Source organism: Saccostrea echinata, unplaced genomic scaffold (genome assembly GCF_033153115.1).
Source record: "Saccostrea echinata isolate AGI-Se365-2 ecotype Australia unplaced genomic scaffold, CSIRO_AGI_Sech_v1 ptg000025l, whole genome shotgun sequence".
NCBI classification, from domain to species: Eukaryota; Metazoa; Mollusca; class Bivalvia; order Ostreida; family Ostreidae; genus Saccostrea; species Saccostrea echinata.
In genome coordinates this window covers 7,118,264-7,190,352 of record NW_026889774.1, presented here as the reverse complement: position 1 = coordinate 7,190,352, position 72,089 = coordinate 7,118,264, and the positions used below count along the sequence as shown (strand labels likewise).

At 35.5% G+C, this 72,089-nt stretch overlaps 2 protein-coding genes and 1 pseudogene across 2 annotated transcripts; 1 reads left to right on the top strand and 2 right to left on the bottom strand.

The window, feature by feature from the left end:
• The first annotated feature begins 657 nt into the window (after positions 1–657).
• LOC133192852 (prostaglandin E2 receptor EP2 subtype-like) lies at positions 658–29,673 on the top strand. Its single transcript, XM_061328856.1, has 5 exons — positions 658–847; positions 5,126–5,361; positions 7,682–7,805; positions 14,581–14,768; positions 29,437–29,673. Exons 1-5 carry the CDS (start codon positions 658–660, stop codon positions 29,671–29,673), a joined length of 975 nt encoding a protein of 324 aa, XP_061184840.1.
• An 18,935-nt stretch (positions 29,674–48,608) lies between these two features.
• On the bottom strand, positions 48,609–51,495 carry LOC133192851 (uncharacterized). Its single transcript, XM_061328855.1, has 5 exons — positions 51,407–51,495; positions 51,068–51,150; positions 50,091–50,887; positions 49,625–49,946; positions 48,609–49,441 (listed from the first exon to the last, which is right to left on the bottom strand). The coding sequence occupies exons 1-5, from the start codon at positions 51,493–51,495 to the stop codon at positions 48,630–48,632; spliced, it is 2,103 nt and encodes a 700-aa protein (XP_061184839.1). The 3' UTR covers positions 48,609–48,629.
• A 16,674-nt stretch (positions 51,496–68,169) lies between these two features.
• Positions 68,170–69,502, bottom strand: LOC133192850 (uncharacterized; annotated as a pseudogene).
• Between the last annotated feature and the right edge of the window lie 2,587 nt (positions 69,503–72,089).

Sequence of the window (72,089 nt, the reverse complement as noted above, 5' to 3'; positions counted from 1 at the left end):
GCATGCCTTTGAAGAACAAATCCTTATGCAATTCGCTGTATCTGTCCTTGAAGTGTTCAAGGATATTCGTGTGACAAGTAAAGTCAAGGCAGAATGTCTTTTAAAAATGTTACGCAATACTGCTAATTGTGATAATTATTTCAATTTATATTTTTCATAATTCTGGTCCATGACCTATTAACATGTTAACAATTCCCATTCTGATATATTGCCAAGTGTTTCATAATTTAAGAGTATTTCGTAAGAATAGATAATTCCAGGCGGAAACTTCCTGGACAAGAATGAATATCCAGGGTACTTTAAACGTCGTCTCTTTAATAGCTCAATAAAAAAATACATTAGATATAATGATTTTTCTTACAATCAATGCAGAGTTTGTGCTTAAGATGAAATACTCCTTAGGGACTCTATAAAATTAATCACTTTATGATCTTGCAAACGATCCCTCGTTAGCATAGCTTAACAGAAACTGAAATTACAGAAGTATTCCGTTTAAGACTCTTCTCATGTCTAATTTCATTCTTTGAAACCCATTTCCTTTTCAGATGAGCGAGTCTCAATTATTTTATCGATCATCAAAGTATGAATCTCTATCATATAAGTAGGGAAAAAACAACATTTTCAGACTAGCAAATCTACTAACACAGAGCATTCGAGATGAGTGTGAACAGTACCTGCATCAACAAGACTAGGGAGAGTGTCAGTGCGATTTTTATCAATGTTTGGACAGGGGTGTCTAGTATAGTGGCTGTGATCTGGTTGTCTAGGTCCATGTACAAACAAAGGCATTTTTCGCAACCTAAATTTCTTTCCCTGGCGGTGTGTTTTTGTGATTTGTTGTACGCTGGTAAGTACTTCATATTTTTTAATGTGTAATTACACATGTAGGTTCATTTTGCAGAATTGAGCACAAAACTATAGAAGGTACACACCAAAACTTTATTTAGTAGATGTATAAGTTTCATGTTTTTTTGGCATTTGATTTCAGCATTAAAAAAAATATTACCTTTCAATTTTTTTTTTTAAGAATTTCTTATCTTTTCAGAGGAAATATGAAAATTGTTTGGTTGCAAATAAATCATTTAGAACTTTAAATTTGCTTTCAATATATGCATCATATGTAGGTGTATATCTTATAAAACATGGCAGAAGAGTCGTGTAAACTAATAAAAAAAAACTAAAATGAAACACAAGATTTGTTGATATTTTTAAATCTATTACTAACATCTTCAAAAACATTTTATTTATCGGAAAGAAATATTTGACAATAATTTTAAAAAAAAAATGTAGTCAAATTTCGAAATTTAATAACATTGCTATATTTCACCAATATCGATTGAAATAACACCGATTCCGATAAAGATCGATACAAAATAAAAATATTCAACAAATTATATCTAAAACTCTCGCCACGGAGAAATCAAGTTGTTGATTAAATCAATTAATTTGTAAACCAAATACATCAGTCAAGCAATCTGATTATTTTCTTAAAATTGGAAAATAATTCTTCTCTGTATAATTCCAGTCGGGATCAGTAATATTTTAAGGATATATGTGGTTTCAAATTTTAAAATGAGGAATTTTTCTGAAATTCCACAATCTTATTTAAAAAAAAATATGATCGCCTCTCATGACTTTATTTAAGTGAAACGTCTCTTGAACATTTAAAAGTATCAACAATATTATGATTGTTTATCATATTCATTTTTTATAAAAAACAAAAAAAAATGAAATGTCTTCCAAAGTCTTCTCGACATGTTTTATGAAGTATCTTTATTACACATTAATTAACAGCAAATTTTTAAGCTTCAAAATGACTTATTTGTAGCCAATAAAAACTGTTCCATTTCCTCCGAATATATATATATATATATATATATATATATATATATATATATATATATATATATATATATATATATATATATATATATATAAGAAAAAGAAAATGCACAGTTTCCAAATGTCATTCAACACAAGCGCTTTCTGGATTTCATAATCCGTCTTCAGGTGTACATAACGTTTGAACTGTTTTGTGTTGCTTGTTTTGTTGGAGCAAAACAAAACAGTTCAAATGTTATGTGCACCCGAAGACGGATTATGAAATCCAGTAAGCGCTCGTGTTGAATGAAATTTTGGAAACAGTGCATTTTCTTTTATGATTATTTTTACTGTGTGACATCATCTTTTAATAAGTACTTTTGAATTATATATATATAATAGATAGATAGATAGATAGATATACATACATACATATATTACATATATATATATATAGAGAGAGAGAGATTGAATGACCAATACGTGTTCCTGATTCAATCACTTTGTCCTGACGTTTCAGGTGATTTGTTGTTTGCTATAGCATAAAAATTACTTGTCTGGCAAAATAATAAAAAAAAAAATCCAAAGAGAATTGACAAAAAGTTTTACAAAATATCTTAGATCAGTGTAAGGAATTTAAAGATAATAGATAGTAAAATACTTTAAAAGTAGTTAATATGTACGCGCTTCTGTATACATGTAATTAAAACACTGATAACGCTATTGGAGAGGGAGCGCGTACACAATATTAAACTTATCGAGTTACGCGCCAAGAACCATTTTAATGATCCTTGTAGTGGCATTTATATTTTTGTGCCATATTTAGCCAACTCATTACCTGTGTCATCACAAAATTTTTATTTTAGACATGTACATTACAAGCCATTTTTTAGCTTTACTGGTCAGAGACCAGAAGATTGACTGATTAATTATTGCTTAACACCGAGTTGGCAATATATCGACGGGAGACCAGAGGAGCTTAAATGCGATAGTAAGGTGTCGGTCCGTCTGTCTGTCTCACAACAATTTTTCAAAATTCTAATCCTCCAACAGTTTTGATCAGATTTCAGTTAAACTTAGTTCACGTCTTCACTTTTGCTTATCTTTAACTTTTATGATAACGCTTTCGTCTAAGGCTTGATATTAAACCAAGTATTCAGCATACCTGTAATAGTAGAGTTACAGAAATTGTTGCAAAATTAAATACAATCGGATGGACTTGTTAAGAGAACACCCAGAGTCAATCAAACCAGTAAAAAAGGAAGTTAACATTGTATTCGATATTGATTTCTAAACACGAAGAATGACAAGAATTGCCCATTTAACTTCGTGTAGTAATATTTTCAAATATAAGACTTAGTGTAAAGTTATGTATGCTGCTTCCTTGTCTTGACCAAAGCGGTAACACTTCATATTGGCAGTAGTGAATGAAATAGAGATAATTAATAATCGAGATATAAATTCATTTGTTTTTTTTCCACCCATATTAACTAAGAAACAAAAGCAATTTAAACAATTCATTTTACAGATGAAAATTGTGAACTCCATTTTTGTGTCGCCTGTAGAGCAAAGAGACACTAAGGGATCATTTAACCTGGCGTATTTCCGTCCGTCTGTCACACCTCTTCTGAAAGAGGTATTGATTTGATACTTTGGCACAATGGCTTTCGTATAATAGTTACCAACCTGATGACACTCAACTTTACCTTTAATTTACTTTCCAAAATAGTTCCTTATGCCGATATACAGCATACTTTGGACATTTGAGAGGCAAATCTCTGCTATTCGAATTCAGTACCGTATAACGAGTATTTCCTGAGGTTTGTATTATTTTGCGATTTCACCTATAAAAGGAAAAAAATTAACGGTTGCAATTTACCGCCAAAAAAAAAAATCATTTACCGGAATTGACTTTCGGATATTAAATTTAGCAGAATACTGCAACGTTTTACGTATTTTAAATATTGACATGATCGTATTAAGGGTGAATCAGACCGCTTAAGGTCTGCTGCTTTACAATCTTTTCGTTAATGTTGTGAATTGTTTAAAAAATAACATATTGCATACCCTGGATAACATAAAAAAATATTATGCAGTTAACAGTAATAAATATACGGGGTAAATAAGGTCACCATGAAAGACTACCTTGACGTAGGCACCATATACAGAGTTTGGGAATAAATATTAGGTATCTTATTAATTAATATTTAAAAAAATATTTTGCAATTGTAATTTTTGCGGATTTTTCCCATCCGCAGAAAATACAGTCGCAGAAAATACCCGTTACAGTACGAAAACGGATATAGCGAATTTACGGATATAACGAAGTTTTTTGAAATCCCCGACAATATTCTTAACAAAGAATTAACGAAAATTTCATGACATATCTTTCAAAAATCTTCTCAAGGCCCAGACAGGTCGCAGTAGCCTAGTGGTAGGACGACCGGTTTATGATCGGGAGGTACCGGGTTCTCGTTGCCGACACTGCATCAAACCTTAAACGTAAAGTAACCTACATTTAGGTAGTCAATGTTCCTCCGCCAAGCGCCCGGCACTTGAAGTGAAAGTCAAGGGTCTTTTGGATAAACCTGAAAAACAACATGAATGGTAATTTGCTTTTATGAAAAAAAAAACAATAATAGGTACTGACACGTAAGCATTCATAACTTAACTTAAAGAAAAGCAAAAATTGTGCATTTCATGATCTAGGTCATTTTTGAGTGGGTCTTTACCATCAAAATTTGGTTGCCCGCGTGGCGCAGTGGTTAGAGCGTCTGCTGTAGAGTCGCGAAGTAAAGAGTTGATCCTTACGTCGCGGGTTCGAATCCCACTGCGGGACGTGGAGACCGGTCCTTTGGATGAGATCGTATAAACCGAGGTCCCGTGTCGCAGTAGGTGCTGGCACGAAAAAGATACCTCTTTGCTCAGTGGCCCTAAGTGCCGAGCATAGGCCAAAATTTGTAGCCCTCCACCGGCAAGTGGTGGCGTCTCCCTATAAGTGAAAAATTCTCGAGAGGGACGTCAAAACAACAAATAAAAAAAACATCAAAATTTGTACAATTTTCAATCATTACCTTAATCAGGAACTTCCTGCACAAAAATTATAGCATGATTATGACTCATTCAGCATCTACCAAAAATACTAACCTTACGCCCCACCACATCCTTGTCCGTGACTCAGACATCACCGGGTTCCAGTGTATCAGTTCAAATTTGGGCTATCAAGAGGAACTCGAAATATTCAGGTCAAATATCAAATCTAATTGAATAATCTTCATGTAGTCAATTTTTCTTTATTTTTCAGCAATAAGTAACTCGCAAGTTGTTGCTGCATCGTGGTTAGGGTATTGTGTGCTGGGAGGGGATCAAGGTTGTATCATACGTGGATTCTCGAGGAACTCCACAATGGTGGCCTCTCATCTGATGGTGGTGCTCATGGCTATGGAAAGATTTATCGCTCTACGGTTTCCGTTTCGTTATCAACACTTGTTGACACCACGGAAAGTGGTAACTGTAGCCGTTAGTTTGTACATTTATTCAGTAAGTATAGGACACACTTTCCGTATAGAACAATATGCGAAATTAAGCATGGTTACACTATTAAAAGAGACACTATGACATGATTTTTTTTTGCATATATGTAGACTGTTCGGGCATATCAACTATTGTTTAAACGGAAGAGAAATCTTATAAGATTTGACTATATTTTTTTTTATACTGTGAAGTCACTAATTTTCGTATGTGATTAATTTTTGTTTGTTTTTGTGGTATGAAAATTCCCATGAATTCATGTCCTCCTCCAAACATGAAATTTCATTTGTATGACAACACGGCAAGTCGTCAACCACGAAATTTAATCCCTTCAGACCAATTTTATTTCAAACCACGAATATTTGACTTTGACCCAAAGAAAATATGTGTAATTTTACAGTATTGCGTTGAGGATACACCAAAAACATGTGAATGCTTATTACACCTGTTATACATGTATGAACATTAGCGATTGCCCGGAATAACCCTGAACTGCATGTGTTTATATACGGGAATAAACACTGGCCCACACGTAAATTACTGCAAGGTTAATTGGTATCTATGCTGTTAGAAATGATAGGGATTGTAAACCCCCCTTAATTTTAAGAGAGAGAGAATTATGTAACATGATTTAGTGCATGGAGATGGGTGAACAAGGCGTGCAGAATGCCTATAGATAAAGATATATAAAAATTATACTCAATTTGTGAATTTAGAATTTAATTTAAAGTTCTCATTATTGAAATTATGATGAGCAAAACTTCTTTTGGGAAAATTTTCTAAACAAAAATTATTCTGTTGTCAAAAAATAATGTGATATTCGTTGGGTTCGAACCCTAGCAATAAAAATCAGACCCGTAGGAAGCAATTTCACTTTTGAGGGGGCAAAACCATACATTTCCAGTTGGGGGGGGGCACTATCAACTACCAAAATTCCTTGACAAACAAACACACAAACAAAAAAAAGTCATATCACTTTATTATTGAGGGGGCACAAGCATTTAGTAGCTATATTTTCTATAGTATTCTACATATCGGCAAAATTATTGGCCCCCCCCCCCCAGGTTCCTACGGCCATGAAAATCCTGAGTATCATTTCCCTTTGAGACAAACACGTTTACCACTTCGTTATACAAGTTCTGATGAATCTTGGAATTTAAATCATGTTTGTGATATGACCCTTAAATAAATGGACTTAAATATTTGTCGGAAAGGTGCAAATGTTTTGTCAAAAAAGTTTTTATTTTAAAGATATATTGGGTCTTTTCTCCATGTTTTTATGAACAAAGAAATGTATACATGTATTTTTACGCAAACTTTGAGGATAATCTTTCAAGAAATGGAACGAAAACCCACTTATTTCGAAAAATTGTGTTAAAATACGAGTAAAAAATTCTTTTTGCCCCCTTTAGTGTGTGTATGCTATATCAAAGACAAATAATGTTCAATTTTTGCAAATTGTGGCGATCTTACATAAAGTATTCTTAAATGTTAAAAGAAATATCTTCCCTTACTTATGCAGCAGTATACCTTCATCACCTGAATAAGGGGCTTATATCTCTCAGTTAATTCAATACGCAATAGCATCCTCTACGTATGAGCAATTTCTAAAACGAGGTATGTTATTGACAAACAAGTTGATTAAACAAGAATATCAACAGTCCTTGTTTAAAGTTGTCATTTGGTAGGTTCTATGGTCGATAGAATGTCCTTGTCAGCAAGTACAATTTATCATTAAGTCAAATGCTGACTAACGTTTTTCATACTATATGTTAGGTTATTATTTACACACTGAATTGTCGACGGATTTTTTCGTTATTTCCCGATCATGACAAGGAGCACACGGCGGGTGTGACCGGTCGGCAGGGGATGCTCACTCCTCCATGGCACCTGATCCCACCTCTGATGTTTTAGAGGTTTGTGTTTGCTCTGCTTCAAAATTTGTATTGTTCAATAGACTTTTGAGCTTGAATACTGTTCGTTATCTCCATAAATTTCATAAAAAAATTGTTATATTTGCGATTTAATTTTTCACCCTTTTGTTTGTCGCACTAAAGGTAGTTCACTCGCCTTGTTCGCTCATCTTCTTTTAGGTTGTCAATGTAAACTCTTAATATTTTAGAAATCATATTAAGAACACTGTCGACTAGCTAGCATTTCTTGACTTTCCACTAACTAATACCTGTAGAAAGGGTCATAAAAGTATACAAAAATGACCTCAAAGATTTTTAGCTAAATTAGGTTTTAGATACCATGCAATATAAATTGCCTTACTTTGTATGTCTCCCATAGTGTTATTTTAGCTTCAGTATGGCATGCTCTCATTCAGATTTTCCTTGCAACCTTGCCATTAATGGGAGTGAACAAATATGGTTATGGACTATGGTGCGATTTTCACTGGAACGATACCTCCCCGGCGGGCAGGTTTTTTGTCATTTTCTTCCTCATTCAAGGTAAATACATTTTACACATCAGTGTAGGCCGAGTCGGTAGGAAGGTCATTTCACTATCAAATACATTTTAAAGTGCAGTAAATGACATTCACAAGAAAGGTTTCCTCAGCATGAAAGTACTTAATATACTATACTGTTCTTCAATCGTTTAAAATCATTACACAATTGTGCTCAAACAAGCTCCAAAGATTTTTGAAGATGTTTATTAGCCTCCTCATTCATAGATTTACTTCAGAGGGTAAGAGACTACAATAATAAAAAGTCATCTTACAAAGTGGTTATTAGAGGCAAACAACTTAAAATTATAAACATCAAATTGACAAAGTTGCTACAAACTAACATTCCATGTTTTACACAATGCCAAAATTCAAAATTTCGAGAAAATAAGGATTTACGGCAGTAAACATGACGCTCACAGATACATGTTCGTTGTAGAATATATAAATTGACTTCTAAGTACAAGTAACGTCATGTAAATGTTTTGGAAATGTAACAAAATAATACAGATGATAACATCTAATCCAGTTTTCACATATTGCCAAGACCATGTGCGCTTTCCAATTCATGTTTCATTAAAATATGCAAAAACAATTCGACGACAATAAGCGTAGCTTTACATATTTGATAACTAAATAATATTTAAAATTTTGCACATAAAACTTACTCTTAGGACTGTCTAATAACAACGAAACAAGTGGCAAATTTGTCGTTGAAAAAATGGGGGATCTTCCCGGATGTACAGAAACATAATCTGAAACACTATAAAATCTGAACCGGAACGGATAATATCCTAACACCGCACTCCCCTTCTGAATTCTATGGGAAATCACCTTTTGTGTTTACATTACTGAAAATAATAGATCTAAAGCAAAAATGTACAACATGATACCTTATATCATTACGAAAACACAAGGGGCACAAGTTTTTGGATGGGTCTTACATATACTGACACTGTGTCCCCTTTAACGACACGAACTTCGACTTCTCGTACATGTTCATCAGTTGAAGGGAAAGTTTTGGTCACAAGAACCAAGGGCCACGGATTCCTTGGATTTTCAGCCTCCTTCAACATGACATCATCTCTTTCTTTCAAACTACGCTCATCAGAAGTCCACTTGCGTCGAGTCTGAAGAACAAACAGATATTCTCGTTCCCATTTACGCCAAAATTCAGCTGCAAGAGTTTGTACGAAGCGCCACTGAGACTTATATAACTCTTTGGGATCTATTGTGGGTAATGATTCTGTTAAGTGTCCTGTCTTTTGAGTGAGTATCATTGCAGGTGTAAGGACAGGTGGGTCGCTGGCATCCTCTGATATTTCTGTGAGTGGTCGTGAGTTCACTATGGCGCAAACTTCTGAGAGAAATGTAGACAAGGTTTCATGGGTTAAACCTTTCATTCCATTTCGGAGAAGGATGCCATCTAAAATTCTGCGAGTTACGCCGATCATACGCTCCCACACTCCACCAGAGTGGGAAGCATGTGGAGGGTTAAGGAACAATCCTTGTCTTGAAGGGATTTCTTCACTGTAGGCTTCTCAATGAATTGGTGCACCATCTGTAATTCATTTACAGCGCCAACAAAGTTGGTCCCTCTGTCTGAGCGGAATTGACGGACAGGTCCTCGTACGGAAAGGAAACGCCTTAATGCGTTAATAAAGGAGGAAGTACTCAATCCCTCTACAAGCTTGATGTGGATTCCCCTGGAGACCAAACAAGTGAACAGAACTGCCCACCTCTTACTTGTGGCTACTCCTCCTCGCGTACGTCGAGCTGTGACATCCCAAGGTCCAAATGTGTCGACGCCGACGAATGTGAATCGGGGTCCTGGAGTCAATCGATCTACTGGAAGCCATCTTTTGATTGCAGAATAATCCTCGTAACCTGCGACATGTAATACACCGATGGATCTCTGCTGCTATGAGACGCTTGGTTCCTATTATCCAGAATCCTGATGACCGTATCTTGCCTTCTGTTATCCGACGTCCTTGATGGAACACTGTCATGGAAGTGTCTTATCAACAGAGTTGCTACATGGGATTTCTTTGGTATGATTATAGGATGCACATCAATGCTGACAAACTTCTGAGCTATGCCAATCCTACCACCAACACGCAATAAACCGTTCGAATCTAAGAATGGTGCCAAAGCAATAATGCTGCTATTCTTAGGAATGGGCTTTCCCTTGTTGAGACTTTCTATCTCTACTCTGAACTCAGACTTTTGTATCTCTTTCAGGATAAACATCTCGGCTGCTTTTAGAGAGTTTAAATCCAAAGAGTTGGGACAGTAATGCCATCGTCTGGTCGAATGCTCACATGGATTCTTTGTCACCAAGATATGTCTCAATATGGCAATGCTTCGAACCAGTTTTGTCCACTGTGAGGACCTTTCAAGGCGAGATACCACCAAGTCACAAGAGTCACCCTCGACACTCGTCTTGTTGACTTCAATCATTGGTCTCACTTCCTTGTCATCGTCCAAGATGAACGCAAAGTTCTAGTGCTCTCCCACTAAAGTAGTGGAGAGATTGTCTTCCCTTAGGAATACTGGTCCTCGCAGCCACGTACTTTGTTGGAGACTTTGGGCATCGAACGCTCGAGTGCCCAAGTCGGCTGGGTTTTGGTCTGTAGCTATGTGTCGCCATTGTTCAGGATCACTAAAAGATCGAAACCTACTGACCCTATTTGCGACATACACATAAAAACGTTTTGCTTCATTAGTGATGTAGCCAAGAGCGATCTGACTGTCACTGTAGAACCAGAAATCATTCTTCTCTAGATCCATGTGTTCTTTAATGATCTCTGCGATTTCTGTCCAAAGTATGGCCGCACACAATTCCAGACGAGGAATGGTGTGCCCATGTGCTGGGGCTACTTTTGCCTTTCCCATAAGGAAACCAACATCACTGTTAACACCATCCTTCCACACCTTCAAAAATGCTACAGCTGCTATCGCATCCTTAGAAGCGTCGGTAAAGATGTGCACTTCCTTGCGCAATGCTTCGATAACAGAAAACTTGCAGCACATCCTTGGGATACTGATGTCCTGGAGATGGCGTATAGAGCTGACCCAAGCTGACCATTTCGAGTGAAATGAATCATCGAGAGGATTATCCCAATCAACATTGCCAGAAGTTGTCAACATCTGCCGGAATAACATCTTCCCCTGTACAGTCACTGGTGATGCAAAACCAAGGGGGTCGAACAGACTATTGATGGTTGATAAAACTCCCCTGCGAGTGAAGGGCTTCCCGTCAGTAGATATCTTGAAGGTGAAGACGTCAGCACTGATGTCCCATGACATACCGAGACTTCTCTGGACAGGTAAATCATCTCCACCAATATCTAAATCCTTCAGGTCTTTGGCTAGATCATCCGCTGGAAACTTCAACAACACTGACTTTGAGTTTGAGGAGATTTTATGAAGTTTAAGCTGTCCCCCTTCTTTCAGTGCAAGCTCAGTTCTCTTCATCATTTCAATGGCCATATCTTCACTCGGACAACTTAAGAGTCCATCATCTACGTAAAAGTCTTTCGATATGAAGTCAATCACATCAGGGTCAGAGTGAGCAACACAACGACGTAGTCCATATGTTGCGACTGCCGGGGATGGGCGATTCCCAAAGACATGGACGGTCATTCGGTACTCCTTTAATGGCAGGTCTAAATTGTTTTCTGGATGCCATAAAAAGCGCAAGTAATCTCTGTGATCTAATTTCACTTTAAAATTGTGAAACATCTGTTCCACATCCCCTATTACTGCTACCCTCTCACGACGAAAGCGTAATAGAATGCCTTGAAGATTGTTCGTCATGTCTGGACCTTTAAGGAGGACACCATTGAGTGTTATGTTGTTGAACTTCGCAGACGAGTCAAACACAATTCGTATGGAATCTCTTTTTTGCGGGTGATAAACACCGAACATGGGAAAGTACCATCGTTCTTTCGTATCTGGAATAGGTGGTGCTTCCTCTGCATGTCCTTTCTCAAATATTTTGTCCATGAACTTTGACACATGTTCTCTCTTGATAGGGTTCCGTTTCAAACTGCGATCAAGTGATAGTACTCGAATGATGGCTTGGGGTTTATTGTTTAGTAACAGCTGCCTTTGGGTCCGGAACGGAAGAGGTGCCTCCCAATAACCATCTGGGTTCCTTTGGAATTCTTTGTCCATAATGTCAAGAACGGTAGTGTCCTCTATGGATAGGGCAATTTTCTCATCATGATCTGTTTTCAAGAAGACATCATCCTTAACCAAGACCTTGTTATCACAAGACTGAAACACCGAAGGACGGCCATTGCTCAAAACATATGTTTTATGTACTGTCACTTTATCAGGCATGTGAAAGGCGTCTAGACAAACAGGCCCAATAATTACCCAGCCTAGGGGAAGTTTCTGAGCGTAGGGAACAGGCTTTCCTGTCATACGTCTTTGGTCCTCAACGATCTCTTCCAATCAGTAGTTAAATCTCGGCACTCTCAATCAACTCTGGAATGCTGTTTTTGATATCTGCAAGGTGAGAAAATTGTTCGGCTATATGAGGCGATGGTATTTCCTCCCTGTTATTCGGTAAATCTGAGCATTCGATTAATGTGGGGAGATCAAAGGAACAACTGCCATCAAGGGATTCCACAACGAGTCCTTGAGCGCTTCTTCCTGCTGACATAACTGAACCTGAACAAGACGTCAAAGTGCATTCATACTCAGGTCCATCCACATTGAATGCATCGATGAGTGAGGGTGCTGCTAGGGAATGATTGCTTTGGTCATCCAACATAGCATAAACAATTCTGAACTGCTTTACAGAGTCTTTAAGGTATATTTTCACTGGCAGGATTTTTGCACACGACTTGCTTGTCCCCTTCACTGTCCGACATATTTTAGTGCAAGAAATTGTGACAGCTTCACGACTTTGCTCCCCTTCATTGTTTTTTTCCCCTCCGTGGTTTTCCTTTTCCCTGTGATCTCGACGACTAGGACTGTCAGTATGAAGTGCTGTAGGATGAGAGGACTGGCTACACAAGCCACACTTTACCAAGGTCGTACAATTCTTAGCATAATGTTTGTCAGGCCCACAACACTTGAGGCAGATTCCATTAGCTATAATAAACTTTCTTTCTTCCATAGTCTTAGACCTGAACTTGGTACACTCATTCAGTGAGTGTCTCGTGTGATGATAAGGACATCGTAGTATATCACCATTTTCACTGTTTAGGCACAGGGGTTGTTTCTGTTTTCCTACTCCGAACCTCCGGAATGACCGAATTGTGACGGATGGTTCGCTGATGCTGCTGGACAGGCATCCTCTCTGTCTTCTCGTAATTGAAGCTAGGATTGTTCTTCATTTTAGCCAGGTCTTTTATAAACTTCAGAAAAAAAGAGAATGTGGGAAACACAACAGTTTCACGATTCTTGAACTTTGTAGCTTCAACTGTCCATTTTTCTTGGAAGCTGGGGGGTAACTTTGAGACGAGTAAGTTGACCCCTGTTTGAGAGTCGAAGTACGCAAACAGATTTGCATAAAGGGTCTAACGTTTTACCGAGTCTATTTCATCAGCTTAGTCCGCGAGACTGTACAGTCTCTTCGGATCAGTAATTGAAATCCTGGGAAATGATGAAATCTGGTTCTTAGGATAGTTCTCAATCAGTTCTGGGGCACCATAACGTTCCTCCAGCCTCTCCCACACTAAAGTGAGTGCTCTTGTCGGATTTTCTGCATTGCATTTCCGAATTCTGGCTACTTGCTTAGAGGAGTCCGATCCAAGATAGCGTACCAGCAGGTCCAATTCTTCTGAAGGCGTAGTGCTGAGTTCCTCCATAACAGCCTTAAATGAATGCTTCCACGCAAGATAGAAGCTCGGATTGTCATCAAACTTTGTGAGCCGCGACAAACTAAGGTCCTTTTTCAGAAGAAACTTTGCTAAATCTGCAATTGGTTCTTTACTACAGTACATGTGATTTGCAGTCATAGGAATGTTGTTAATGGCTTCATCAGGGGGTAAGCACCGATTGTCTCTGTTCACAGCAGAGCTAATCCCGCACAGAGATTTTGATTGGCTAAAAATCTGTTTCTAAAATTACATCGGATAAAAATCGTAATGTTTTCAGGGAAAAATCAGACGTAAACAAGTTCTATTTACTCATGCAATATTTAAACAGTGGAATTGAATTTTTAAACCCACTCACTTTTTAATTTTGTTCTCTGTGCGGGATTAGAACATACCGTTTCATGGTTGAATTCGACTTTTCCACACGGCGAGCAGAGTGTTGACGCTGTTTACGGAGACTAAAGAAAATAAAGACAAGCATGCCATATATTGTTGTGTAGATAAATTATCGTAGAAGACATAGGTATAAACAGTTTGCCACCTTGTACATGTGTTATTATTATACTATGGGTTAAAAAAATTATTACAGAAACAAGTGCCTGTGATTCCACGGTATTAAATATCGGTATACATTACATATACATTTTACAAAACTTATCACTTCTATAATAAAATAAATGATAAAGAGCACTAAAAAGTTCTTAAGATCGAAGTTTACATCGTTTATTACTCTAAAAGATGATAATATCAGGGGATTATCTATGAGTAATATTATTTCAGCCCTTTTTTTCAAAGTTTTAAACTTGAATGAAATCTTAAGTATATTTCACTTAAGATTTCACTCAAGTTTACAACTAACTAATTCAAAATATTAGACGACTCATACAGGCTATAGTATGAGGAAGTAAAATCTAACAAATTTGCTACACTTTGACTCTTTTATAGGATTTGGTTGTATGCTGTTAACTGTTTACTGCAATATTTCTGTGATATACGAGTTACTTGCTATTAAGCGGCGAGTTGGGCCTGGACTCAGCAAAGCGTCTTTCAAAGAAAAGGTGGATCACTTCAAGTTTATGGCAATCATGGCGATGGTGTCAATCTTCTACATCATATGCTCAACACCATATCTAGTACGTTCAGAAACTGTAAAGTATGCATTCTGCAAATATAACAAGAATGCAACAGATATCACGACCATCCGTCCAAAGTCAACCAACCATTTATTATTTTACTGACCAATTTCACACATTTGTTTTCACACCCGTTACAAAAATGCCTAATGGCCAAAAATAAAGATTCTGACCCCTCCATGGTGGACTCCTGGGGGAATCAATCATATTTGGAATGAATCGTAAGAGGGAGCTGTATTCTATTTATTGTTCAAATTACAAAGTTATGCTTTATTTTGTCCAGTTTTATTGATCATCAAACATGAGGCAGGCTTTGAAGTTGAATAGAAGCAATTTTCCAGATTTCCCTACCCTTCAGACTTAAGCTGTTATAGGTTCCGCTTAAAAGGGACGCACACAACCTAAGCGTCGCAAGAAAGATAAAATCAATGAGAAGGTGACATGGTTAAAAGGAAAGAAAAGAGAAAAAATGCAATCTAATTAAAAAAGGGTAAAAAAAAAAAAAAGATTTACAGAACTCACCATGTAAAATTAAGGCAAAGGCAGACACAAAATAAATGATCTGGTAGCTAGGCTATACAGTGTACATCCCTAGATGAAAGTTTGGTCTAGGTAACATTTTTAGGGCCCCGCTCTGCGGGCGCCCTTCAGTGATCAGTCTGGCCGTCCGAGATCTCTTGTCCGGAGCATATCTTCTCTATCCTTGGCCCAATCTGGCTCATACTTCAACCACAGAGTGTCTTTCGATTAAGGGTGTGCAGTGACCTTGAACCATGTTTTTAGTTCTAAGGTTAAGGTCATAGCAGAATTATATGAAAAATCCTTGTCCGGAGCATATCTTCTCTCCCCTTCGTCCAATGTGGCTCATACTTCAGTCACAGAGTGCCACTGGTCAATGGATGTGCAGTGACCTTGAACGAAGTTTCTAGGTCAAGGGTCAAGGTAAAAAATAACCTCTGTTTAAAATCTTTGTTCGGTGTATAATTTCTTTCCATTAAGTCCAGTCAGCCTCAAACCTTACCAATTGACTTGGGTACGGAACAATTGTGATTTTCCTTCCATATTTTGATAGAGGATATGCGACAATTTCGGTAGACGATATGCAACATTCGTGATTTTTGTGCCGTTTTTTGTTAGAGGGTATGGAGCACTCGTGATTTTGTGCCATTTTTTAATATAACAAGGATGACATAGAAGCCCTTTAGATTCAAACAACACATCCATTAATAGTACACAAATGCTCTTCTTCAAAATAAACCCTTTTCAGCTACCTTGCATCCATTAATAGTACACAAATGTTCTTCTTCAAAATAAACCTTTTTCAGCTACCTTGCATTTTCATGTTCGTTGCTGAAAGCGGGGTCCTTTGAGATGGCCACGATCTCAATGATATCTAGTTGATACGTGGGAATGGACTTGCCCCGAAAACTATCCGTTCATGAAAGTTATATAAAACATGCGAAGCAAGTCTAGAAATGGAAATTGTATCCATTGATACATTATTAAGCATGTTTTGCGATGATGACTAACATATAACTAAACTGTTTGATAAATTGGATGACCAGATTTTGTCTGACATGATTCATACCACTGGTTAGGTCATTTGTTTTTATTTGACTACGGATTACTAGGAATACTAAATCTCTCTGATCCGTGAAGATATGGCTCACGATGGGCGTTACCTGTCGACTGATCACTGTTCTTTATTTTCACCTTTTACATACATCAGACATGCAGGTGTGGTCAAGGTAAGGCTTAAAGTTACTTTAAAATGGACCTGCTTCAAAAATTATAACATGCACACTCATCCGGATAATGCAGATCAGATCCAGAATTTGTAAGCAAGTCAGGTAACTTTCAACCTTACATGCATCATCATTGTAAGTTGTCGCCCGCGTGGCGCAGTGGTAAGAGCGTTCGCTCTAGAGTCGCGGAGTAAGGAGTCAATTCTTACGTCGCGGGTTCGATTCCCACTGTGGGACGTGGAGACCGGTCCTTCGGATAGAACCGTACAAACCGAGGTCCCGTGTCGCAGTAGGTGCTGGCACGAAAAAGATCCCTCACTGCTCAATGGCCCTAAGTGCCGAGTATAGATCAAAATTTGCAGCTCTCCACCGGCAAGTGGTGGCGTCTCTGTATGAGTGAAAAATTCTCGAGAGGGGCGTTAAACAATAAACAAACAAAATCATTGCAAGTTTAGTCTATGCAAAACTAACATGTAGTTACTTGGGAACGGACCTTCTCCAAAACCTCTAACCCGTTCACTTGCTTGAAAAATATAGGTTAGAACCAGAATTCGAAGCAAGAGTAGTAGTGTGCATACCAAGGTGCATTATACATGCAAGTTTAGTCATCACAGGGCTCAAACTTACTCAGGTTGAACCCGGTTGTACAAAAAAGAAAAAAAAAAAAGAAGTCTGTGAGCCAATGCTCACTAATAATACCCCCGCTCTGATGTCAATACACAAGTTCAGTTATGGACAGACACAGTGATAATCAGGAAATTGACATCGTATTTGTAAAACATGAATCCCAACATATGGTATGCCTAAACAAACATTGTGTTAAAATTTCAAGCACCTGTGATGAGTAGTTGCTGAGAAAACTGCGACCAAAATTTGATATGTATGATACGGACAGACGCACGGATAAACAGGAAGTTGACATCGGATTTGTACCAAAATGAATCTTATTATATGGCATGCCTAAACAAAGATTGTGCTCAAAATTCAAGCATATGCGATGAGTTGTTGCTGAGAAAACTACGACCAAAATTTGTTATGTATGGTACGGACAGACGCACGGATAAACAGGAAGTTGACATCGGATTCGTGCGAAAATGAATCCCGCCATATGACTTGCCTAAACAAAGAGTGTGTTAAAATTTCAAGCATCTGCAATGAATAGTTGCTGGGAAAACTGCGACCAAAATTTGTTATGTATGGTACGGACAGACACACGGATAAACAGGAAGTTGACATCGGATTTGTACAAAAATGAATCCCACCATATGGCATGCCTAATCAAAGATTGTGCTCAAAATTTCAAGCATCTGCAATGAGAAGTTGCTGAGAAAACTTCGACCAAAATTTGTTAAGGACAGACTGACAGACAGACACACAAGGATAAAACAGTATACCCCCCTCTCCTTCGGAGCGGGGGTATAAATATGCTCACATCAAAAAGATCTACTTTGACTTAAAACGTTAACCAAAGGGAATCATAAGCCGAATCGGATGAAAGGGAAAGTAAATATGCTCACATGGATTTTAAGCAGAGGTCTATGACTTTTACCTCGAGATTTTGTTCAAGGTCATTGAACAACCTTTACACAGCATCGTGCTAGTAAAGTATGACCTATATTGGGCGGAGGGAAAATGTCTTAAGCCAAAGATTTTGAATATTTTTTTTTTCATTTGACATTTGGCCAGGAAAATGGTTCAAGGACCTTGCACACCCTGTAACAAAGACATTTTGTGGTTAAAGTTTAAGCCATATTGGTCCAAAGGGAGATAAAAACATTCGGGTCAAGTGATATTGGACCGATAGACGGACTGGTCAGTATAGGTTATTCGATAAGCCAGGCCTTATTAACTTTGAATAATTAAACTGAATGCAAAATTTCCTTGATACAACACAATGTCTTTAACTAGTAATATATAATACCTGTATTTTCTAAACAGAAACAAACAACATCCTGATCCGTCTATCTGTCACATTGTCTTCTTCATAAATTTTAAGCAGTAGCCAACTCATCTTTAAGAATTATATGATTGGTGGTGCCTTGAACATGAGTAAACAGGTTTTGAGATTTAATTTTTTTTCCATTCGCGACGGGTAAAATTGAGGTAAAACAATATTTATATAAAACAACTGGCCGCAGTAGTTCGATTATATTTTGGAATATGAATAATAGTGTCCAGTAGATGTGCAATAAGATTTCGAAGTTGTTATTTTCACTCTAGGGGTCGAGTGAGGATCAAAAAACTTGTTTCTGTGCAAAAACCTGGTTCCCTGGCTTCTTATTTTTTCTGCAGTAGCCAGCCCATCTTTTGTATTATGATTTGTGGTGTCCTGAAAGTGTGCAATAAGGTTTCAGAATTTCACCCTGGGGGCGATTGGGGTCAAAAACAGACTTTTTGGTAAATTATAGAATAAGTGAGATTTTCTTCCTTCAAGATCACATTGATCTTCCAAATAAAGTTTGGTCAAGTCTCTTCTTGGCCTTCTCTGTCAAGGTTACAGGCCTATCCGTCTTTTATTTACTAGCCATGCTGCTTTGTTAATAAGTACGCTTGCTTGAATAGCATGGGAGGTAAAACTCCTAACACGTTGCGTTGTATATTTTTATGGGCCTCAAATAATTTTATTTTTATTAATTTGAATGGAATTATCAAAATTATTAATCTTTTAAATTTCTGAAAGTTTTTACATTTATGAAAATTTATAAATATTTGGAATTCGATCGGAAAATTTTATCGAGTGGTTATTTTATTTATTTATTTATTTATTTTTAATTATTTTTATTTATCCATTTTTTTGCTGAGATGTGCCGTACTGTCCCTTTAACAGGTCGGGTACACTACCTTTTATGGAAGGCACTTTTCAACACGTGACCGCTGACGATGTTTTTTCGTCTAACCCATTCCCCAACCAATTGAATGAGTCGCAAAGCATGACTGTCTACTACGTGTTTACGATTCAATAGCGACATGTGGTTTTCCTCGGTTTACAGTATAATATTTACTTGGTCACCGGAAAAACCGTACAGCTTCTTTTTTACTTTATAAGGCTAAAATTGAAAGATTATATTCCAAAGACACTGTTCCATGCTCACATATGATGTTTGAGTTGTTATAGATGATTAATAGTTGCTTCAAACACCGTACAAGCACTTTGACGTTTGAGTGTACATTAACACGTTTTGATGATATAATAAATAATGATTGTGCGACTTGTACTGCTGTCTAAAACTATGTTCATGTATATCACGTGAAAAAAACACACTCAATGCTTAATCGACACAATAGTACCTACGTCTCTTTGAACAATGGTATACGCCGACGTATTACAAGTTGATACAAGGCTTCACAAAGCAAATTTTGTAAATGTGAGCATAGAAATGAAAGATTATACATCATTTTCAATATTTCTTCCATGAATATCAATAAAGAATTGAAAATGAGTTTCCAAGGAACAATTCAAGTTGCCCTTCATTTTCAACACAACTGAGTTCGTATTGATACGTGTAGTAGCCCATAATGCACTGCGACTAATTCAACAGTCGGTAAAGTAAACCGATAGCTAATTTACATGCAACTTTATGCTGACGTCAGAAAATCTAGTGGTCTCGACCTGTTTAAACATAACAAGTTTTTCTTTCTTTATCTAGTTGAAACAAGTTCTTTTTTGTTTGGTTTGGTTCTCACCAGTAAGGAAAGAACGAGAGAGACGGGGTGTCTATTTTTTTTAGTCCCCTACCGGTGAAACCAGAGGGGACTATAGGTTTCCTCTGAGTCTGTCCGTCCGTCTGTCTGTCTGTGCGTCTGTCCCTCTGTCTGTCTGTCCCACTTGGTTTTCCGCACTTTTTTCCTAAACGCTTTCAGATATTGAGCTGATTTTTGGTATGTGAGTGTATCTTGATGGGTTACAGATCAAGTTTGCATTTCGTTCCGTTTCATTGATTTTTGACGGAATTACGGCCTTTTCAATTTTTTCAGGGTTTTCCGCAATTTTCTTCTAAACACTTTCAGATATTGAGCTGATTTTTTCTGTCCTTGGGTTGAAGGCACATTGTAGGGTATTATTAAGAAATGGAGTCTCTGGAAAATCCACTGTGCATTCTTTCCGGAAAAGCAAGAATTCATTCAGTCGAAAATCGTCATACATATTACACATATTAATATATAGCCTAAAGTGTCTTGTGTTGAGAGTTTTACTCATAAATTACTGCTTTCATTAGTTATTATTTTTGTTTACTAGTAAAAAATAATCAGCTTATTAACTAGTAATTTTACATGTTAGGAACTCTACAAAACTCATCAGATTCCTTACATCTCTCAATCTAAAGGCATAGCGCATATGACCTCCGTACTCGACTGTCGTGCGTGGATCCAAGCTGTCCGGAACAAAGCGATCTTACACCGAAATTGGGATCACAGATCATCTACATAGATATATTCTACTTGAAAAATATTTATTATGATATAGTGAAAACGCATTATATTTTTTAAAACAATTCTTCTCGACTGAAGAATATCAAGTAGATATGCTAAGCCCATGGCTATGACGAGGAAGAATACCTTTTCCAAAATTGTGAATTTCTTGGCCCTTGGTTGGGGGATCTGGGGTTAGGGTGTGGTCTATTAACTGTAATGTGAAAATGTAACTATTATTGATTTAACACCTTCTTTCTCTGCTACGGGGAAATAAACAGATAAACAAAGTGAATGGTTATGTTAAGCAAAAGTTATTCTTATGTCTAATACAAAACCAGAAGTCTCTGATGAGACTGTAGCTCTACTGGTCTGTACATATACATGTAACAATGAAAAAGTAGCACTTGGATTTGAAACTTTGCAAAATGCAGCAATAAATAGAATTATGTATCTTAATGTAGTCTACTTGTGTGCCAAGTTATATTGAAATCAAACCAAAACTGTAGGAGGAGTAGCGTTTTAAAGGATTTTCACAGAAATTTCTACTTTTAGTAACCATGGCAACACCGTTCATCAAAAACCGATGCACTAAGATATGTATGTTAGTGTAGTCTACTTGTGTGCCAAGTTATATTGAAATCAGACCATAACTGTAGAAGGAGTAGCGTTTTGAAAAATTGTTTACAGAGAGACAGACGGACGGACGACGGACACCTTACTATCGCATAAGCTCTTCTGGTCTCTGACCATTAGAGCTAAAAAACTTTCTCAGTTTTTACTGGTCTGCTAGATAATACATACATAAAAACGAGAAATACCTTACCTGGAATGTTCCTTAAAGACCAAGAGAGGTCAGCGAGAAAGAGAATGAGATGTGTTAAGCACTATTGTTTTGTTTAATCCTGCATGTGATTGTGACAAATGGGAATGTATTAGCACAGAAGTACATAGATCTGCTATATAATTTGTTACCAAGTACAAGACTAATGACTTTATGATCCCTGATCATCCTATTTCTTTTGGGCAACATATCTTCAGGTGACCGTTGGACTTCTTGTTAGAAATGAGGTATGAAGATAACGAACAGTTTTCAATCTCGAAAGTCCATGAAACGATACACATTTGGAGCAGAGCAAACACGGACCTCAAAATTTAGAGGTTGGATCAGGTGCCATGGAGGAGTGAGCATCCCTCTAAAGTTTAAAGTTCATGAGCTATCCGACATAGAAATCGTGCCGTGGGTACTTTCAAGTTGTGACGATTGATTGTTTATTGTTTAACGCTGAGTCGGCAATATTTCAGCCATATTTCGGCGGAAAATTAAGTTTACTTGACCGGTATTTGAAAGGTTATTGGTTTCTCTGGCGGCCCCCAGGTGAGCGTACTCTTTTTTGAAATCCAGAGAAACGATCTTTTACGTGCCAAGGGGGTTGTAGTCCTTGACACGGGGCACCATTTAACGCCCCTTCCGACGGACTTAAAATTTGAAAAAATGTAAACTGTTAAAAAATAAATTGCTCTGTGTATTTCTCATCAAAACTGCTAAAATTATTCACTTCTAAATTTTACTGTAAAAATCAGTTTCAAGTACTAATTATTCTAAAATTGTTTTAACATTTAAATTCGTAATAAGTTCATATATCGTTCTCACATTATTAAAACGCACATCTACAAATAATGAAAGGACGTGTAGGGAACAAATAAATACCTGCAATTCATTGGAACCCTAAATAACTTTGTAAGCAATCTTTAAAAGTTACCGACTGGAAAAGGCAACTGTTGATTAAGGAAGTTACCTTCTCAATTTCCCTCCTGGAAAAATCAGAGTATCTTCTATTAGAACATGCCTTGCGCCGGTGGGCAGAAACCTCAAACACATTAGAATAAAGAGAATCGGGGACAAGGCAATTTTTTATGCGTTTCGAATATCCGTACCAACTTTTTATTTGTCTTGATATGCTGAAACAAAATCGATGCCCCCCGGAAACAGTAATGCTCACTCTTTCTCATCCAAGTTAAAGGTGTGGATTCTTTCTGTTACACAACACCAGAGGTAGAGGCAGTGCCATTCGATAGTGTTCATTACATCTTGTGCGTCTGTGCAGGGCCGCCATTTCTGAGTCTTGGAATTTTCTTAGATTTGCTTTGAACCAAACTTAAGAGTTTTACTTATTATACCCCACGCAACAAGTTGCAGGGGGTATAATGTTTTTAACCCGTCCGTCAGTCCTGTTTTTTTTTTTTTTTGGTCAGCGCAACTCCTCTTAAACCGCTGCACAGAATTTGGTCAAACTTTGCAGATATTTAGGACACAGTGTGTAAATGTGCATTTTACCAGGAAATTCTGATTCCATTATTTTTCTGGGAATTTCGGCACTTTGGCCATATCTTGAATATAGAGATGAACAGTTTGTCAGCGCAACTCCTCTTAAACCGCTGCACAGAATTTTGTCAAACTTTGCAGATATTTAGTACACAGTGTGTAGATGTGCATATAACAAGGAAATTCTGATTCCATTATTTTTCTGGGAATTTCGGCACTTTTCAACTTGGATTTTTGGCCATATCTTGAATAAAGAGATGAACAGTTTGTCAGCGCAACTCCTCTTAAACCGCTGCACAGAATTTTGTCAAACTTTGCAGATATTTAGTACACAGTGTGTAGATGTGCATATAACAAGGAAATTCTGATTCCATTATTTTTCTGGGAATTTCGGCACTTTTCAACTTGGATTTTTGGCCATATCTTGAATAAAGAGATGAACAGTTTGTCAGCGCAACTCCTCTTAAACCGCTGCACAGAATTTTGTCAAACTTTGCAGATATTTAGTACACAGTGTGTAGATGTGCATATAACAAGGAAATTCTGATTCCATTATTTTTCTGGGAATTTCGGCACTTTTCAACTTGGATTTTTGGCCATATCTTGAATAAAGAGATGAACAGTTTGTCAGCGCAATCCTCATAAGCCGCTGCACAGAATTTGGTCAAAGTTTGCAGATATTTAGGACACAGTGTGTAAATGTGCATTTTACCAGGAAATTCTGATTCCATTATTTTTCTGGGAATTTCGGCATTTTTCAACTTGGATTTTTGGCCATATCTTGAATATAGAGATGAACAGTTTGTCAGCGCAATCCTCATAAACCGCTGCACAGAATTTGGTCAAAGTTTACAGATATTTAGGACACAGTGTGTAAATTTGATCTTACCAGGAAATTCTGATTCCATTATTTTTACCCTAAGAGTTTTGCCTATTAATGAAGAAACTTTCCAGCTAGGTAATAAGGAAATCTACTGGAATTAGCTTTTGTAATGAAATTTTATGTGAAATATTTTATGACCTTAAAAGACCCCTATTGATTTTGAGATCAAAATATTAATGATTTAACACACAAACACACACACAAAATCTTGGATAGTCCCCCCCCCCCCCCATATTGGTGCTTTGCCTTAAATAATTTCATAAGTACAGTATATAAACAAATTCATATGACTACATCACAATTTGTTTCCATCAATTATTTAAATGTGTAAGTTGTCATGTGTTGGACATGGACTTACACTCATTAACAAATCGAAATCACTGAGGAATTTAAATAACAATTTGTCAGCATAACTCCTGCACTGAATTTCCTGAAACTTAGGTATTTCAGACATAATGAATAGATTTGTATATTACCAAGAAATTTTGATTCCATTATTTATCTAGAAACTTCATCCCTATTAAATTTGTAATGTACAAAGATTTGAATTTGCTTATAGGCAAGAAGTTTAGATGTGACGATTTTTTGCAAGTAATGCCCCTTTTTGAATTATACTATGTTTTTAAAATGCACTGTGCCATTCATAACGTGTTGCATTGTCAAGTTTTGGAGGGAGCGTGGGGTATTTGAGCTTGCTCACTTTTTCTTTATTCCATCTAAGAATTTTTAGCTCTACTGGTCAGAGACCAGAAGAGCTTATGCGATAGTAACGTGTCCGTCCGTCCGTCTGTCTGTAAACAATTTGTCAAAACGCTACTCCTCCTACAGTTTTGGTCTGATTTCAATATAACTTGGCACAAAAGTAGACTACACTAAGATACAAAATTTAGTGCATCGGTTTTCGATTTCGATGAACGGTGTTGCCATGGTTACTAAACATAGCAATATCTGTGAAATGCCTTTAAAACGCTACTCCTCCTACAGTTTTGGTCTGAATTCAATATACCTTGGCACACAATTAGACAACACTATGATGCATGATTAAGTGCATCTGTTTTTGATTTCAATGAAAGGTTTTGCCATGGTTACTAAAAATAGAAATTTCTGTGAAAATCCTTTAAAACGCTACTCCTCCTACAGTTTTGGTCTGATTTCAATATAACTTGGTACAAAAGTAGACTACACTAAGATGCATAATTTAAAACATTGCTTTTTGATTTCGATGAACGGTGTTGCCATGGTTACTTAAAATAGCAATTTCCGCAAAATTACTTCAAAACGTTACTGCTGCTATAGTTTTGGTCTGATTTCAACATAATTTTGCATACAAGTAGATACTTGTATCTAAGATAAGATACACTAAGATATATAATAAAGTGCATCGGTTTTTGATTTTGATTAACTGTGCTGCTATAGTTACTAAGCATAGAAATTTCTGAAAATATTTTAAAAAGCTACTCCTGCTACAGTTTTGATCTGATTTCAATACAACTTAGCATACAAGTAGATTATACTATAATTACATGATTAAGTGCATCGGTATTGGATTATGATGAACGTTTTTTTTTTTATTTTAATATAACTTGGCACACAAGTAGACTACACTAAGATGCATGCTTTGATGAACTGGTTTTTGATTTTGTTGAATGGTTTTGCCCTGGTTTCTAAAAATAGAAATTTCTGTAAAATTTCTTTAAAACATATCACCTGCTACAGTTTTGGTCTGAATTCAATATACCTTGGCACACAAATGGAGTACACTATAGTGTATATCGGTTTCTGATTTCAGTGAATGGTGTTGCCATGGTTACTAAAAATAGAAATTTCTGTGAAATACTTTCAAAACCCTACTCCTCTTTCAGTTTTCGTTTGATTTCAATATAACTTGGCACACAAATAGACTACATTATGATACATAATTCTGTTTATTGTTGCATGTTGCAAAGTTTCATATCCAAGTGCTACTTTTCCTTGTAGAGCTACAGTACTAGTCTCATCATAGACTTCTGGTTCTGGTTATATTATGTGTGTGGATTGTTCACGATTTGAGAAAAATAAGAATTCTGAAGAAAAAAATTGAGTTAAGAACTTTTTCCTCTGAGAGTTCTTTTATGGTCACAAAGCCAGGGCTCCTGTGATTGATTGTTGTAGTTTTACGTGCATTGCAATATCATTTTCTAAATTTTGAATATACTTGTTGGAGGCAAATACAAAATTTACTGTCATCTAGTTGTAAAGTTTGTATTTACCTCCAAATAGAAAATTAAAAAACAACATGATAGCAAAATTCTTTCATTCATGAGTCGTCACCGGATGATGGTAAAGGGCTTCAAATTTAGACCTTTACTCGGCACTCAAGGCCATTGATCTGAGGAGTAAGAGATCTATTTATAGTGCAAAAGCCTTTCTTAGTTTTTATTTTAAAGACCTGGGGCCCGTTTCACAAAGCTAACTTAGGACTAAGTTGTATCTTAGGAAAGAACTTTTTCCAAAGTTCATTACTTATCCGTTTCACTAGCCTCGTCTTATCTTAGGATATTCCTAAGTTATGTCGTAACTTTAAGACAAGTAAATCAATGACTTAGGAATAAACTAAATATGTTGTCTGTAGATACATGTACAAGGATTCTTACAGAGAGATACTGTGTGTGCTCAGGGAGAGAAAAAATCCAAAGGACTACTAGTATATGAATAATTGTGACCCCTTTAGGTTATAACTGCTTTAGTTTGTATGTAATAGCTAAGAAAGGGATTTTAAGAATTGTCAGAGATGTGCCTTTATCACTGTTCAAAATTAATCCAAGATAAATAAAAATGTCCATTGGTGAAGTTGGAACTACAAATACATTGTACTTAAAGAATGTTTGATTTCTCACGAATTCGTGGATTTCCCAATGTTACTACAAAATAGACGGTGCACATGTTGGATTAATTCCCCTTTATTTAAAGAGCTCGATTTTGTATACAAAAAAATTCCACGCTATATACACTATTGTCTGTGTTACAAAACTTTGCATATAATTTGAACCATTATTATATATTTTTAAATCTAATAATATTACTAGTATTTGAATCGATATTTAGTATTTGAAAGATTATAGTTTGATAAGGGAACTAATTTGTTCTCTTCAGCTCCTGATATAGCTGTCTCTCCAAAACTAACGTGGAGCACCCATTCGCGAAGAAATAAAAAGAAAATAAGGCCTCTGTTAGATTGCTTGCCCTTCGAAGCAATTATTGTTTTAAATTTATAATAATTCCATTTCCTAATTGAAACGATACTAGTAGAAAAATATATGGGGGGGGGGGGGATAAACCATTCCAAACCTCCGATACCTTATACAGAGCAAAATAAAAGGCAAACATATTAAAGAACAAATTTAGTTTAATTTAATAATTTAAAAATTAGTTTAAAGAAATACACGTCTTGTGACGGGGGGGGTATGTGTGTGTGTGAGTGCTTAGTTTAAGTAGGAAACTTGTCAAGGTTAAACCATACTTCTGTCCAAGTCCTTTCAAAGTGAAGGGTAACCCCTAACCTCCCGACCCTCCCCTTTTCAAGTTTTTTTTTACTTGAAAAAACCCGATTCAAACTAAAAAAAATTTACTCATACTGACATCCTCCTAACAGTAAGAATTGTAGATAGAGTGGAGAAGTTATTTCATTAGTCCGTTACACGACTTAAGATATGTCTAAGGATAAATTTAAGATAAGATTGTTTCATGAAACAGCTGTGATAAATCTTAGGAACTTCCTAAGTTATAACTTAGGCATATCTTAAGTTATATCTTACGACATATCTTAGGAAACCTTTGTGAAACAGGCCCCTGCACTCTATACCAATATCTACAATAATTCTCAAATACAGATAGATTTTTATGGTTGCATTACTTCATTTAAACGTTGGTAACTTTTTTTGCTTGTCAAGGAATTTTTGTTTGCTTATACCCCCGACCCCATTTTTTGTTGAATTTTAAGGTGTCCCGAGTCACTCAGGTGACCTATTGCTACTCTGTCGTCGTCCGTCGGTTGTTAACTTTTGAACATTTCCAGCTTCTTCTGCTGAACCACTGAACCAAATCAACCAATTATGGTGTAAAGCATCAATGAGTGAAGGGGTACAAAATTTGTGAATTTCATGGTCCCTGCCCCCTAGAGCCTGAGGGGTGGGGCTAAAACCATCAAAATTAGAGCTATCTTTAGAATTTTTCTTTACTCTGGACATCAAGCAGTCAAACTGTTGGCATTATTTTAATGAGCATTGAGCCTTCAACCAAAAGAGTGAAATTCATGGCACCAGGGTCAGGGTTTTTTGAGTTAGGGTGGGCTCTAATGATCATATAGTAAAAATGCATTAATTCTTTAAGAATTTTCTTCTCTCCCCGTGTATGTAAAGCAGATAAACTAAGTGTATGATTATGATGACCAAGGATGCCTCTCTCATAATTGTGAAATTTGTGGCCCCAGCATGAGAGGGTTCTGCTGGAAAGGGGGGGGGGGGTATTGATTATATAGTGAAAATGCATATTTCTTTGAAAATCTTCTCTGCTCCTTGGTATTTAGCAGATAAAACATGTTTATAGTTATGATAAGGAAGAGTGCCTCTTTCAAAATTGAGTATATCTTGGCCCCTAGGTCAGGGTTCTGGTGTTACATGTAAACGGAGCTCTATTGTTTATACAGTGAAAATACATAAATTCTTAAAAAAGCTTCTTCTCTACCCCTAGATATTTAGCAATTAAACTAGGTGCATGGTTATAATGAATTTAATAGGTTATGTTGAGCAAGGGCACCCTTTCCAAAATTGTGAATATCTTGGTCCTACGGTCAGAAGTTCTGGTGTTAAGGCGGGGCTCTATTGATTATACAGTGAAAATGCATAAATTCTTTAAAAATCTTCTTCTTTCCCCCTGTATATAAAGCAGATAAATTTGATGAATGGTTATGATAGTCAAGTTTGTTGTTTAACGTCCTTCTCGTGAATATTTTACTCAATATGGAGACGCCACCACTTGCAGGTGGAGAGCTGCAAATTTTGACCTTTGCTTGGCATCAGGGCCATTGAGCAGTGAGGGATCTTTCTCCTGCCAGCACTTACTGCGACAGGGGACCTCGGTTTATACGGTCTCATCCGAAGGACCGGTCTTCACGTCCCGCAGTGTATTCATACCCGCGACGTAAGGATCAGCTCCTTACTTAGCGACTCTAGAGCAGAGGCTCTAAGTAGTGCGCCATGCGGGCGACTAGTAATTTCTCTGTTTATTGTCAAATATATTACCTATAACTCTTCATCTGGATTGCAGATCAGGCTTATGTGCAATCAGTTTGGAATTGACAGATCACTGGAAAAAGACTTCCAAGCGGTTAGAATGTACATCATCAACAACATGACAAATTCCTACCTTATTCTCTTCATTCAAGTTTTGTTCCATCCCAAAGTGATAGACAGATTCCGAGCATGCTGTTGTGCGCATGCGTCTAAAGAGAATGACACTACAGTTGCAGAAATGCAGACATCTGAAGTCGTCGTGCCACCATAACCAATAATTAGAAATTTAAAATTTTTTAGACTATAGTCTGTATCATGATACCAATGCCATCACCTTTTAAATGATATCTCAAAATACATTAACACATGGGCTTTCCAACTAGGTTAGCAAGGCAGCGAATACAAATTTTAAGTAAACGTTCGGACTCAAATATGTCACACTCGATTATCGGATAATCTCTGTCGACAAAAAAACGTTACCCATTAAAGCAATTGTCGAATCTCACAATTCTGTAGACATTGAAACATCGTGTCATTCTGATTCTATAAAAATAAACTAGTATGTATCAAACCTTGGTAAGGAATGGTCTGGAAATTATGAAACTGTCATTTTTAAAGATATTTTCTTTGAAAAGATGGCTATGATACTGCCGACTCTGTGTTAAGCAATACAGATATTATTTAGAATGTGATGGAAATGTGGGACAGACATGTACGATCTCATAGCAAATATGTATTTTACATATGACACGTTTGAATTAATTCCAAAGTGAAAGTATTTTCATAACCTTAATTGTTTTCCATTCCACACAGTTGCGGTTTTTTTCGGTTATGCAATGATGTACATTTGAATCTTTAACTGTTCTACATTGTGTCTAGAATCATATAAAGGAAGTTTAGCTCCCTGTTTTTGTCCAAGCAGAAGATTTTCTATATATTATTAACAATTTAAATATTTGTATTGTGAATTAGAAGTTTATTAGTAGATTGTCTGAACAAGTCTATTGCGTCATGTTCACATGGGTTGTAGCTGTATATATATATGCTTTGAGATTAAATGGTATTTAAAAGTTTTAATTTATCAATTTCTGGGTTATGTTAAATGAGGGTAACGAACATCGGCTTCTTGTAATTGGATGTATGTTACATCTGTTTTCATCCTGATTAATTTTTTTTTGTTTTTAGTTTCTAGCCCTTCTGCACGAATAACTGTCATAATACCACCTGGTATGCTATGAATTCTGTTTTTACAAAACGATTTTAGAATTTAGTATCATTCCCGATGACTGTCTTTCACGACTTTTAGCCATAAGATTGTCATGTTTTACCAACGTCTTATTCCATAAATTTTAAAATTAATGCAGCATTTAAAATTGAGTTTCGATTGGTATAATTAACTGGCACTTAAGTGTAGAAAATGCATTGCGTTTCTGAATCTCTTCCGCTAATTAGAAGATACTGAAAGATGTTAGAACCTTGCGTGCTTGTTCAGAGTTTCCCAGAAAACGATTTGTGAGTGTATTATTAAGCAGGATGCTACAATTCAAGCACAAGAGAAGTAGACGAAATATAGTGTTCACACTTCTGTTGCCCTGAACAGTCCAAATTACACCCCCACCCCCAAAAAATATTTGGGGTCAAAATCACAAGACTGGATCTCGCTCAAAACATGCCAACAACTTTGAACTTAATAATACTCGGAAGGAACTCTGAAAAGAACGATAAAAACGAAATTAAACAGTTCTGTGAAAACTTGCTGGAACTCCAATATTTTGTTGGGTCAGATTTTTGTGGTTTGAGAAAAAAATTATAGTTTGATGTAAATCTTGGATTGTCCTTTCTCAAACCGCTCAGTGCAGTAACTTGACTCAGCCATATCCTAACTAAAAGGAAACCAAGAGAAAGTTTAAAATGGTTTTAAAAAATCTGGGAGTTGAGACGCTCTGAAACTCACATTTAAATTTTATTGATCGCAAATAAATTTGCAACCATACTTGACCATTTCAGCAAAATGTGTCATGTGAACGAATGTTTTAAATTGTGTTTTAATTTAATATTGACTAGACGTTTTATCTCTTCTTATACACGGTAGAGAATGTTTTTATCTCAGGGTAAACTTAAAGCTGCCTCATCTACAAGATCTAAAATATTTGATGAACAAAATCAGACATTAAGTGTGTGTGTGTGTGTTTGAGAGAGAGAGAGAGAGTATTTCCCAGTTTTGAAAAGGCAGTAAATATAGCTGTTTTCCTGATTGGCATCACTGGCAGGGATTTTGTCAACTCTAGGAAAATACATGTACCATATTAGTTTAGCAACTCTTCCACTTACATCAAATTCATGAAGATGCCATCTTCTGATGCATTTCTATGAGGGTCCCTAGCTAAGCTTACTGTTTCACACAAATCCATTGTAGCCAGCAAGACTTGGCTATAAATATCAAATATTTCTTGAAGTCCGGTACATGGTGAAATGCATGTTTCTTCAACATTTTTTACAGACTAGACCTACATGTATGCCTAAGTCCATCTTAAGATGGTTATAACAAGTTCCTTTCTCAGAATCACTGAATCCATGAAAATACGTGTCAATAACATTCTGTTAATGCAATGTCTTCACTGGCGTCAACCTTACTTTGGATTCCACCTTCTTGCTGCATAAGGTACACGCGTGTTGGTTATGAGAATGTCAGGTGCGTCATTGTAACAAGCGGTCAGAAGTTTTAATGACGAAAAATATATATTGAATATAATATCATATACAAATCATAACCGTGCAGAAAATATTTTATCACTATAAGCACTTTTTATTTTCTATAATATGCTATATTTATCATTTCAATAGTATATTGCCTCTGAAAAAAGTCCGACCTGGCTCTTTACCACTTAATTTGTTGGTCCAAACACTATTGGAATTAGATGTATCAGGGTGACACGGATGTCACCTGTGACATTCAAGTTTTATATACAGGAATGTCTAAGAGTATGAAAATGAATGGACATAGCACAAAAATGAAATATCTTATTACTGCGGAATTTAAACTGCCTGAACCTGCTGATCACTTACAAGCAGAGTAATACAAAAGTTATGTAAAACAAGCAAAAACAAATAAATACAAAATTTACAAAACAGTGAATAATTTGAAGGTACTCCGTCCCTTATCAGGTGTAAAAAAAAAAAAAAAAAAAGATGTATTTTTTTTTAAATCATTTCTTTTTTGCAGCTTTTCTTTAGTACTCCTTATTATGATAAAGAATCCATACTTATTTACCATTTTATACAGGTGATCTTGTGAGATAATTGATCATTACATATTCAATAAATAATAGAAAACGGAATTATCTCAGTTTCATCAAATTGCATTTGATGTAGTGTATGTTGACTTGTTTGCTGCATAAAAACACACTCATTGGGGTAAAAGGATTATAAAAATAAATAGCATTGTACCCAGTAGAATATAAAAGCTAATAATAAATACCAATTTGATATCGATTTTCAGAATCTAGAGTTATCTCTCTTCCATGGATTTTGACACAGCTGTAATAATTAATGCACGTTTTGTTATTTTTGGCTTCCCTGAAAAGTCTTTGTAAATAAGCTGTTAATCCAATCATAGTCTCTTCTCTGATGTGCCATCTGTAGATATTTGAAAGGTAGGCCGGGAAGAGGGATATTTTTACACATGCTTTCAGAAATACCCTAACAAAAAATACTATAGTTAACTATAGTTTACTATAGTTAACTATAGTTAATCAAAGTTTTCGCTATAGTAAATCAAAGTTCCAAAGTTTTTACTATAATTAATCAAAGTTTCAAAGTTTTTACAAAAGTTAACCAAAGTTTCAAAGTTTTTACTATAGTAAATCAAAGTTCCAAAATTTTTACTATAGTGAATCAAAGTTCGAAAGTTTTCACTATAGTAAATCAAAGTTACGAAGTTTTTACTATTGTTAATTAACGTTTCAAAGTATCACTATACTATATCAATGTTTTCACAATAGTTTATCAAATTATTATAGTATTTAGATATTTTTTTGCTAAGTTTGCCGTTTTTCAAGGGGGTGGAGGTGGGGTTGGGTGGGGCTGGTGGTTGCTGTACATGTTAATTTAAATATACAAATTAGTTAATTCAAATGCAATATTTACATTTATAAATTTTAAAAAATACATTTTTACTGAAGTTGATGGAGAAGGTATTTCGGTTCTAAATGACGCGAATTTTATTAAATACAATACCTGGCCATAATACAGTACGCAAAATGGACGCCGTTAAAATTAAAATTAACATACAATGTTTTTCCTCTTCATGTTATCGATTGTAATATGATAAAAAATAATGACAACTACACACATCCATACATGAACGTCATATCTGACGTCACACACATAGGAAGTTCCGTAGATTTATTTTTAGTACCATAACATACGTAAATCAAAATGGCTCCGAGGGGGAAAGACCTTTCACTCGAGCAAAAGCAGACGATAATTAAATTGAATGAGAGTGGTTTAAGTAGCCGGAAAATTTCGGAAATTATCGGAATAAGTCCAAATTCCATACAGAAGGTTGTAAAACGAAATGCTGAAAGGGGTTCCGTGGAAAACAGAGAAAGACCGGGAAGAAAACGATTCGTGGGCGAAAAAGGTGATCGCGTCTTGTCAAGGTTGGTAAAGAAAAATCGTCGACAGACTCTGTCAGATTTAACTGATAAATTTAATGAATCTGTACCACAGAAAGTGTCTAATAGAACTGTAAGAAGGAGATTAAAAGAACAGAAATATCAAAGATGCTCCGTTTCAAAGAAAATAACAATCTCGAAACCAAATCGTCAAAACCGTGTTTTGTGGTGTCGATCCAAATTAGGGTGGACAGTGGAGGAAAACTGGAGTCAGGTCATTTTTAGTGATGAGATGAAAGTTGTTTTAGGAAAGGATAGAAAAATTTACGTCTGGAGAAAACCTGGAGAAAGATTTCAACCCGATTGTCTTGGACAGTATAGTAGTCATTCGCCCCGCTCCGGCATATCGGCTATGTTCTGGGGGTGTTTATTTTTTAATGGTGTTGGAACTTTGACTGAAGTAGAAGGAAATATAAACTCCGAGAAATATATTTCGGTCCTAGATTATAATTTGTGGCCTCTTGTTGCAAAAGAGTTTCCTGCAAGTCCCTGGATTCTACAGGAGGATAATTGTCCGGTGCACCAGTCCAGACAGACGGTTGAATGGAAAACGACAAACAACATCCCTACACTTACCTGGCCTAGTCAATCACCAGACATTAACATAATTGAAAATGTGTGGAGGACAATTAAGATCAGATTAGAACATCGCCTGGACGAAATTAAAAAACGCGAAGACCTAGTGCGTATTGTGAAGGACATATGGGCCTCTATCGATTTGGAGACGATTAGAAAACTGTACATATCAATACCAACACGATTACAAGCTGTAATAAAAGCAAAAGGTTACATAACCAAGTATTAGTAAGGTAGGATAAATTTTATTATGTATCAATTTGAAAAAACAACATTCAAAACCGCAAGTGTGCACGTATATTTTTATAACGGCGGCCATTTTGCGTACTGTATTATGGCCAGGTACTGTAGTTTATTATTGTCCTCTCTCCATAAAAAAGACTTGCACTACATCTGCATTAAATTAAATTCATTAAAATGTTGCTCATCTATGGCGCGACAGACAACCTTACATAAAATTCATTTTTTGTACATTCTTTTAGGGAAGGGATCGGGTTTATAAAAAGTTCTCTGAAGCTTTTATGAATTTTGAACATAAAATATAAAATGTCAAGAATGAGAATCAAAACATAATGTCGTGGGTTTTTCTATAGTAAATCAAAGTATCAGTTTTTATTAAAGCAAATCAAAGTTTCAAAGTTTTTTACTATAGTAAATCAAAGTTCAAAAGTTTTAACTATAGTTAACCAAAGTTCCAATTTTTTCACTTTAGGTTCCAAAGTTTTTACTATAGTTAATCAAAGATCCAAAGTTTGTACTATAGTTAATCAAAGTTCCAGAGTTTTTACTTTGATACTATAGTTACAGTCCCTGAAACGTTCTACTTTCCCACTTGAACGGTGAGCGAACGCTGAACGAACGGTGTACGAACGCAGAGCGAACGGTGAGTGAACGATGTGTGAACGCTGAACGCAACTTGGTGAACGATGTGTGAACGGTGAGCGAACGCAGAACGCGAACGGAGCGCAAACGCGAACGCAAAGTGAACGGTGAACGAACGGTGAACGCAAGATGAACGATATATTCGGAATGCCTCTGATCTTTTCCTTGCATTGAAACTATTTTATTGTTTTATTATGTCAAGTGCCAAAAAAAAAAAAATAAATAAAAATAAATCAATAATAAATAAGTAAACCAATGAATGAATGAATAAATAAGCCAATAAAATAAATTCTCCAAAAGTGTCCTGAGAAACTAGACGATGCATGCACATTAAGTTTTTAATCACACGATTTTTATCGCATTAAAACATTGCAATTGTTGCCGAACGCTGAAGTATAAGAGATATTTTTTTAGTTGGAAAATAAAAATGTTTATTCTTATTTGATAACAAATCATAGAAAACTTCTGACTTATAGAATGAATTAAAGTGGTTGTAACATCCATTCATATATCTCCGTGTTAAGGCGATTTCGTGTAAAGTAATGAAAAAAAAAATAATTACATAGGTCAGTGGACGTTTTGCATTATACGCTCGTATTTTAAATTTTTAATACAATAATATATTATGTGTCATTTCTATTTTACATGATGATTTATCAGGCCCGTAAGAAGCAAATTCGGTTGGGGGGGGGGGCACAGCCATACGTTCAGGGGGCACTACCAAAAATTTCCTGACAAGCAAAAAAAAAAAAAAAAAAGATCAGACTTTTTATTGCGGGTACACAAGCATATAATATCTATGTTTACTATAATAATCTATATATCGGCAAAATTATTGGGGAGGGGGGCAGGGCCCCCTTGCCCCCCCCCTCGGTACCTACGGCCATGTTTACTGAGCAGACTTCTACATTTATCTGTAGATGGCCGTGATTATACTCGGACAAGATAATACAAAGATACATATTCATATTATTAAATTCAATTTTCAGAACTTGATATTCAAGTAATATGCTATAATAGTTTTTATTAAACAGACAAATGAGAGAGAGAGAGAGAGAGAAATATTCCGTTTTAGCTAGCCCCCCCCCCCCCATTTCAGGCTTCACTACATGTTTGTACCTTTATCAAACTAAAACTCTGAAATTTTTTTCTAAGTATATCAGACAATGAAAGTAACTTCTTTTTTTTTTATCAACAAATCAAATCCATTTGTTTGACAGTCATACTCGTTTTTATTTTCCTGCTTCAAGTTCACACGAAGTCCACGTGCTTGTCCTGTCAATCAAAATCATTCGACACTGTGCAGGTGTGAAAGTTTCGTCACATCGAAGACGAAGTGCGAGTATTTCCAACAAGTTATAACATTTATTTTTATCATTTCTAGATTTGATTCCAACATTTGAATAATAATTGAATAAAATACATAGGGCATTAACACTTGAATTTGAAACATACTCTCTGTCAATTCCAAATATCACCGCCGACACGTGTACATTTTGAACTACTATTGTTTTGTGACTTTTTTAGAAGCCTGTTTGTTTTGAGACTGAAGTTTTTGTTCTAAAAAAGACCTTAACTTTTTTTTAAATGTTAATTAAAATATTCTGGAAATACAATACTGACTAAGTAACCGATTTAGGGGGAAAAGGGGGGTATTAATCATATGGAATGACAAACATATAAAGTTACGGTGAAGAAAGATTTTTTTTTTCTCTATAACTATAGACTTTACATATTATAGTAGAGAAAATTCTGTAGTGCATTACATTTTAAATAAATATTTCCTTTAACCACACCATCAATTTAATTCGCTCTAAAGATAATAAATTAATACGATATCCGCAGTACTATGTATAACTCTCAGAACTAATTCTAACATATTTTCTGTAGTAATTGATAAAAAAGTATTATAAATAAATATTTTCGTAATTTTGCTGCATAATTAGACTTGGATAATTATATCTCCATTAACGATTTGTCGTCTTTAACAAAACAACAAAATGTTGCAGTGCTTGAAGTATTTGCACATTGCCTTTAGTTAAATTTAATATTTCAGCATTGTTCTACATAGGTACAGAATGTGCTTATAACAACATTTATTTTCCAGAGTAATTTAATAAATAACCTAACAGCTAAGTTAGAATAATAAAAATATATATCGTAGATATTTTCCCCCATGAAATAAAGATTCTTCAAACACGATATGTAAGTTATTAAATTAAAAAACCTGTAGCTCCTAACCTACAAAAAGATAAGTCCTTTCACTTCGGAGTTCCGAATGACAATGAAAACTGAACGATAGGTGAACGTTGAACGCAAGGTGAACGCAAAGTGAACGGAACGAAGAGCGAACGCTGAACGCTTTGTGAACGGTGAACGCGAGCGCACGGTGAACGCAAAACTGTGAACGGAGAGCGAACGGTGAACGCACGGTGAACGAACGGTGAACGCACGCTGAACGAACGGTGAGCGAACGGAAAAATGGGAAAGTAGAACGTTTCAGGGACTGTAACTATAGTAAACTATAGTTAACTATAGTTCACTATAGTATTTTTTTTTGTTAGGGATAACTTGATTTTCAATTAATGGCATAAGAGTATGCAGATAGTTACCATCTGCTTTATAACATTAATGATGTACTTTTAAGTAAAACTACTGACGATAAAATGAGTCAATATTGTAATGCTCAACTTTCTGGAGATATCTAACTGACGTTTTTCATACTAATTGATTGGCCTTTATTTATACACTGAATTGTCGACGGATTTTTCCGTTATTTCCCTATCATGACAAGGAGCACACAGCGGGTGTGATCGGTCGGCAGGGGATGCTCACTCCTCCATGGCACCTGATACCACCTCTGATGTGTTTAAGGTCCGTGTTTGCTCTGCTCCAAAATTTATATTGTTTGATGGAATTTTGAGCTTGATTACTGTTCGTTATCTCCGTATGTTTCACTACATTCTTCGACTGCATCAATACCAAAACTGCACCCAAGAATATCCTTTGGCCAAAGTCCCCAAAGAAAAGTTAAGATGGGATCCAGATGCATGTTCTTTCAGCATGGACAAGGTGTCAAAAAATCCACATATAATAATTCCATGTTCTTTTCCCCACTATCCAGTAGAGATATGCCAAACATAAGGCTCCAAGGTCCCTTCCACTATGAGCAAACAGCACTGGATCTTTTATCCCAGAATTCTTCAGCCAATGAAAGAATGATACCAAGCACACCGTTCTGTTGTACAGCAATGTGCCATCAAAAATTAGTCCTGTGACCTTTGATGCCACTGGACTGATGTTGGTGGCTTGAAAAACATGCTGACTGAATTCAGCATCTCCATACCTTGCTGCCAGTTGAATGATGTCAGCTGGTAATCCTGAAAAAGTGTGTGTCCATGTAATACTATAACAGAGAATTTTTACGAAAGTATAATGCGATCTTATCCACACATCTAGATCAAAACAGACCCTGACGTTCCGGTATTGGTGGTATGGTTTCCATGTCATTGTCTGAAATACTACTGGTAGTAGAAAGCACACCACTTCTGTATTGTATGTCACCCCTTCTCTTGTCTCTAATGAGGATGCTGCAGCAGATGCTTCAGTTCAACTCTCCTTCCCTTGAATTCCTTGGTACAATACTTCTCGGCCAGCGTATTCTACCATGAAAGTCCCAGGCGACAAACTCAACTCATCATTTATATAAAACATATCAGGAAAAATATTTTTTTTCGAATTAAATAAAATTTTATACTTATATATATATATATACATATATATATATATATATATATATATATATATATATATATATATATATATATATATATTCTCTGATCCAGAGTAGAAATTGTTCTTTGGATTTTTTCTTGCAACAATTACTATCACGGTAACTCAGGCGGTAGAGCGCTCGTTCCGTGATCGGAAGGTCGTGTGTTCGAATCACAGCCGCAACTGACCAAAGTCGATTCATTGATTGATTATTATTGTATAGTATTTGACCATTTTTGAAGTTTGTGGTTTCTCTGGCGGCTCCTTCTGGAGTCTTTCTTCCTTTTCAAAAACCAGAAAAACGATCTTTTACGTGCCAATCTAAAGGGGGTTGTTATCCTTGACACGGGGTACCATTTAACTCCCATCCGACGGACTCAAAATTTAAAAATATGTTACATGTAACATAAAAATTAGATTGATTGTATGCTGTTTACGTTTTTTTCACTCATATAGAGACATCACCATATACAGGTGAAGGGCTTTAAATTCCCTCATTATGTTCGCTTTGGCTTCAGGGTTACGCATTTTGACGATTATTGGTTGAGGCTGGTCTTTTTGTCCTGATGGAATGCGGTGAATAGCCAGCACGTCAGTTTCCAATATTGCCACGCCCACTTCTCCTAATGCCTCGTTAAGCTTTTCTATTAAGTGTTCACCCTGTGTTTCGGGAAAACCATGAAATTTGATATTTGTCTTTCTAGAGTACTGTTCGTTATAGTTCGCTTTTGCAGCAGCAATTTTGACCAACTTTTCGTTTTCCTCTACTCTGTTATGTACATCATTTAGCGCTTCGTCTCTTTCATTTAGTTCCCGTTTAAGCTCCGAGTTCTCTTTTTTAAGCTGTTCAATACCCTGTGATAGCTTGTGATTGTCTTGTTTTAATTGCGAAATTTGATCGTTCATTTTCTTTTCAAATTTTCCTAGATAGTTGGAGAATAGCTCATCTACGACATTTTTGATGATATCTTTAATGTCATCAACTTTGATTGATTTTTTTAGATCGTTTTTTATTTCAGTCAGTTGCGTCTGAATTGACAGCATTTCCTCTGACGTTTTTTTCTGATTTCTCCTGTTTTTGACTACTGTTCTGTGGAGTCTGAGATGTTTTTTTTTGAGATCGGACTGTTTGTTGACTTGCGTGAGTTAGCAATCGTGTTTCGGGTAACAACACCACTGTTCGACATAGTAAAGTATTTGTCTATTGTATTCATATAACTGGTTGAAACCTGTAACTATTTATAGCAATGACTACTCACGTCGAATGTGGATTGTTCAAAGTCTCCTTCAAAACTACACACCAGGTCTCTCAAAATCACTGTCCTAAATCCCTGGACACCCTTGACCACAAAACATCCCATCCAAACACCCAACTTCTTCAAATATGCACTAGAACGGCCACTCCACCGCTCTGTCACAAAATGCGACCTATTCGCGCAGGCGCCATTACCGGGATTTAAATTTCAACCTTTACTCGCGATGGCACTCAGGGCCATTGAGGTGAGGGATCTTTATCGTGCCAACGCCTGCCGTGACACAGAGCCTCGGTTTTTAAGGTCTCATCCGAAGGACCCCTCTACTATCGACGTGCCGAACGCTTGGCGAAGGAACAGTTGCTACCTATTTTTTTTTTATCGATCTAGGCCAGTCTCGGCCGAGATTCGAACTCGCGACCTTCAGATCGTTAAAATTTAGACAAAATTGCTTAATTATAGTATTCTAAATTTTACAGTAAAAATCAGTTTCATGTAAAATTTCTTAACTTGTGTAAACATTTATATTTGTAAAAAGTTCATGCATCGTTCGTACATTATTAAATAGTCTAATTTGAGTAGGAGAAAATTCGGTACATTCCAAAATGATATAATTGATTAAAAAAAATAGATGATGAGGAAGGCAGCCATGCAGCTAAGTATGATTTTTTATTACCTCTTCACGGGACACATGACGAAAGCCAAGATTCTGTGGAACTAAATTGTCCATCAAAACTTGACACATAGCCTTAATTGCTCACCTTAGATTTGATTTGTCGCATTGAATAAGGTTGCCAGAAATCTGTTGGAGAGTCCAGAGTTTCACTTGCACAGGAAAATAGCCAAAGTTGTTCTGACACTTCTGGATGGAGTGATTTGATATGTTAATGTATGATATATAAATCCTGAAAGTTTCCTTTGATCAAGCCAGTCAAAGAAGTGTAATCCTCATTAGTAAGGCTTTCAGTGTTGTTAAAATCAAGTCGGTAGTTTTTGTTCATTTGGCAAAGATGACGCATTTTGGAAAGGAGATTTAGCACAGAATGTTTGTTCAGAAATGCATGATCTGTTGTCTTTAGATTTTGAAGGGAGTCCGGGGCAAAGACGCCATCTTTCAAATGATTTGGACAACATCTGTTACCTTCGACAATTAACATACAGTAGTGTGACATAAATGAGTTCGCAAAATGACCGCCGTCAACGTAAATATTTCAGAAGGGTAGTAAATCAGTTGCTGAATTAACGTAAACGCTACTTTTAAGGACAAAATATTTTGAATGAGTTTCGGTACGACTTAATTAAAACAGTCCATTGATGTAAAATTGGATTATTCCCCTTTGATAAACAATTATCGTCTGCTTGGAAACTTGGCTCCCCATGGTCGAGAACTGACTAGTAATCTAAAAAAAATAATCATACAGATGTCAAATGAAGGTCTTTCAAGCTATAAAATTGAGAATTTAACCGGAATAAACAGTCGTACCATCCAAAAATTTCTCAAGCGTGTAAGGGAAAGAGGTAATATAGAAAATTTACCGAGAAGTGGGGTGAAACGAAAAACTTCGCAGAGAGATGACAGGGTTCTTTTCCGAAGCATTAAAATCAATCGTCGTCAGACTTTAAAGGACATTACAACCAGATTCAATGCTAGGACAGGATCTAATGTGTCACTCAGAACAGTTCACAGACGATTATCGGAGGAAGGTTACAAGAGGTGTGTAGTTTCTAAGAAAACCACTGTTTCACGCGTGAATAGAGAGAAGAGAACCCGATTTTGTAGACAGAAATTGCACTGGACAGTAAACAATTATTGGTCATCCATAATATTCAGTGATGAGACTAAGATAATTATTGGAAAAAATGATAAAGTTCATGTCTGGAGGAAGAGTGAGGAAAGAATACGTCCTGAATGTGTCGGATTGCATGGTGATTGGGAAACGAACTGTCGGGCCTCCCTCATGTTTTGGAGTTGCATATGTTATTATGGAGTCGGCACCTTAAAAACTGTGGATGGGAACATGAATAGCGAGAAATATGTTACAATTCTTGATGAGTGTCTTTGGCCTGTGATCGCTCGTCATTTCCCAAACCGGCGTTGGACTTTCCAAGAAGACAATGCCCCCTGTCATGTCTCCGCCTTCTCAAATCGTTGGAAACAGGACAACAATGTTAACACTCTACCGTGGCCCCCACAAAGTCCTGATCTCAATATAATCGAAAATGTCTGGAGAGTGCTCAAAATCCGTGTACAAAGGAGGACACATGAGGTCAGAAACGCGAATGATCTGGAGCGAATCGTCAATGAAATATGGGGTAGCCTCCCTTTGCACTATATTCAAAGCTTATATGCAAGCATACCCAGGAGAATTCGAAGTGTTCTACGCTCTACAGGCCATATAACAAAGTATTAAAACAAAAAGGTAAGTTTTGATATAATTTTATTGATAAAAATTAGATTCAACATACCGCAAGCGCACCGCACGCATGAATGACGGCGGCCATTTTGCGAACTCACTTATGTCACACTACTGTATACATGTATTGTGTTGAACAAAAACAGAGAGCCGGCATTCTGAAGACACAACAACTAACTTGGGTCCTGGTCTTTTACAAATGAAACAGTGCGGATGGCTCTTTACAGTTGATGCAATTGGTAAGGAGATAGATGGAGGACCTTTTGGAGTTGGGCGTACTCGTGCCTGTATTTGAAATCCATCATCACTCTCAGGAAGCTGGGTGGTCGTGGACTGTTGATAAGAGCGTTCCTTTCTGTTTTATGTCTGCATCTGTTGCAGATGATGGAATCGTCAGCTGCAGAAATTTGGAATTACTTACTTTGTTGTGCTATTTAAATCAAGAAATGATGATCATATTTTTTTAAATGAGGTGGAAAAATTGAATGTTTTAATGTCAGTGTGTGTTGGGCATTAGACTCACCCGCTCTGCTATAAGGGGTAGACACTAAAAATAAATCCATATTTGCCTGCTACCAAATTTTATTTTTTATTTGCCCTGTCCATGAATAACTTTTCCAGCGGCCGTAGGCTGCTGGCCGAGTCGCGAAGCGACGAGGGGGTGGATGCGGGAGTGGGCTTCCCCCTCATGCTGGGGGGGGGGGGGGATTTGTGAAATAAAGATGCCAAATCCTGCATTCTGGCTGTATTTTTTTAGCACAATTGTCACTTTATAACTTTAAGCAAAATGAACATTTTTCCTTAATGAAAGAATCAAATTTTATATAGGCAAGTATATTAATTTGTCATATTTTTACTATAAAAAAATACTGGTTCCATGATTTCTATCATTTATTTTATTGAGAAAATTAGATCAATATTTCTTGAAACATTTTGTATGTTTTGTTTTGTAAGCTTTGCAAGTCCTTTTGACACATGTTATCTTCAGTATCAGTCATTTTCAAATGTACAATCATCTTCAAAAGCCTCGTGCACTTCCTCAATTTCTTCTTCAGCAATTTCATCATGAACTTCTTGATAGGATTTTTTATGGGTTTTTGTTTGTATGTTGTTTAACGTCCCTCTCGAGAATTTTTCACTTATATGAAGACGCCACCATTTGCCGGTGGAGAGCTGCAAATTTTGTCCTATACTCGGCACTTACGGCCATTGAGCAGTGAGGGATCTTTTTCGTGCCAGCACCTACTCCGACACGGGACCTCGGTTTATACGGTCTCATCCGAAGGACCGGTCTCCACGTCCCACAGTGGGATTCGAACCCGCGACGTAGGGGTCAACTCCTTACTCCGCGACTCTAGAGCAGACGCTCTAACCACTGCGCCACGCAGGCGACATTTTTTTATGGGTCTCTGTATAACATTCAAAATGGGTTTTAATGTAATAAAGGTTCTGATTATCATCTAAAAGCCTGGTTTGAAATATTTTGTGAAATGCAGCTCTTTAAAATCAGTTTACCTTCATTTCATCCTTATAGTAGGGTCTTCGGCTCCTCTCCCCAGAAGACATCCAAAGGTTTATGCTTAGTAATGAATTAAAAGATTCAGTATCCTCCGATTCAATCGAAACCATCAGTAAATCAGATAGGGTTTTTGCCCTAATCGACTTCTCCAGTCAGTCGTTACCATTTTCATACTGAAATAAACATGAAAATGTGCATTTCAATCAATTAAAAAATTGCAATAAAGTTTCAGTTAAAATCAAATGAAACTGACTCACCATGAAAATCCCCTCTCTGCCTCCACTGATGATGCTAGTAGAGTTAGTAAGTAATTAGTAAGAAATTGGGAAAGGATTCTCCATATTTCAGGAATAAGCTGGACAAAGTACTTGTTTTCACATTTTGGTTTCTACTCAAAGAAATATATCGAACATTACTCAAACATGAATTCCTGACCTTTAAAAGTAAATTCCATTTCAAATATTTGCAACTACCAGATATTTCTAAAAAGTATCTCACGTAATATTAAAATATCTATGTATATCCAAGTTACTATGAACATGTAATCTTCTTATCTAAGGCACCAACCTTGTTATGAGTTCAGTTTTTAACCTGGTCCACTCATCCTCTATAGCAAAGGTATCCATGGAGGTACAGGAGTTGAGTGCTGGGGCATTTATGGATACTTACTCTCTGATGTATTCGTCTCCAAGGTCTGAAAGTAAAATATATTGTATTGTATTCAAACATATTCAAATACAGAGTAAATTTTTAAATATACCAGAATTTTTTTCAAACATTGATTTATGTTAGCAAGCACACGGCTACCTATCTGATCTGACAAATTTTCCGGCCATTTCCTTAAAGAGAGAAGACTGCATGCACTGAAGAGATCAGAATATCCACTGAATCGGTCTCTAAGTTTTTCAAGCAGGGAGTCAAGAACCATTTTTTTCTGTTCTCGGGGCTTTTCATTTTGTTTTCATCCAGTAAATCTGTGAGGTCAGCAATTCTCAAGAACGGGCTATCGCTAGGCAAAGCAAAGCATGTTAGTAAAGATACAAAATCCAACACCAACACGAGTAAGTGATACATATAGATAGACACATGCAACAAGTATCACACAGAAAGCAGATATATTTGTTACTTGCTAAAGACTGTTAGACAGGAAAAGATCGTGGGAAAATAGCTACTATTAATTTTTTTTTCTTTTTATACCTGGTTTTGTACTCTTGCAGAATCTGTTTTGTTCCCATTGCATAGTTGTGAATATCACCTACATTGTTTTCCCTCTCCTGAATACACTGTGACAAATCACTTAAAGTCTTCACTACATCTCTTAAGGTTTTCCATCCCTAATAGGACCTAATTCTCTATCCTTAAATATATATCACGTATATAATACTCTGATATTAATTCAAAGCATTTTACAGTATTTCTAAAAGGATTTACCAAGTTTCAAAAGTGTAATTAACTAAGCAGTAACTAATTAACAGAAATTGCATAGAAGTCTACGGAGACAAGCGATTTTTTTTTTTAAATAAAAATTCAAATAATAAGAATATCAATAAATATTGTGGTGGAAAGATGCATTAAGGAGGAGAAGGACCTTGAGCCGAAAAAATACTTGTCATTCAATTTTTTTCATATTTTGTATATTTCTAATTAAGTATGTCCCACATATCTTAAAGCAGTTATATCATTAGGTTTCTTACCTTATTTTGGAGATATTGATTGACAAATACTATGCCCTACCGTATCTAAGTGGAGTGTTAATTCTCCATGTTTCCGGTCTCATTATTCTGTCCATAATTAGATTTTTTAATCATATATAAAAAATATCAAAGTGGACATGTATCTTTTAAATTATTTCAGAGTATAACTAAGATTTAAAATTCAAAAAAGCAAGTTTTGTCTATCACACTGCATCTGGATAGGGAAAATTACGCACTTTTTAAGACAACTTAAACAATAAAAAACGTAATTTACAAAAAATTCTATCATTCAGTATTTTTTAATTTACGTTGAAATGCAAATCCTTCAAATTATTGATTAACTGTAAAAATTTCGAATGATGAAGCTGACCTCATTATTTCACAGGACATCGTTAAAGAGGACATAAGCATGACAAAAACGTGTCATGTTACATTTCTCGAGTACGGGAAAAACCAACTATGACGTCACACGTAAGCTAAATAAGCGAAATAAGATATACCTACATATGATTTCCGTCATCAGCCATGCAAAAATAATTTTTGTGTTCCCCGTTTCTCAAAATATTTCATCAGATACTGATTATGACCTGTTTCTACATAATAATACTGCCCCTGTGTTCACCGAGTATGATCTTGCTGTACTAACAGATCGTGTATGACGTCATCGACTTGTTGGACGCGCAGTTTAGGGAAACAGAGGAGTGGATCAATCTTTTTCATAATTTGTTAATCTTTACAAGAGTGTTAAAACTTTTTAATTTTTTTTATATAAAATGGTAATTAAAGTTAAAAAATTGTCAAAAACTTATACAAGAATTGATGGTTTACACGTTTTGTACTTATATAAACGGAGACTATGACGTAGTTAAACAGAGTCATGTGACCATGTGTCCTTCATCCCCTTAAATCATTAGAAATAGAATGACAATTGAAAAACATTTTTTTACCGTATAGATTTTTTTAAAAATTGATTTTTATTACTTAAAAAAGAGGAAGATAACTCTTCAACAAAGGTCAAGGACATAAATTAGGACACGTTCCATTCTTAGTAATAAATGGGAATTATGTCTGAATATACTGAGTATTCCACCCGTACATCTGTTGTGTATTCAATTTCATTGAATCTGAGACTATTAGGGATGGAATACCTTAACAAGTGCGGCCAGTAAACAATGGAACTACAAATACATATATCACATTGAAATGCTAAAATAAAATAACATGATTTCATATTTTTGGATGAGGAAGGGGCAAATATTAAGTAATCACCCGTGTTTCATACACTTTAAGAAATTTCTAGCCTTTGCTGCTGCCTCTCTCCTTGAATCTGAAATTAAAGTAAGGTACATAATGATATTGGCATTTAAATTTAATTTTCAATTGTGCTTTCTACATTCTAAATCAACCAATTATAAAGCATGTCTGTTGTACCTGCTCTAGATAAAGAATTAATGCATCTCACCCTTCATAAGGTTTGTTAGTACTCGATCGCATTGTATGGGGCAGCCACCTTCTTCCACCTGCTCTGCATGGTATATATGCATTCTTGTCAAAACTTTCACTAACTGCCTTCAGACCTGCTCTGTTTAAGGATAAATAACACAAACTTTTTTTCAGAAATCAGCAATATTTTCATAGATTTATATTCCAATAGGTACCCTGAATAATGTTTGCCGTGTAAAGTGGGATAAATTTGTAAGATTTTGTCATAATGTTAAAATTATCTGAAAAAATTTGCATAGAATTATATCGAATTCAAAACGAAGTCGCATATTTTAGCACGAAAGAAAACTTACGATTTCCTTATATTTTAGGGATTTATTATTTATGTCATTTCTGTTCATGTATCAAAATCAGTCAAAAAATATATATCAATCCAGGCATCAGATTTTTGTTTGTGTTATTTTTTCTTTAAAGGGCTGTACCTTTCAATGATGTAAAAAATAAATTTATTAACTAAAAACATAACAGACCATTCTTTCTATTGACATTTCAAATGTGAAAAAAAAATGTTAAGGACATTGGCAAGGTTCCTGGATTCTGTATAGAATTTGTTGAAAAATCTTCTGAACCTGTAATGGTACCCAACATCTTTTATTCTGGCACTTTTTACCTACCAATCCACCCTTATTTTTAAGATTTTGTAAAATAAATGTTTTTTGAATTGTCAATGCATTTTCTATGTAAAAAGTTCATAAAATGAACTTGCAAAATTTTTAACCATAGGATTTTTACAAAACCCATATATTTCATTCTGTTCATATTATTTATACATTATTGTATTCCTATATCTTATGGCATTTGGGTATTTTGGCTGAAAATGCAAATATAAGCTAGAAGACAGACATTCCAGCACTGTTATTTCTATTTGAGTTACTTCCCTTAGCATCCATTATAATAAAAGAAGAAATAAAAAACTGTTTGACTGTATGTATTGTATCATTCATTTGAGTATGAAACATGTTTGTCATGAAAATACTGGCAGATATTTTTAATAATAGTTTTGTTTACTGTTACTCTTGGTTTCCCAGTGGAAGTTGTCTCTGAAAGCACTTGATGTATACCACAATCTCTGTCTCTATCATATGCCAACTGAAGATGGGCCAACCCAAGACCAGATTTGGAAATCTTATTTGCAATCACCTTGGAAATAATTTTATTTTCCAGTAGATATGACAATGAATTGGTATTGTCTTGCACAGTATTCTGAAATTGTATGACTTCCATGTATGATTGGAAGGAAAAACTGTTTTCTTGTAAGATATGATTGTTGAACTTCTGTGCTTTTACGAGATGTAAAAGTGCTCTTGAATCAGATGCAGCATCATGGGCACTGTAGTCTTCATGAAGAAGATCCTTTACGAGATCGACCTGCTTGTATGAAGTGCGTTCTGGTAACTGTTTCCTAAACAATGGAAGTGTGTCCACAAATCCACAAATCAATTTTGAAGCAGGAATACTCTTTTCTGTTGCTAATAATATACGGCAGAAAATACAAGCATCAAAACGAGCATTGTGGGCCATCAAGACAGGTTGTGGAATTTTAGACAGCCAGTCTAGGAAGTTTTGTATTCCTTCTTCTGTAGATGTTGATGGAACGTGATATCCTTCTTTATACATACTCCCTCCTGAAACAGCTAATCCTGTCACAGCAAATGCAGCAGGTGAAATGGGTTTAGAAGGCAAAATATACTGGCTAAAAATTTGTCCCTCAAATGCAGCACCAATCTGTGTGATATCACAGTCTTTACCTACAGAATACAATGAAAGAAAAAACATGTAAAAGTATTATTATACATGCAAATACTTATGTAAAATGGATCAAACTAAAAATAAGCATTTTTATATACAATGTACTTGTACAGTTTAGGCAAAGTAAATGTAAGAATTTGAGAAAATCAATTTCTAGTACATTGACCCATATATGTACCTACCAAGTCCAGTTGTTTCCAGATCAAAAGAAACATAGGAATAATCTGCACTTGTCAATTTTTGGCAGGTTGGTTCAGTAAGTGGGTGTGGAATTTCAATGATGTCATGATTATTGTTGTTCAAATCAACTGCAGTATTGTATGTTTCACCCTCACGTAGTTCGCAGGTTTTCTGTTTGGTACTCCGTTCCTCCTTTTTTATTCGTCTATTTCGTTTATATTTCAATGTTTTTTCTCTTTCATTTCCCATATCTCTTTTCCTGTCATTCTCTTGGGAAATCTTTTTGGTTACTTCACCAGGGGATAAAAGAACAGACTCACAAACCTGCAAATTGTTATTTCTTGGTAAATTTTCAATTCAAAAACATTTTTAAAAATATAAATAAATCTTATTCTCCATAACATATATTAAACACATTATACAGAATTTTTATATCATAAAAATTATGTCATAACTAGAAATGTTTACCTCTGATACATATCCATATCCTATGTTCTTTTGTGCCACTGCAGCTGCAATTCGAAAGTCGTTACTTTCTGAACCTGAGTAAAAATGGGCCTTTGGAGCTTTACTGGATATAGTGTTGTTTAGACTTTCATTGGCCTGTGAACTTCCCAGGGATGACAGCTTTTCTGCTTTATCTATGTATTTCTGCAATAAAGTCATAATGCTGGTCTTGAAATTTACATCAGTGAGGTATCTATTGCATGGCAAGTTTTTTGGTTTATAAGTTAATGGAGATCGTAAATATCCACACCAAGAGTCACAAAAGGAATGGTCACCGAAGACATGTTTCCCTATCGCCAACAAGTTTTTCTTCATTTTTTCCCCATTTCCCTGATGCTGAGACACACAATACTTGAAGCATTTAGATAGATGTCCAATGGTTTTGGCAGTGAGTTCTCGAAAATTCTTGACTTTTTTCAGATCATACAGTTGGTTTGTGAATTCTTTTAGTGTATGGTTCTTGTCACACATTTTTTTCAGATCTGGTTTCACCTCACTTCTTGCTCTTGCAATTGTGGTGGAATCGTTGTCCATAATGATGGTATCTATGGAGACATCCTGTTTGTCTAATTCCCGAAGCATGTTGACACACATATCGGATTCCATTGCCTTCGAACTTCCTTTCCAATTTTGTCTACAGTCATGTTTAGCTGAATCACATTCCCTCCTTTTCCCAACCTCATATGTCCTACAAAACTTGTTGCGTGTTGAAAATGCTATACATTTTCCGGACTTGTTGCCAATAAATGTTGCATGTCCTAAAAAAAGAGGGGCTCAAATAAGCACAAAACTTGCATTGCAGTGTAAGAAAAAAATTAATTTGGATATATGTTCAAGAAATAAAATGTACACAGAAACAATTTCATTTTTTATTTATATGATTCCATTATAATTCCTGCTGTGTGGAAACTGAATTGAATCTTATATCCAGTACTTACCAGATAGGCTACTATATGACCTCCCTGATCCCCTCTTTTGCCATCCACCATCAAATGACACAGATAATCCCTCTGAACTGTCTCTAAAGTATGAATAAATATGTATGTCATGAAGCCTAATGTTATTATTTATTTCATTTGATAGAATTTGATGTTTCAGAGATCTATGTGATACTTTGTTACCTGCAGAACTCTTAGCATTATGGTTTCATATTTTTGTCTTTTACCATAACACTATATATCCCGTAATGCAAATATGGTGCAATTTACGGCGCATGATTTTCTGTGCACGGTTTGTGGATGTATTTGTCGAATTTCCATCATTGGTCAATCAACTACCTTTCATTCTCTAGTTCTAGGAATATTCTATTCCCAACCTGTTTATTTAATCCACCTCCTAACCCTTTATATTCATCTCTACAGGCCATTAAAATCACTTGTTATGAATTTTGTGCCATACAAAGAAAATTCAAAACAAGTGAGTTTATTGGTCTGCAGAAATGACTATAAAGGTTAGGAGGTGGATACAATATACAGGTTGGTAAAATGTCTATAATTAAGGAATGAAAGGTAGTTGATTGACCATGTTGGAAAGTGGAGAAAAACATTCCCAACTGTGCGCAGATAATCATGCGCCATAAATTGCACCATATTTGCATCATGGGATCTGTAGCGTTATGGTCAAAAACTAAAATATAAAACATAACGCTACAGTTCTGCAGCTAATACTTTGTCTGCATGTTATTTACATATACCATGACAAGGAAAGAAAATTTTAATACACTCATTGATCCATATATTCATCTGCATATTTTTGAAGCTAAACATGTATATATTATTAATTACCCTGTCATTTCTTTTTCCTTTGCTGCAGCAGCTGAACAGCTAGTCTGGGTAACATTTTCAACTGCACATCCTATTTCTCTCTCTCTCTCCTTTAGAGTCGTTTTTGAACAGGGGGGAATATTAAGTGTAGATAATAAATTCGACATCTTCCTTTCACCAATGCCACTGTGTAAAATACCTGAATCAAACACAGTTTATATGAATCATGTTTTTATGTCATGATTTCCTAATGCATTTGTAGTCAAATAGTATGTTTGTAGATCAATTTATTAGTTGACATAAATGATAAATTATAAGTGATTTGAAAAGCAATTTAACTTTTCATTGTATTATTTAGACATATCATATCATAAAACAAAGCTTTAATAACTTTTACCTAAAGCTAACTTGGTGTTTACATCCCAAACTCTTTTTCCACTTGAAGACTCATTCATCCCATGTCTTTTTCCTGTTGGTACAATGTTTACGCCATCACACAATGTACACCTTACGTATAAAAGAGAGCCTAACCCATATCGTCTCTCATTCACAATATCTGTGATATTCAATGGAAATTTGGAATGACAGACAGAACAACCCTCTAACAGTTTATCAACTAAGAATCCCAGTTCGACTATTTTCGACTATTCTTCTACCTTGTCTCCAACTAATCACTGTCGAACTGTCTTTGTTTTGATCTACATCTTCATCACTGCTAAAAATGTGTCCGTCACGGGAAGCAGAAAAGTTAATTGACGAGGCACAGTCTGGTGTTTCAGGCACACGTCCTGCACTATCATTACATGTTTCAACATCATTGCGCTTACCAGCATAACTGTGATCAACATTGATATGCTGATTGTCTCTCCCCTGGACACAGCGTTCAATAAAGTCGTCGTTACTTTTCTTTCTTGCTGTTGAAACGAATCTACCTGTTGAGGACGATCTCGCTCGCTTCATGTTTTCCTAAGTAACATACTCTTTTCTGATTTTCACAGTTTAGAGAGTTCTAAAACGGGAGATCACTCATGAATAATTTTACTAGGGGCAGATTACTCTAATTGACCGCTTTATAAGTGAAAAAACCCATGATCTAAACCTTTTTTCTCCGGATTACCGTGACTTGCCAATGTCCTTAAATGCTCATACTTGTAAAACAGGTATAAATTAGTCAAATGAAGCTCAGATTTCTGATGAATAGGCATGCTGCGTACACCGTCTTTGTATGCAAGTTCTAACCTGCAACAATTAATTTTAACATATTATAAAGATTTTTTTTCATAAAAAAGTATATTACTTCAAATATTTTACAATACCTCATTACCTATGAGCAGTACAATGAACTCTGCGGAATGGATGGTTAGTTGCTTGAGCAATTCGTGTCACTACACCGTCCTTGCTTCCAATCATTACTGATGCACCATCAGTCCCAATAGCTACCAGTTTAGACTTCCAATCTTCGCCAAATCTCTCATCCATTAATCCCATAATAGCAGTAGATATGGTTTCTGCATTTGCTTTTCTAACATTTTTCAGACCCACAAAAAAATTTTTGATCTAAAAAATGTTTGAGGAATTAGATATGAATAATAAACATTTAGAAATACATATATCAGCATTAAAAAGGGGAAAAACTAAAAAAAAAATCAGAAATGAATGAAAACTTTATTGCCAAACATATTTATAAAATTTACCTCACAGTGGACTGATGTTCGCAGATATACAATCTCTGCTTCAGTTTTAGAACAATCTGTTGAACCATCTGACATAATGGAAATAAAATCAGCACTTCTGATCACTTCTCTGTGCTTGTCTTTGCATGTATCTGCTATCGCTGTAATAAACTTCTGACAATATCTGTCTGTCATATATGTTTTCCCAATGCAATTTCCTTTGTTCGGATCTAACTTACACAACTTGACGTAATCTGTATAAGGCCTGCCCATTTTTGCAACGTAGTGAGAATTTCTGAAGAGAAAACAAAGTCTGTTCACCAGGGCCTTGTTCAAAATTAAAACGGCCTTAGCAGCTTGAGAATTTGGGACAATTCATGTGTTGAACTCTTCTGATGGGCTTTAATAGGTTCTAGTCTAAAATTTGCAGAGCCTCGTACGAATGATCCATTTTTGTCATTGTCATGTCGACGACATACATCACAATACATGAAGTTTTGTTCTTTATCATATCGTAACCACTTAAAGGTATCTATTACCCATGTGGACTGGAACTTTCTCTCCCTTTTAGATTTCTTGAAAACTGTTTCTTTTTTTCTGCGGATGTTTTCGGTTTCTTCGTTGGTGGAGCGACACCCGTCAGGTACTTCCACATTTTCAATTTTTTTCTTCAATGCCAATTGTCTACCTCAGTGCACTGCTCGCATTCTCCTTCTTTTACGCCAGCGTGTCAAACACTTAGATGATAAAGATTTTTGATAAGTCGGACCAAAACAACGTCGAGCAATAACAAAGAAGAGAGTCCGAGTTAGTTTACACCGACGATTCAAAATCTCGCTAGCGAATATTTAAAAAAATCTTTACACATTGCTTTGATTGATATTATGGTATTTAGAATATTAGTAGCCCCGCAGGACAAGCTTTATGACTTGTTTAGTAGCCCGACTTCAAGTTTCAGTAGTCTCGGGCTAGCGGGCTACCGTTAGTGTCGAACCCTACATGGCTATTATATTGGTATTTACAGTTTGCTTCATGACAACTTTTCTCAGGATAATTGCATTTCTTATCAGTATATCATTAATGTATTAAATGAATTAAATTGCATGAAAGTGATTTTTATAATTACTCATTCCAAAATCTGATCTATGGTGGCATATTTCTGCCCCATGTGTGCAAGTTATTTTTCTGTCAAATATGTCGACATGCAAGACATAGAGGCTAGACGAAAGATGCCTGGAACGATTCATTAGAAAATAAAAAAAAAATCTCTTAAAGCGAACTAAATCTTGTTAAAGTAGGTTTATAACTGATAAATTAATGAAATATGAGTTTTCGTTTTTGTTTTTGTTTTTTTTTGGGGGGGGGGGTTGAAATTGAATTAGGTACCTTCTGGAAAGACAGAGTTGGGGTGAACTGTATACGAAACAAGTGCCTGTGTCCTTGCTGTCTTGCAGAAGTAAAAATGCTTTGAGTATTAAAAAAACCCGCTTCGTAAAAAAAAACCTTCCTCGTACCCCAGGATCCATAATTTGAAGGGAAAAAACTTTACACCTCACAACTAGGGAGTGGTTCCATATGTATGCAATTGAGTATGGACCTACTTTTAAAAAAAATCCTCATAATTATAGTGTTTCCCTATTTGTGCCCCACCCTTGCTCAAGGGCCTTTATCTGAACTTACCTGAGTGTGCTCCCTAAATTATGCTTGTATATTACTATATCTAATCATGGCTCTCTGTTCTTGAAAGGTTTTTAAATATTTTTTTCCCCTACATATCCTCATATAAAACTTTGAGTGCCTTTTTTTGGCCTCCCACTTCCCAAGCGGTCACGATTTAAAAAAAAAACTTGAAACTGCACTTCCTGGAGATCTATATTTATATAGCTATTCATGGTCCTACTGTTCTTGAGAAGATTTTAAAACATTCTTCCCTATATATTCCCATGTTAAACTTTGATCCCTTATTTTGGTCCCAACTTGATCCCGGGGTAATGATTTGAACAGACTTGATTTCACAGTACGTCTGGAAACTTTCAAGCAATTTTCTTTCCCAATGGTTCTTGAGAGGATTTTAAATTTTCTTGTTGATTATGTTCCCTTAAAAGGAAACAAGACCCTTTATTTGAATAAAATGGAATCCCTTTCACCCAAGGATACTTTAAGCCTTTGGCTTAAGTGAGCTTAAACAATAGCCTTACAATTGGTATGAAACGTAAGTCAAATTAACGAATGCAAACGTGGTCATAACGACAATGGAATGGGCAAGATGATGTCTTTAAACGCGATTGTTAAAAGTCTGTATCTTTGAATTATTTGTCATTAGTCTACCTTTGTGTAAAAACATCGATCGTAAAAGTTTGACTTGTCATTAGTCTGATTTGCTTTAAAAAATGATCGCAATATTTCACTAATTCTTAATGATCTTCAAAAGAGCGAGGCTCTACTCTTGAACAGAATTGAATTTCCATCATCCAAGAATACTATAAGGCAAGTTTAAATGGTTGAAATTGGCCGAGTGGTTCTCGAGAACAAACGTTTATAGACGGACGGATGTGTGCATTAACCTTGAACCACTTTTCTCGATCAACAGTAAAGCTGAAAGGAAACCTTTATGAAAAAAATCATGTCCCTTTTCTTTTTCCTTTCGTCCTATCTTACTCAGACTTCACCCAGAGAATGCTTGTTGGTAAAAAGTGTGCAGTGACATTGAACCGTTTTTTATAAAGGTTAAGATCATAGCAGATGTTTTAAGAAATCTGTCCGGAGCATATTTTCTCTCCTCTTGGCTCTTTTTAGCTCATACTTCACCCATAGAGTACCCAATGAATGAGGGTGTGCAGTTACCTTAAATTAAGTTTCTAGGTAAAGACAAAGCAGATCTGTGTGAAACACCGGTACTTGTCTTAAGTATTTGTCTACCCCCTTGTAAATCCTAGCCAAAACTTTTCACAGTGAGTGCTTGTGGGTAGAGTGACCTTGATCTAATTTTCTTCATCAAAAATCAAGGATTAAATAACATTCTGTGTTAAATCTTTGTTCATATTTCTCTCTAGATCTCCTTTCAAAGGACTGTTTATGGAATTAGACTTTTGACATACATGTGTATGCTTATTCTTTAAATAAGGTTAGGGCTAGATGGCTCCAAGTGGAGATGAAATTCACTCAGATATCAGTTATGATCTTTACCTCTCATACTGCACAACCCACCAGGATTTTATGGGAGAAGAATGAACCAGACAAGTCCGATTCCTTACATCCTAACGTACTTTACATAAATGCCTGTTGAGCAGGTCACCGTTTCAAGGATATCTAGTTTCCAGGTAACTCATGGAAATTTCCCCAGATGACAATGCCCCCGTCGATAGACCACGATTACTCGGTGCCTTTATGAAAGATACAAACACTATGTCATGACCAGCTCAGTCCTTCGATACCAATATAACAAGAGGCCCATGGGCCACAACGCTCACCTGAGTATCTTTTGCCCTGCTGATTTTCACCAGATTTTCTCCCTTGGAAGCTGATGATTTGAACAATTTAGAATCTACACTACACCAAATTGCTTCCATACAAGTTTCAGCTTTTCTGGCCCAGTGGTTCTTGAGAAGAAGGTTTTTAAGTATTTTTCTTATATATTTTAATGTAAAACTTAGATTCCCCATTGTGGCCCCACCCTCCCCCGGGGGTCATGATTTGAACAATTTAGAATCTACACTCCACCAAGATGCTTTCATATAAGTTTAAGTTTTTCTGGCCCAGTGCACGTGTTTCCTTAGAAGAAGATTTTTAAAGATTTTAACTATATATTTCAACGTAAAACTTTGATTCCCCATTGTGGCTCCACCCTACCCCTGGGGGTCATGATTTGAACACTTTAGAATCTACAATACACCAACATGCTTCCATATAAGTTTCAGCTTTTCTGGCCTAGCATTTCCTGAGAAGATTTTTAGAGATTTTTCCTATATATTTCAATGCAAAACTTTGATTCCCCATTGTGACCCCACCCTCCCCCCGGGGGTCATGATTTGAATAACTGAGAATCTACACTACAGCAAAATGCTGCCATATAAGTTTCCTTTTCTGGCCCAGTGGTTCTTAAGAAGAAGATTTTTAAAGATTTTTCCTATCTATTTGAATGTAAAACTTTGATTCCCCATTGTGGCCCCACCTACCTCCGGTGGTCATGATTTGAACAATTTAGAATATACACTACCCCAGGATGCTTCCATACAAGTTTCAGCTTTTCTGGCCAAGTGGTTCTTGAGAAGAAGATTTTTCCTATCTATTTCAATGTAAAACTTTGATTCCCCATTGTGGCCCCACCTACCCCCTGGGGTCATGATTTGAATAATTTAGAATCTACACTACCCCAGAATGCTTCCATACAAGTTTCAGCTTTTCTAGCCCAGTGGTTCTTGAGAAGAAGATTTTTTTATGACCCCACCCTATTTTTGTCTTTTCTTGATTATCTTCCCTTGGAAGGGGGCTTGGCCCTTTATTTTAACAATTCAAACTCCCCTTTACCCAAGGATGCTTTGTACCAACTTTGGTTAAAGTTGGCCCAGTGGTTCTTGAGAAGAAGTTGAAAATGAAAGAGTTTACAAACGGACGGAGGGACGACGGACAATTGGTGATCAGAAAAGCTCACTTGAGCTTTCAGCTCAGGTGAGCTAAAAACACATTAAGCGAAATTGAAAAAAAAGAATTATATAAGCCAATCTGTGTTTCGAGTCCTGGTATTTTTTTAGTCCACTACTTCCTCTAGATATCTAGTACAATTTTTTACAGCGGTAATTTCAACAGAGACTTCTGGTTTGTATGGGATTTTAAAGTACATAAAACGTAGACCAATTTTGTAAAAGTGCATATGAAAATTATTTTTTTAAGGAAAAAGAAATAAATGACTTCAGTCACAATAATGTAAAGAATTATTTTTCTAGTTTAAAAAGAAAATGTTCTTGTTTTATTTCTTACGTGATTTAGTACAAAACCGCACCTACCGGCTGTCAACAAGTTTACATGTAAGTGGCTGGAGGAGTTCTTTTGGTATCCAGGAGGGTTTTCAGTGAAAATAGACCAAAATTATTTGCCTTCCTTTTTTTTTATTTTGCCGCAAACAAACGATTTTTTGGGAATAAAATCTGACATATCACAGAATATGTACATTTTGCCGATGGATAGGTCTTGTCGACAAGCATTGTACTGCAAAATTAGAATAGATATTGGCTAAGGAATCAGCTACTTGATCATTCTGTATATAAATGTTATTTATTAAACCATAATTAGTAATTTTTAAATAGAATCTATATCTCTTTTCGACCGGAAAGTCTGAAGTGAGCGTGTTTGTAATTATGCAGGCCTAAGTATACATTAGTAAAACAAACTCTCTAGTTCTGATAGTTTTAACTTTGTTCATGCAAACAGCAATTATAAATGCTTATTCAAAGCCGTACAATAGCCTTGCCTAAAATAAATTCACAAGGAGTTTTAAGGTTAATATCCTTCAGTTCAAAGTTTATCTTCAAAGCCTAGTCATGACTACATCCTAATTAGCTAAATTCCCGCGGGTAGTCATTTAGTTTTGTACGATAAGATGCATGAGAGTATCATTGATTTTTACAAAAGAATGAATACGTCAAGCCAATTTCAGTTATTTAATGTATTTATATTTACATATACATGTATTCGACTTCCATAGGACACGTTTGAAATCATAATATTATCGGGGTTTCCTAGGGTAAATGTATCGCATAGCAGTATTCCTTTTCAGTAGGCATTTTTGAGATCTAACATGTAATTCACGATACATGAATTGTTATTTCTTTAGACTTTGAACTGAGACCACTTCAAATGTATCACTAGATTTAAAATTGCATTATCTACAGGTAGTATTTAATAGAGAATTAAAACCTCTGATATAAGTCTCTTGTAGAGTTATCACGAAAATTCCAATCAAACATTTAGGCATTGACGTCCATATTAATTGCATTTTTATACCATTAGTAGAAGACTGCGTCGTCTGGTGTTTACTGTACTCGAACTTTGATATGCATAATGCGACATTTTCTTTCAACCAACAAGAACATTTAATTTAAATAGAATATGTTTTAAAACAATTGTGATAGAAAGTAAAACTTTTTGAAATTACTGACAATATTGCAGTTTGCATGTACTCTGTATGTACACCATACAGTACAGGGAACTAATTTTGTTACAAAAATCAGCATCATTTAAAAAAAAAACAGCATTCCCAGGATCAGTATCAGCAAGCAGGGGATATAACTAGCATAGCTAGCACTGACCTAGTTAAAATCAGCATTGACCTACCAGCATCACAAATTAAAAACAACCAGAAGTCTCTGACGAGACTTTAGCTCTACTGGTTTGTACTTATAACAAAGGAAAAGAAAGGTAGCACTTGGACTGGAAACTTTGCAACAGCAACAAATAGAGTAATAATCTTTGGTTTAGTCTCTTTTTGTGGCAAGATTTATTGCAATCAGACTAAACCTGTAGGAAGAGTAACCTTTTAAAAGATTTTAACAGAAATATTGATTTTAGTAACGAAGGCAACATCATTCATCAATATCAAAAAAAAAAAAAAAACTGATAAAGACAATAATGTAGCTCAGTGTAGTCTATTTGCATGCCAAGTTACATTGAAATTAAAGCAAAACTGTAGAAGAAGCAGCATTTTGAATGTATTTCACAGAAATTTGTATTTTTAGTAACCATGGCAACACTTCCATCATAACCGGGTCAACCTCATTCCGGACTCCAGCTTAATTGTTTTGTTTCCCTATACCTCAACCATTGAAGTTTGAGGAGGAAGAGTCCCGAATGACATTGGGCCGATCATGCATTTTGTTCATATAACCCGGGATCTCTGGCTATGCCAGAGAGAGGACGCACCAAGTGGAATAACTCTTATAACTCTTATAATCCTTGAGCTTGGTCGGAATGACCCAAGTCAACTTTTTATTTTTACGAAATGACTGTGGAATATTACAATTCCAAATTCCTTCAAGATCTGAGACCCTTTCCTCTCCAGAGCGGCTCACAGGTGTTAAGGAGTGGCTCTGTTACCCATAAAATGTAAGCAGAGACAGACACAATCCAGTTTCTGACTGAACTACGTCCGCCCGTCCACTCATTTTATACCAGGTGTACCCTTGTAGTTTTACATCTCCATATTTATAACTCCTTCGAAATTTGCAATTATAATTACTTTTAAATTTTAATTTGAATTTCAATTATCATTATTCTGTCCTCCAACACTCTTTAATTTCCTAATGCACTTCAAAAAATCATTTCTATCTTTTGCATAATCTTTAAATTTTAATTGGTGTAGCTAATTTATACCAACAACTGACCTCTGGTCACTTTAAAACTATTGGTTGTTCCTTCCTCCTAACCAAATACATCTTTTGATAAACAAGTAAACAACCGCATTCCAATGAATCATTTTCTTGGAACCGTACAGGTTAAAAGTTCAAACCCTCGTGGTCAGCATCTCTCATTATTTTTATTTATAGAGTTAGCATATCCGTTATCTCTCTCAGCACAATACACACAATTATTTTATTCTCTTATTTTTATGCATTTTTTTGTTACGATAAATTCCCCCTACTATTAAAAAATCTTGTCCACAAGATTTGTTTTCAAAAAAAATTAAGATATTGATTAATTATTCTCGCTGAGAAGTTTAAATAAAGCCGAACACTGAAAATGAAAGTTGTCTGTAATGTTTCCATTAAATTTACAAGAAAGTGGATGTCTATTTAAAAATCTATCTTTACATAAAAAACTTCGTCCGGAAAAGGATCATACCCATGATTTTGATTAGAATATTTTCGAAGATCCCTATAATGAAATTCTTTCCCACAATATATACAAAACATCCCACTTTTTATTTCGTTCCTACAATCAGCATGAACTCGAGTGCCACAACATGCAACCCTATAAATGATGTTGGATCGCGGACAAATTGTTGCACAATATGCACATTTATATGTGAAATTAATTTCAACACCTAGCAAATATGAAGGAGGATACAAATCATAGTAAGATGTACGCAGCTGTTCTCTCACACATTTTTTTAATTTCGACTTCGAATATGCGTCAGTGTTTCCGTTATAAATTAATCGAAATACTTTGAACGGCGGCATTCTACATACATCTGACGCTTTAGATAAATATGTTGCCGATATCTTTGAACATCCAAACAACTGAAAATACATGATCACAAGAGATCAAACGACGTCCCGGGAGCATGTTCCGAAGTATAAATATCAAGTAAACAAAGTAAATAATCAAAACAGAAGAAATCCGAAAAAAATGACTAATTTCCAATAAATGTATCCAGTCTCCATGCCTCGAAAAAAAAATGTCGAATAAATTTGAATTTATTTAAAGTTATATTCCGAAACAAATGAAACAAACGTTGAATAATTTCGTCATTTGTTATTTGAATAGGCAATGGAGTATGAAAAATTTTGGAATTTGTTAAAGAAAAATACTGGGCAACACATTCGGATTGCCTGATCATGTATTTTGTAATAGGTACCTTATAAAATTTCATTTTATTACTTTTTTTCAGATGGCTTGAACAAAGAATATACGAGAATATATATATATATATATATATATATATATATATATATATATATATATATATATATACATACATACATATGGAGTAAAATACAAACACAGAGATATACAATTATAAAATACACTGTCAGAAAAAAATTACAATATATTAATCACACAAAAAAAAATGAAAAAAGAAATATGTACACTTTGCCTAGGCTTTTTACCTGGGTAGAGGCGGCAAGGCTCTTTAGAATAGCAAACTGTAGTGAGACAAAAAAAAAATCCAGATATTTCGATTTGAACAACTGGTATGACAAAAACGCTGACCATAAAACTCGCACTGCAGGTTAAGACTATTCGCTTAACCCAGAGTTTACGTTACCATAAATATTGTTAATTTTGCGATCTTGTCTTCCACCTTTGAGAACCAAAAAAAAAATAAATTATTAATTGATAGTATAACTGTCCCTGATGGTACTCTCTGTTTATTTAACCCAATATAAAAAGGTAGCTGTTCCTTATCGTACATAAAAATAATGACATAAACCTGTACACATAAAAAGTTGTGACCCAAACAAGCACATGTGCAAAGCATCAATGCTTAACCTTACCTAAAACAATAAATTCGATACGACAAAATAAAGTTAACAAAAATAAAATCGAAACCATATAATATATTTATTAACCACTTTGTGTTCGAACCTCACACCATATAGGTAGGTGACATTTTAACCTCGTCATATCATTTAGGTTATATATAAAAAAAAAAAAAAAAAAAAACATGAAATAGCGTGGTACATACTTGTGACATCATTCGAATGCAAATAATATATATGATAATTTTTTTATTATACTTTCATGTTAAATACTAAAATCTGATTGGTTTAGACGCATATAACAATCCGTAATGTTATCCTCAGCGTTAGCAACACACTTGGCAACGGGTAACATAACGAAAATGTCACATGCGTTCAAATAATGCGCGCACGGTTCACCGTAGAATTCTCAGAGCGTCAGTTGTGCGTTTGAAAGAAGTCGAATAAACGACGTCAATAAAAGCTTGCGTCCGATGTAGCTTACTTGAAAACAACACATCCTAGCGAGTGCAAACTTTAGATGATAAAGGACTTTTTGAGTAGCAAACAAACAAAAAAGAGGTTGGTAAATCTTTTCCGAAGCTTTCTTATTGAGAAAAATAGAAGTGGGGAGTTTGAGAGCTTTCTAAGAGTGAACTTAACGACTATCTCCGAATTTTTTCTAATGACATCCGAAATCAATAAGACATTCAGTATAATAAAATAAATAGTGCACGTTTTTGAGGGTAACAGTTGAAATTGACACCCCTCGGAAAATCTTTGTCAACCTCCGCTGACGCGTCGGTTGACAATGGTTTTCATTGGGGTGTCAATTTCAACTGTTACCCTAAAAACGTGCACTATTTATATATTTTCAGTTTCCGACTTTTATTAAATTAAACAATCCATTTTTTATTAATGATTACAAGAAATAATTTTACACAAGATACTAAACATTATAATAAACATTACTACTTATAATTTAAATATTTTAACCTGTAAATAAAATTAGCCATCTGAAAATGTTACTAATTTTTAAAAAACGCGCAAGTCTACAAAATGATCTCACCTGTATAAAATGTAAGCAGAGACAGGCACAATCCAGTTTCTGACTGAACTACGTCCGCCCGTCCGCTCATTTTATACCAGGTGTTAGATAGAATGTTCTATCGTTAAAATGATATTGTCCTACGGACCCGGTTTAACGATAGAATTCGTTCCGTGTATTCGCAATGTAGCAAAATAAACACGGGCGATAACTCGAACTCTGTTCATTTTCTACGAACAATCCAGAGAGTTCCGAATGTCAACATGGCGTTAAATTTGAAGCGAGGAAAAAACGTTGAGAAAATGAGTTGAATTTTCGTATTTATATGGATTATTTTTTAGGTTAAAAGGCATATACAATCTCAAAAAGGTTTGTTATGATTAATTTGGTAGTTATTTTCAGTGCAACTCCTTTTGTATTCTTCAAAATCATTTCGGAGTGGATCCACTCCGATTTGCTACATTGCAAGTATATGGGACGTATTCTAACTGTGGTGAGGGCTTGTCCCGAGACACAGTTAGATTATTCTAACTAACCAGGTGTATCCTTGTAGTTTTACATCTCCATATTTGTAACTCCTTCGAAATTTGCAATAATTACTTTAAATTTTAATTTGAATTTCAATTATCATTATTCTGTCCTCCAACACTCTTTAATTTCCTAATGCACTTTAAAAATCATTTCTATCTTTTGCATAATCTTTAAATTTTAATTGGTGTAGCTAATTTATACCAACAACTGACCTCTGGTCACTTTAAAACTATTGGTTGCTCCTTCCTTCTAACCAAATATATCTTTTGATAAACAAGTAAACAACCGCATTCCAATGAATCATTTTCTTGGAACCGTACAGGATAAAAGTTCAAACCCTCGTGGTCAGCATCTCTCATTATTTTTATTTATAGAGTTAGCATCCGTTATCTCTATCAGCACAATATACACACAATTATTTTATTCTCTTATTTTTATGCATTTTTTTTGTTACGATACTTCACCAAAATCTAAGCTGATAAACAGAATTATGTATTTCAGTGTAGTCTACTTGTGTGATAAGTACTTTTGAAATCGGACCAAAACTATAGGAGAAGTAGCGTTTTAAAGGAATCTCACAGAAATTTCTATTTTTAGTAACCATGACAACACCGTTCATCAAAATCATAAACCGATGCACTAAATAATGTATCATAGTGTAGTCTACTTGTGTGCCAAGTTATTTTGAAATCAAATGATACCTGTAGGAGGAGTAGAGTTTTAAAGGAATTTCACAGAAATTTCTATTTTTAGTAACCATGGCAACACCATTCATCAAAAAACGATGCACTTAATTATGTATGTTGGTCTGATTTCAATATAACTTGGCACACAAGTAGACTGCAATAAGATACATAATTTATTGCATCGGTTTTTGATTTCGATGAACGGCGTTGCCGTCTTGCGATGTTCTGTACCACACAATAATTCTTGGATTCTTTTTTCAAGAACCATTTGAAAGACATTTTCAGCCTGAATTCATGTCACAACCTTTCAAGAGAGATTTTCTACACCAAACTTCATGCCCTTAGATTGTCAAGTATCTTACAGCACGACTGTGTGAATCAATTCATCTAAAGAGACTGCACCGAGAAAAGAGAGGATATTGTGAATTTCCTTCAAACATACATTTTAGACCTGCCCTGTGAGATTGTGAGTACTATGCTCAAACAAAATAGAACAGTGTCCGATCGACAGTCAAATGAACTCTTCAACAATGACCAGCAAATTCTGTTTTATATTTGTGGTTTCATTGTGAAAAGTTTAAAGAAGAAAAGCTTTAGAAAGAAGAAGGAAGACCGTTGCGAGCGATTGGATATCCTTGAGAAGTTGACATGTGAAAAAAATAACTCAAGTTTCATTGCCGAATTCGACAAGTGGCTTACTAAAAGTAGTCTTGGTGGCTTGCTGAGACCAACAGATGCGTTTTACCTGCTTGTGAGGGAACTGGAGAACACCATCTGGACAATAGTGGATTTCAACAACTTGCAGTCTATTTCTTTGAACAGTTGTGTTGTAAAAGAGCTGATGATGGATTCGTTCATGGTAAAACATTACATGACACAGTTGTTCGTTGATTTTCCAGAGACTGACTTATTACCAATTTTGGAAGACATTATATGTGTTTTCACCACAGTAAAGGGGTATGCTGTGACCAGACTTCTCCGCAAGAAGCTGAATGCAAAATCTGTGAAACCAAGTGACAGTCTTCGACAGGCACTTAAACCAAAGACCAGTAACTGACCAACTAGGAAATTATGAATGCCTACTGCTGAACTTTTTATCTTGACTTGCGTGCATTTTTGTCATGTACTTAATGTTATTTAATGAATGTGCTTTCAACAGTTCTATGTATTTGACACAATCAATGTTACTGTTGTTCTTTTAATAAATTTGTGAAAAATTTGAGGTGTCATTTTCAGATCCGAAAAGGGGGGGGGGGGGAGAGATTTCAATTTGTATTGGAATATTAAAATCACAAATAGTGGAATATTACTACGCATTGCTGAGACATGATCTATTTTAAGATGTCAAAATACAGTAATACTTTTTTCCAAGAGCCCATATGATCAACCAGGTTGCTAGTAATTATATCATCTTGTCAATGAAAAATTCAGGGGAATGTCACAGTGACATTCCATGAGATTCTACAGCTTTGGTAGCATGGCTACACAGTTTCATCCAAGGGCCATGTAATACAAAAGAACTTGTGACTAAGACCAAATTGTAATTCTACAAATAATTTTCTTTCACATTAATTTAATATTTGGTTTAACCTATGTAAAGAATTTAAAAGATATATTTATAATAATGCAGGCAATATCAAATGGATTCTGTTAAAATTTTACAATCACCTAAAGTTATTGGTCTCAGTTATAAGCTCTTTTGTAAAATGTGGCAAAGAAACTTATTTCATTGTAGAAATAAAACAAACTGCAAATCAGATAATTGATTACAATCAACAACTGTATGATAAAAACAAAAACAAGTCATATAAATAAATTAAATATAAATAATGGTAAAATTTTAACTGTATAGTATACAGAAAAAGTTTTTTTCGTTTAAGCAACAGCCACACTTTGGTCTACTCACATTCTCAAAGGCTTCCTCCTTGGCAACTTATTATTGTTTATGTCGACATCATTCGCATTTTCATCCCTCTGAATGTTTCCTCTTTTTGGTCCCAAAGCCAAAGCACCTACAGTTCTAATTTGTGTCAAAATGTTCTTGACTTCAAACACAGTTGGGTTATTGTTATGTCCTACTTTGTGTCTGTAGTGGCCAAAGTGTTGTTCAAGGGGATCCTGGTTGAAGCAGTGTGTTTAAATATAAGATGCTCCTTGCTCCAACATGAACTGCACACATTCAGTGTTGGAAAGGGTAGAAATTTTGAGTCCATTTAGGATTTGATGGCTTAGCTGCATTGACGCTTTCTAGGAGTCGAATAGGTTCCTTCTGTTGTTAACAGAAATTTTCCACTCTTGGAGGTAACCAAGGAAATTTTCTTTCAGCCATCCCAATCTTACATCATCTGTAAATCTGTATGGGTCTAAGTTCGCAATACGTTTATTCCTGCCTTCAAATGGATTCCTCACATTTAAACAGTCAAAGAATTTGTTCATAGTCCTGATGAATCTAACTGTCTCACTTACAGTATCATCATAATGATATTCCAATGAATTCACCACAGTATCACTAAGCACGTGGGCTGCTAGACTGACTTTCATTCGGCTAAAAGCTGTCAAGTCAAGATGTAACCTTGTGAGCTTTGGGCATGCAGGTGGAATACAAATTATTCTCGCAATGTTCCTCAAAAAGTCTCAACACATGTAGCCACGATATGTCTTTTTCCATCTGTCCATAATTTTCTTGTATTTGAGTGGGAATTTGAGTTGTTGAAACAATTTCTAGTTGTTTTAACCAGATGTGGTACATCTGATATAAAGAAGATTTTTCTTGACAGGTCATGTGGATTTGGAGTGAAATGGACAATCCCATCCTCATTAACTCGATGTAAGTTAAAAAATCTATTACCTGATGCTCCATCACAGGTGAGAAAGAGGACTTTAACTTTTACCTCAGTCTCCAAAAGTTCCACAGCCTTCCAAATTATTGGATACAAGAAGTCTGCTGTTATCCCTGATCGCTTGTTATTCTGCGCACCATCAGAACAAGAATACATTTGGCTACACTCGAGTTTCCGGCATCACCACTAACATTTCTCTCCAATGCACAGAGTTGGTCTCCTATGTCACGAAGCTTTACATAGCCTATGATTTCTCCTGAGTGTTTATCATATACCAGATCCTCTTTTATCCGTATTTCGTCGAACAAAATACCAGTGTAGCTCTTCTATTCTTCCTGAAACATTTCTCTTTTCTCACACTCTTCGCGCAATAACTTTACCACATCTGGGTGGAAACCAAAGGCACTGGTAAGATAATGGGTATAATCAAAGAGTGTCCTTGAACTTGGTAGTGTGATAAAGCCCGAGTCTCGAAGAGCATCATAAGCTTTTGCCGACTTCTGTATGAGGTAAAGACACCATCTTATAATTGTTGGATGCCAACGCATACCATTTTTCCCATGTCTAATGGCTTTTTTTTGTTGTTGTTCCCAAAAGAGGCGTTGGAAAGAGTTGCAATCAGGATAGGCTGGTACCATTTCTTCCTCACATGTGGTCATCAAATCTCTTACCTCCTGATTTTGGACGGAATTCATAGGAATGCCATTTCTTATGATCTCTTTATCGCAGTCTCTTCTCATTTTATCAATTGTGTGCTGCATGGACTTGATTTGTTCCTTTTGTTGTTCCAATTTCTTTAAAAGCATATCCCTGTTCATATCCCTGTGTTTATACGTGCTGCTCAAAGATAATGTCTTCTCTTTTTTTCTTCCTGACGGATTTTTCTTGGCTTTAACTGTCTACGATAGCTTGAACATTGAGGACATCTAGCTTCAAGAACAAGCATGGCACATTGGGAAGATCTGATGGTAGATGAATATGACAAATTCTCTTGGACAGCACAAAAGTCACCTTCACGGTAGGCTAAAGTTTCTGGTGATGAGGCGTTTGAGATTCCACATCCAACTGGTGTCAATTCCTGGAATTCTGGATCAGGATTTCCAATGCACACTCCATACTATAAAAGCTTTTCCAGAATCTTGAACACTCATTTCCATTGTGGACTTGTGTTGAAAGTTCACTCCAAAAATCATGTGTTTCAGGAATTAATGTGCGATGAACATACAGCTGAACATGGCAGTCTTGTCCAATCACAAGTGATGACTTCACAGCTGTGTTGTGTTCTTTTCTGTAGAGCTGGAGAATGTTAATGCTATGTTCCTTTTCATAGAAGTCCATAATATATGGTGAAGGCACGTTTCCAGCTAACCGGTGTCGTAAAATTTCGAATTGATCTGTCACCTCCTCTGTCTCAACTTCAACACTTTCTCCAACAAAGATGCCTGCATTCAAATCCAAATTCTCTATGTCCATTTCCTGTGTGCTTGGGTCTATACTATCAGATTCACATTCTGAGCAGGGGGATCCATCTTCTTCAGTTTGAGGAACATCACTTTGGCCATAATTGTGTTCCACCTGTACATGGGATTGTTCTTCTCGGGCCTTCTTGTAGTGGTACTTTTTCTTCCGCATCACAGAATTTCGACGCTTTCTAGGCATACTGGAAGACAAAATATACATAATTTTATGAACCTTATTTACAACTATTGCTTTAAAAAAGCTTTGATCTCCGTATTATAGTATAGTATGTCAGACAATCTCTTTACAAATAATTAGCTATAAATGGTTAAAGCAGGTACCTATGTTAATATATATCAATGGTTTAAGTGTTTTTTTATCCTTGATTTTTTTTTAAAGAATAAAGAAATAGTATATTGATGAAAGTTTTTGTAAGCTGGGGGTCAACCTTCTTCAAATAAACATATATGTACAGGAACATGACTCACAGTCGTATAAATGCTGCTTGTAATTCATAAAACATCATTTGATTGAATATGATATACCAGTTATTATTTAAGGAAGCTCTAAACACTGCTCACTGAAAATTACTAATTCCATGGTATTTTTATGCAGTTACAGTGATCTGCCCTTAGATGCAAGATAGTCTAAATTGGAATCTACAGTCAAAGATACAATGTGTTCTTGATAAATGCATTCTAAACATTCTATTGGATCAAGATAAAGTAATTGAATAAATTATTTGCATGTATTTCTCCAGTGTAAGTAAACAGCAGCAATTACTGTTCAGGAAGACTTCATTGTCTTTGATTTTATTCCTGGGGAAATATAGTAGGTACCTATGTTGAAAATGAACTAGATAAACTCAATATGTATACCTTTATGTGGCATAACTTTTTCGAAGTCCAAAAAACATTTTATGTTAGTGTTTAGAGCTTCCTTAACTTTGGAAATTCTTTTTTCCTGCGAGATTGTCATACAGTTTGTTAAAATCAATTTTTTCACAGAATTGTATTTCTTGACATGGTATAACATGTAATTCTACAATTTATTTAAATTTTAGGACTTAATTCTTCAAGCCATTTCTAATCAAAATCAGTCAAACACTTTTTTTTATTAATGTATAGTCTCCCTTGGGAAACACATTTGGAGAAGTGATTTTTTTATGCATTGTTTTCATAAAAAAAAGTTGAAAACTTACTAATAATATGTCACTAAACATGCTAAAGTGTGATTTTCTTTTCTTGCTGAAAAAAATTGTACTATAGTCAGAAACTGCACTGGCTTGCAATTAAACTTTCTTTGAATCAGTAATGAATTCAAGCTTTATAGCAAATAAAATATTTATGCCTGATATATGTGATAATATATAAATATTGCATGTAGTTGAGTGTAACATTGAAAATCTTCACCCCAAGAAAATCAATGTCAACCGAGGCGCAGCCGATACAATGGTTTTTCGAGGGTGAAAATTTTCAATATTACACTCAACTACATGCATTATTTATTATATTTTACTGAATGTTTTATACAAATACATATTACAGTGAACCCTGCGTGCATAAATTCTGCACAGTTAAAATTTTTTGGAATATCACCCGTTGTCAAGCAATGCTAACTGTGGCTACGCTGGAGGGCATGGCTTCATTATTCAGTGGATAATAGTGTTTCTTAACAAATGTTTCTCGACGAATCAGATTCAACTAATTTACATGAGAGTATAATATTTTGAAAATATTGTACTGCACATTTTAACTTAAATGAAAATATATATCAATGAAAAGTTGTATTGTGACTACTGGTGTGTACCATTGTATAGAATTTAATATAAAAAAATCCTACTTATTTAAAACAAACACACAATGTATATAAATATATATCTCAAACACCATATTCAACATTTGTGTGCTTTCCAACATGTTCATTACATTTTTAACAGGTGTAATAATGGCTAGTAAATTAGTAATTGTATTATCATTCTTCTTAATGTTTTTTTAACAGTAATGCCTGATATAGATAATGCTTCATTTTGATTGGCTGATTATATTACCTGGGAAATGTGCTACAGGTAGATTACACATTCAGGGGGTCTAGAAGGGCAAATTTTATACTCAATTCATTAAAAAGACTAGTAATGTAAGAATGAAATATCTAATCTAGCTTCTGCCAGTATTTTGAGTATATATTGTTTATTTTTTCTGCATTTGTATTCATTCAAGATGTAATAAGAGGAAATCATTAATATGAACCACATTTAAAAAGGACCTTTGAGAAAAAAAAAACCCTTTTGAATGGAAATGATACTTAATATATAAATCAATGGTCTTTTCTATCATGTCTATCTATTATATATTTTTTTTGGAATTTTCACCACTTAAACTATTGAATTATAAATTATTTTTAAATTAATACTAGTTTCTTTTATCAAAAATCCATTCTTTGGTTATTTTTGTACAATTTTATCTTTAACTTTCTTTCACTTTAATGCAACATACTTTAAGTTTTAAGAAAAATTCCGAAGACCATCTCGGCATGACATTCTCATAAAAAACATGGCGGCAAGAGAGAAATGCCCAAGTCAAGTCAAGTCAAGTAAATTTTATTTATAGTCGGCATATATATACAATATAACATAATAACATGAGCTATGATAGCTCTTTAACCGACTTTAACAAATTTACATAGATAAAAGTTAGTAAAAGTATACATAGTTAGTAAAAAAAAAACATAATTTAAATAAACCATAGGAAATAAGCACATATGCTAGCAATATCAGCAGAAATTGTAA

What these genes read in the sequence shown, in the direction of transcription:
- LOC133192852 (XM_061328856.1), top strand. Translation starts at nt 658, where the DNA reads ATGAGTGTGAACAGTACCTGCATCAACAAGACTAGGGAGAGTGTCAGT. An exon ending in TTAGTTTGTACATTTATTCA is followed by an intron (nt 5,362 to 7,681) that starts GTAAGTATAGGA and finishes GCTCTCATTCAG; the next exon opens with ATTTTCCTTGCAACCTTGCC. An exon ending in TATGCTCAACACCATATCTA is followed by an intron (nt 14,769 to 29,436) that starts GTACGTTCAGAA and finishes TCTGGATTGCAG; the next exon opens with ATCAGGCTTATGTGCAATCA.
- LOC133192851 (XM_061328855.1), bottom strand. Translation starts at nt 51,495, where the DNA reads ATGGCCTGTAGAGATGAATATAAAGGGTTAGGAGGTGGATTAAATAAA. An exon ending in GTCATATAGTAGCCTATCTG is followed by an intron (nt 50,888 to 51,067) that starts GTAAGTACTGGA and finishes CTCTTTTTTTAG; the next exon opens with GACATGCAACATTTATTGGC. An exon ending in GATATGGATATGTATCAGAG is followed by an intron (nt 49,947 to 50,090) that starts GTAAACATTTCT and finishes AACAATTTGCAG; the next exon opens with GTTTGTGAGTCTGTTCTTTT.